The 70,846-nt window shown below is 51.3% G+C and overlaps 1 protein-coding gene across 5 annotated transcripts; it reads right to left on the bottom strand.

The window, feature by feature from the left end:
- Window positions 1-12,384: 12,384 nt before the first annotated feature.
- On the bottom strand, window positions 12,385-46,614 carry KLHL25 (kelch like family member 25). Of its 5 annotated transcripts, none has more exons than XM_023650548.2 (3): window positions 46,195-46,614; window positions 20,678-22,482; window positions 12,385-16,049 (listed from the first exon to the last, which is right to left on the bottom strand). In XM_023650548.2, exon 2 carries the CDS (start codon window positions 22,469-22,471, stop codon window positions 20,702-20,704), a length of 1,770 nt encoding a protein of 589 aa, XP_023506316.1. In that variant the 5' UTR covers window positions 22,472-22,482; window positions 46,195-46,614; the 3' UTR covers window positions 12,385-16,049; window positions 20,678-20,701. The 5 variants fall into 5 exon arrangements, with proteins under 5 accessions (XP_023506316.1, XP_023506309.1, XP_023506324.1 ...); XM_023650541.2 differs by having other exon boundaries at window positions 12,385-14,206; window positions 46,195-46,349; XM_023650556.2 differs by having other exon boundaries at window positions 12,385-15,024; window positions 46,195-46,307.
- Window positions 46,615-70,846: the final 24,232 nt, after the last annotated feature.

Below are 70,846 nucleotides of genomic sequence, written 5' to 3'. Positions count from 1 at the left end.
GATAAAATGAATGACAACAATAGCACAAAGCCCAACTGGAGAGAAATGGAAGTACGCTACCAGAAGATGCTCGTACTGTCCATGAAGCTGTGCAGCAGCTCTTGAAGGTAGACTGTGATAAGTTGGAGTATGTGCCATGAACCCGAAAGCTACTGAGAGGAGGAATCATTTTAATCCCTACCTCACACCACATACAAAAGTTAACTTGAAATGGATCATTGACCTAGACGTGAAAGCTAAAACTATAAAGGCACCAGAAGAACACATGGGAGAAAACTTTTTGACCTTGGGTTATGCAAAGAGTTCTTAAATATGACACTAAAAGCACAATCCATAAAAGAAAAATGATAAATTGGACTTTATCAAAATGTAAAACTATGCTCTTCAAAGACACTGTTAAGAGAATTAAAAAACAAAGTGCAGAGTAGGAGAAAAAACTTGCCAATTATATATCTGATAAAGGACTTCTATCCAGAATATATAAAGAACTCTCAACACTTAATAATAAGAAAGCAAACAATGCAACTAAAAAGAAACGGGCAAAAGATCTGAACAGACATCGCATCCAAGAGGATCTAAGATGGCAGATAGATACGCATGAAAAGATGCTCAGCAGCACTAGGTAATGGAGAAATGCAAATTAAAACCACAGTGAGATACCATTATGTGCCTATTAAAGTGGCTACAATTAAAAATATTAATCATACCAACATTGCAAGGATGGGGAGGAACTGGGGCCCTCATACTCTGCCGGTGGGAATGTCAAATGGTGCAACCACTCTGGAAAACAGTTTAGCAGCTTCTTAAAAAGTTAAATATACAACCACCATATGATCCAGCCATTCAACGCCTAGTTGTCCTCCCCAGAGAAATTAAAGCAGATGTCAATAGAGAGCTTTTACATGACTGTTCTCAGAGCGTGTATTTGTAGTAGCTCCAACTGGAAACAGCCCCAAATCTATCAACAGGCAAACGGATAAAAAGGAAAAAACTATAGATAAACACGATGACATCAATGAGTCTCAAAATTATTACACTGCGTAAAAGAATTCACACACACACACAAAGAGAACGTACTGTATAGCACCGTTTATATAAAATTCTGCAATACACCAGCTGATCTATGATGACAACAGATAGAGCAGCAGTTCCCTGGAGATGCCGTGGGGACCTGGGGAAGGGCAGGAGCGGTGGGTTTAAAAAGGGACACGAACAGTTCTAGTCGACACTGTACTGAAGGTTCTAGCCAGGAAACTTCAGGAAAAAAAAAGGAAAAGAAAAGAAAAAAGGAAAAAGGAAAAAAGAAAGAAAAGGCATTCAGATTAGAAAGAAAGAAAGGAAACTATCTCTATTTGCAGATGATGTGATCTTCCATATGGAAAATCCTAAGGAATCCACTAAAAACTATTCTCGCTAATAAATGAGTTCAGCAAAGTTGCAAGGTACAAGATCAATATAAAAAACCAATATAGAAAATTCTGTACACTAGCAATGAACAATCTGAAAATAAAATTGAGAAAAAAATTCCATTTACAATATCTTCAAAAATTCTTAAAATCAGGAATAAATTTAACAGAAGAAGTGAAAAACTTACACTCTGAAGACTACAAGGTATTGTTGAAAGAAATTAAAGACCAAACAGAAACACACCATTTGTTTGTTTCCATGGTTACGGAGCAGAAGACAACATTGTTAAGATGCCAATATTCCCCAAATTAATCTGCAGATTCATATGACCCTTATCAAAAGTCCAGCTGGCTTCCTTGCAGAAACTGACAAGCTCATCCTAAAATTTTCCCGGAAATTCAAGAGACCCAGAATAGCCAAAACAATCTCGACAAAGAAGAGCCAAGTTGGAAGACTCCTACTTGCCAATTTGAAAACTTACTACAAAGCTACAGTTATCAAGACAGGGTGTGACAGGCTGAAGGATGGACACAGAGCTCAATGGCTAGAACTGTGTCCAGAAATAAACTCTCACCTTTATGCTCAATCGATTTTTGACAAGGGTGCCAAGACTATTCAATGTGGAAAGAATATCTTTCAATAAATCTTGCTGGGACAACCTACCTGAAGAGAATGAATTTAGACCTCTCCTCACACCACACACAAGAACTAGCTCCAGATAAATCACCGACCGAAATGTAAAGAGCTAAAATTAAAAAACTCTTAGGAAAAAAATAGGAATAAATCTTTGTGACTTTGGGTTAGGCAAAGCCTTCTTAGATATGAGACCAAAAGCACAAATGACGCAAGAAAAAAATACATAAATTGGGCTTCATCAAATTTAAAAACTATGGTGCTTCAAAAGAGACCATCAAGAAAGTGAAAGACAACACACGGAATAGAACATATTTGCAAATCATTGATCTGATAAGGGAGTTGTATCTAGAATATATAAAGAACACTTCTAACTCAATAAAAAGACAAAGTTTTTAAATGAGCAAAGCATCTGAATAGGCATTTCTCCAAAGATGACATATAAATGGCCAATAAGCACAGGAAAAGATGTCTATCTTCCTTAGGGACCAGGGCAATGCAAATCAAAACCACACAAAAAAATGAGAGATTAATTCACACTCACTAGGAGGCTATAATCTTTTTAAAAAGCCAAACAGATAATAACAAGGGTTGCATGAGGATGCAGAGAAATTAGAAGCCTCGTCCGCTGTTCATGGGGGTGTAAAATGATGCAGCTGCTTTGGAAACCATTCTGACAGTCCCTCAAATGTTAAACACGGTGGACTGACAGATGCTACAAGGATGAACCTTGAAAACATTATGCAAAGTCAAAGAAGCCAGTCACAAAGAAGCCAGTCACAAAGGACCGCGTACTGTTTTATTCCATTTCTGCTGAATGTGCAGACGAAGCAAACGCAGCGACAGAAAGGCGATTAGCGACTGCCTAGGTCCGGGGCAGCTGGCTGGATGGGGCGTGACTACTCATGGGTCTGGGGTTCCTTTGCGGGGAATGAAAACATTCCAAAGTCGATTGTGTGATGGTTATACAACTCTGAGAATATAATAAAAGCCACTGTACCCTTTACACAGTGTGTGAATTCTATCTCAACAACGCTGTTAGCCACATTAACAAGGAGACAAGAGGAATCTTCTTGTGGGTGATGGATATATCGCCACAATGACCGTGATGAATTCATGGGTGTATACATTTATCAAGATTTATAAAATTGTACAGTCTGCATATGTGCAATTTATTGTAGACCTATTATACCCCAGAACGCTGTTTCTAACAATCACCTACAGCCAGCATCTAAAAATAAGCCCAGTTCACATCATGATCTATCCTTCCGGTCTCTCTTCTATGACCACACACAGGTTACAAAATGGGATAACCCTGCTTTTTTTCCACTTGCTAATATATCATGAGCCCCTTTCCAAGTCATTAATATTTATGTCTCACGGCCACATAGCATTTTATGTTCAATAACGTAGTTCATTTATTCCAAACAGGGGCATCTAAAATGAGGCTATGGAGCTGTTCAGGCTTCTGCCCCAACTTCTGCCCCAGCTGGGTCACACTTCCAAACCCCCAAGCCTCCACCGGCCTGCCCCCGGCTGGAAGGAACCCTCAGACCAGCCTGCAGCTCGGGCAGGGAGCCTGTGGGAACCAGCCGCTGGCCAGCCCACTCATTGCTGGCATTCCTGCCTCCTCTCACGGCCCTGGGTTGGCACCAGGTGCTGAGTGGGCCCCGGGCAGCTGTGGCCACGGGCTCGATGCCTGCTGCCTCTTCCTCCACATCGAGGCATCAGCCACACATAGGCACAAAAGGCAGAGAGAAAATTCGCCCAAGTCCCAGCCCAGCGCAGGGCAGGCCCCAGCAGTGACCGTCAAACTTTTTGATTCACGTGTCCTCCTAAAATAATTGCAAACAATCACGGGCCTCGTGCGTTTTTAAGTTGATCTCTGAAATGGTATCACAAGTTTAACAGCTACAAAGTATATAACTGGGGACTTATAATTTACATGCTTCCAATACACGTAGGGCTGAAGATTTAAGTTGTTCAATTCATAGGAAATGTCCACATGTAACCCAATTAGCAAAGCCAGTCCTTATCGGCAAAGTGGCCAATTCAGAATTCGTGTCCACCAGAAAAAGTTTGATTTTGTTTTTTAAATTTAAATAAAATTGTTAATCTAGGAGCTGGCCCCATGGCCAAGTGGTTAATTTTGTGCACTCTGCTTTGGTGGCCCAAGGTTTCACAGGTTCGGATCCTGGGTGCAGATATGGCACCGCTCATCAGGCCATGTTGAGGCAGCGTCCCACATGCCACAATTAGAAGGACTCACAACTAAAAATACACAACTATGTACCAGGGGGCTTTGGGGAGAAAAAGGAAAAATAAAATCTTTAAAAAAAAAAATTGTTAATCTACATCCCAGTGACAACTCTCATTTTTTAATTATGATTCAAGCTAAGAATTGGATAGAGAGGTAGGCAGGGAGGTAACTAGGATGGATGGACGGATGGACAGATGGCCGTAGGATGGACAGATGGGCACACGAAGATAGGCAACCCCGCCACGTGTTTGTCAACTGAATTCCAAAAGGCCCCGCCTCTTTGATAGCCGTACGCTCTGCTGTCAGCCTGTCCCGCAGTCAGTGCTGCCCATTCCTGACGTGTCCCCTTGGTGGCTCGGCAGCCCTCTGCTCTGGGGGATGCAGCGGCATGGGTTTCGGGAGGGGTGTGAAATGAACCAAGGATGACGGAGCGGGGTGTGAAAGTGGCGCGGTCACAGGCAGCGTCTGGGGGAAAAGCAGCTGGAGAAGAGTCCGGGGACCCTCCCGGCCTGTGGCCATGGCCAAACCTCCCTCGGGATCTGGAGCCCGTGCTGCATGCCACTTCCTCCTGAGGCGCTGCCGGCTGTTCCTCCATCTGCGCCAGGGCCCGGAGCCCTGGCTTCTACTGGGAAGATAGAAAACCGCCTCCTGAGTCGCTCACCCTGACTGCTGCTCAGAGAGGCCGGGACAAACCCAGTGACCCCCTCGGTCTCCTGGGTGAAGACCCCTGGGTGATGACCGGGCCCCTCGGTGCTCAGCATGCGCTGTGCAAAGTAGCCGACCAAAACACTCTCCTGTCAGCACCAGACGGAGGCCTGGACCTGGAGATGACAGTCCCCACCAACAACACACGGAATCACTCTTCTCAGGGCCGTCAGCCTCCAGAGGAGAAAAGTCTCAAAACCAGGACGCTAACACAAGTTTCTGAAGACTCTCACACTTTCCGAGCAGGAGCTGAGGTCCCATGACTGCAGAAAGCATTTCCGCAGGCTGGCTCAAGAAATGAAAATCCAGGCCATGGGAGAAGGCAGCATGCATGCCAAGAGGAGGGAAATCACAGCCTCTGAGCCCAACCTCACCGCTGGCTCTGGGTTTCCCGGGAGCCAGGGCGAAAAGGGAAACATGTCTTTCTAATGGAGTTTGCTTGACGCCCCCAGAAAATCTGGAATGCTTTCTCTTTCAAGTTAATTTATTTCCTAACATATACTCAAAAATTACTCAGTTGGAACCCTATATGGGGCAAAGGAAATGGACGCTGTTGAAGGAAGTCTAGTAACCTCTTTATTTACCTGAGGGGTAAAGGGACCTCTCCGAGGAAGTCACCGCATACAAGGGGAGCAGGAATCTGGGCCTCAGCTGGCCGGACTCCCTGTGTGTGCCCACCGCCCTGCACTGTGCACCCTGAGGGGTCAGCTGGTGGGGCAATGCACGTTGTCTGCTGAGACCCGACCTGGACCCCAGAGGCATCATGGGGCATTGGCATGAATCAGAAGAGGCAGCCCCAGTGAACCGACCCCCAGCTTGGTGGGCAGAATGGGAACTGGGACCCCCCACTGATCCCCTTTGTGGGGCACGACCTCAGAGCTGCACTCAGCGGCCTGGACTTTGCGGTATCTCACCTCTCATTTTAAAATTTCATTTCTCTCGCTGAGAAGCAGGGAGCTGGAGAGTGGAAGAGACAAGACCTAGTGTCCCCGAGTCTGTGAGAAGGCCCGAGTAGGCACGCAGAGAAGTGACACAGAGTGCCAGGGTCACCTCGGTAAGGTGGACAAAAGGTAGAGCTGTCAACGTGACCATGAAGCTACAATGAGCTAAAATGTGGAAAGAAACCATCCGTGGCACTAGCTCTTGGAGCACGCTGCTCCCCTCAGTGCTGGTGTCTGGACAAGACTGCAGTCCTGGCAGAGCTCACACCTCAGGACAGGGTTGTCAGGGGAGGGGGAAGCCACCCCTCCTGCCCCCGTCTCCCCTGGTTTGGGAGCAAGCGCCCCGAGAGCTCACAGGCAAAGCTGGGTGTCGCCCTGCAAACTGCGTTAGAGCCCCGGGGCCTGGCTGGGCTGGCAGAAATGTGATGGGAGCCTGCAGGCGGACCTGTCACCACAGGCACAGCTAGGCCACCGGACCCCGGCAGCGATGGGCACCAGCATGGAGCCCAGTGCCTGGCATGGAGGTGGTGCCCCAAAAGTCAGATAAATTAACTGATCATACGATGCAAGGGTGTCCGGAAGCTTCTTCTGCGGTACCAGAGCAAAGCTCAACCTCTCCCTTAGCTGCAGGAAAACGGTCCAGTCCTACCCAAGTCAACCCCATGGACCAGTTATTGAGCACCCCGCAGTGTGCTTAAGTCCCCGCGGGGGACTGCCACCCTGGGGGGTGCCACAGACATAGGCTGTGTAATTCACCCCATGAAGGGAGTACCCAGCCCTCGTTACAGACGCGGGAGCTGGGCTTTGCCCAATGACACGCTGCTTGCGTGCAGAGGGACCAGCGTGTGAGGCTGAAAACGCCGCTGCTCCCCTTGCTGCTGCAAACCCTGAGGCTGGGCCCCTGCCACAGTGCCCGGGCAGCCCCAGGCCCAGAGCAAGGCTCCCTCAGCCCAGGGGGCTGACCGAGGGGACACAGGGAGAAGGACCACTGCCCTGGGCTGTAAAGGACTTCCCCACATCCCAGGACCCCTCAGTCTCTGGCAAACCAGGACAGCTGGGCACCTGGGACGCAGGACAAAGCTGCCCCCGCTCTCTTAGCCAAACCCAAGTTGTCCCTGAGGAAGTTCCATCCAGCCCCACAGCTCCATGCGGGGGCTCTGCACACCCACTCAGTTCCCCAACACCCCAGTTTTGCTCTTCTCAGCTTCCTTCCGAAGGCAGCTCCTGGCCTCTGCCCGTCAGTCTTTCAGGCCCACCGTGGGGAAAAAAGGCCCTCAACTGAGAGGGCAGAGACGCCGGGGGTGGTTCCTGGTGACAAGCGAGCTCCCTGATGGCTGGAGGGCCGAGGTCTGCCTTCCAACGGCCCTGGGAGCCTGAGGCCAAGCCGACCCTGGATGGAGTGCTGCCAGCCCCCGCCGTCCTCCTCACTCCCAGAGCCCTCCCCACCCGGTTTGGTGTTTTAAGAAAGAAACACACATGTTCCCATTGAAGGCCCTCAGCAGTCCTCCAGTCAGCGGGCTGGCCTTCTCTCCTTACAGATGAGGAAACCGAGTCAGACAGACCATCTTGCCCAGGGCCCGGCAACTGGGAACGACGGACGCCAGAGCTTCATCTGGATCTGCTGGGCTCTGGAGAGTCTCACCTGGTGCAGATGCTGCCCTTTTACCCCAAAGCCTGTGTCTTTTCTATGAAAACTACACTGCACTCAGACCTCAACAACCACCTTAGGGGGTGATACCGCCCAGAGCGTTGACACGAGAAGCAAAAAGTGACGTGTACCAAGATGGTCATGGTGACGGACTGCTGACCGCTCACCTGCAAACCGATGGACAGGAATCAGCCTGGGGACATGTAGGGGAGGGGCGGGCGGGTGGGGTCTGTGCAGGGCAAGGTCACTGAGCTCAGCCGGTGAGGACCACGTGGTGCAACTAACAGCTGAGGGTTCCCTGAGGCCGGGCTCTCTCAGGACTTTGTGGGGCTAGGACTTACTATGTGTCGTTCAGTTCTAAGGACCTAGTGCGACGGCTGCTCCTGACGTCCCCTTTTACACACATGGCAATTGAAGCACAGGGACCTTAACTGTCTGGTCCAAGGCCAGTGCGTCACAGCTCCAAGGTCATGTCTACATGGAGCAGCAGGACGTGGGGGGACACAGAAGCCAAACATAGGAACGTCTGTGCTGATGAAGGTTACCCCAAAGCCTGAGTCAGAGGACTGTATCTGCAGGGGGTGAGGGGAACAAGGTGTGAATTAGGCTCCCCTCCGCCTCCTCCATTTACAACTCTTACAGTCATTTCTTACAAAGGCGGCCAGGTCCCAGCTTGGGCACCTGGTGGCCAGGTGACAGCAGATCAAGAAGGATGACAGGCCGCAGGGGATGCAGCACGAGTCCGCCTGCGCTCTGCATGGCTATCTGGAGGAGGGCTGCTGGCTCTGGCTGGCCCCAGTGTCCCCATTGTCCGGGTCGGGGAAATGGGACCGGGCCTCCCTGGATCCCCATCGCAAACGTGTCCACCGTACCATGGCTCCTCACAGCTCAGCAGCATTTCTCCAACCTGGGCGCCGGGTCTGGCCTTCTGTCGTCAGGAAGGATGCTGCTGGAGGTGAGACCGAGGAGGGGCCCTGTGCAGCGACTGCCTTGGGGCATGGAGGGGCCGCGGGTGTGGGAGACCCAGCAGGGGCGCAGCTCCCCAGGCTAGGCCCACGTGGGCGACACTTGGGTGCAGAAACTCAAGTCTGGCTGGTGCCTTCGGGGCTGTGCGACACAGGCCAGAGGGCAGGGAGCAACCCCACTGCCAGCGAGGCCAGCGTTGGGCTTCCCAGGGGAGGGCCCCCACCCCCTTGCCTGCCGAGTCCCCCCCATCTGGGGCCTCGAGGGGGCCTCGAGCCTGGCAGGCTCCAGCTCTCCTGGGTTGGACCACCAGGAAGGCATGCGGTTGGCTGTGTTCGGCTTGGCTGCTGAGGCTGAGGGCATGGTGCAGGCCCGCGGCTGCCAGGGAGCCTCCTGTGAACCCAGTGCCCACTGCGCCCCTCGGCTTCCCCTTGGTCAGGGCTCCCTAAGCTCTTCTGTGCTCTGGACCCTTCTGTGGACTCCTCAGGAGGATGCTTTTAAATATACAAAATACAACACCTGGGCCAGCAAAGGAAACCTATTATTTCAGTTTGCAAGGGCTGCCGTACAAAGCAGGACCACGCACTAAGTGGCTTAACAACAGAAACCGGCTGTGGCAGTCCTGGAGGCCAGAGTCGGAGGGCAGGTGTCTGTCAGCAGGGCGGCGCCCTTCACTCAGAGATGGATCTGCTGCGGCCCCTGGCTTCACTGGTTCCCTGGCTCGTGGCAAATAACTCCAGTCTTCACAGGTGTCCCTGTGGGCGTGTCTGGGTCCGAATTTCCCCTCCATCTAAGGACCTCAGTCCTCCTGGCTTAGGGCCCACCTGCTCCAGGATGACCTCATCTTAACTAATTACATGTGCAAAGGCCCTGTTCCACTGAGGTTCTGTGGGTTAGGGCTCCAACATAGGAACTGAGGGGACACACTTCAACCCATAACACCAACCAAATATTTAACAAAACAAACTTACGATATTAACAGTAATTTATTAACACGTGAAGTAACGTGATCTAGTGGCCGGCCTAAGAATGACTGTAACCTGGCAATAGCAATGAGTGTGACATTTCAAGACACTGACAATCATGATGTCCTAAGAAAATATCCAGAGACAACGCCCCAGGGGCTCTGATACCAGTGGGGCCGTTGCCTGCATTCCTAGCTGGAGAAGATGCTAATTATCAGTTAGAAGTCCCTGAAAATAAGGGTGTCATTCCTTCCCATCCGAGAGCATGGCCCCCTGAATCCGACCCTGCACCCTGGGTTAAGAACACTCGGGCGGGGCCTCCCCAGGCTGCTCCTGGATGGTTAAGGAGGCTCAGCCCAAGTCTGGAGCCCAGGGCGCAGCAGGGCAAGCGAGGAGCCAAGACACATCTGCGGACGTGCTGGAAACTCACCGCAGCCACACCTGGCTCGGGGCAGGCCCAACCGCGCAGGTGCCTCAGGCCGGAGGGCGGGAGGTCAGGTGCGGCCAGTTCTAGCCCAGCTGCCCGAGGGGCAGGAAAGCAGTGGGAGGCTGGCCTCCCCGAAGAAGTCCACCTGCATGTTGCAAGAGGACATTCCCTGTCCTGAAGGGGAGAGGCTGGTAGAGCCATTGGGGCTGAGGCTGGGACAAGATGGAGTCTGGAAATTTCTTACTGTGCAAAATACCCACCTAGTGAAGACCCAGGAGAACGTTCAAGACATTGCTGCTTCGAAGGCCCCTCCCTTCCCCACGATGAGTTACAGCTTCGGCGTCAAGCAGGGGGGTTCCACACACTGGCTTGATGGTCTGAGGGCCCCTCACCAGCTCCCGAGCCAGGAAGGGCCCTGTGGACGCAGGGAGACCTGGCAGGGGAGCAGTGAGGAGGCGGCAGGCAGGCACCCTCCTCGCCCCGGGAAATGTGCGTCCCTGGGCAGGCTCACAGGCTGCTGAAGCCTCCAGGTGGCCTGTCCTATTTCCCACATTGGGAGCCACCGCCATGCAAGCTCTGCGGGTCGTCTCCGGACCGAGGTCTCCAGGAATCCCTTGCCCCGTCACTGATGGGAGGGCTCCCTCTCCCTCCCCAAAGCCCCATCCCAGATTCCGCCTGGCCCCCGGGAAGCCAGGGAGCACGGAGGTAGGCCCGCTGGGCAGTGGGTGCGAATCCCATCCCCCCAGTGCAGTGACGGCTGTCCAGGTGCCCGGCTCGGCATCTAGTGCTGCACAGAACTCGACCTCCGTTCCTTCTGCGACCCCGCCATCACCAAGCCTGCATCACAGAATCAGACAGCTCATCCGAGCCTGCACACACTTGCGCACCAGGACCCAACCCCAGCTGGGCCGAGCCCCGGAGGCCACGCTCTGTCCACTGCAGCCTGGCGCCTCCCAGCCCTAGTGAGTCCGCAGGGGAGCACCTTTAACCCCTCGGCCTGTGTCCTCACCAGCAGAAAGATCACAAGAATGTGAGGATCACAGTGGACGATTATGCAATGCACTGGTCAGGATGTGTGCAGGGTGGGGGGGCGTGCAGGGGGAACACACAGGGCCAGGCTGTTGAAGGGGCTGCCGGCTCTGCATGTCCCGCCTCGCCAGCTCCAGAAGGGGGAAGCAGGTGGGTGTAGGCAGTAGATGCTGGGTACATGGACAGACTGCAACTCGTCCCTTAATAGCCACCTTCCCTTTATTCAGCACTAGAGTCCAGTGTTTTAGCTGGCACTGCCCAGCCTCCTGCTGGAGTGTGCAAGTTATATGTGCAAGCTTGGGGTCACTTCTTCTCCCCTTCCTGCCAGCTGTAATGCAGATGGGATGGCAGGAGCTGGGTGGCCATGTTGGGCCAGGAGACAAAAGTCTTGCATGGAAGCTGGCAGAGCGACAAGACAGGAGCCTCTCCAGCCTTGGCTCGTGCTCACTCGCATCGTGGCTGCATAAATGAGAAACACACCTCTGCTTCCTGTTGGGGCTGTGGCTACAGCAGCCTAACAGGAGGCCGCCCCCCTGGCTTCTGATGTCCACTGTCTAGAACTCAGGAATGTGCAAAGGCGGTGCTTGCTTTGCTGTTCCCACCACTGCGGTAGGAGCGAACAGTGACAGGCCAGGATGTCCCTCCCAGGCTGTGCCTCGGCGGCTGTGCTGGCAGGTAGGAGAGTGGCTCTGCTCTAGGCTGTTCCACCTGCACACTTCTGAGCCTGCGCGTCCATGCAGGTGATGGGCGCCCGTAGGAGTAAGGCGCTGTAACTCAGCATCTGAAGAATTGCCAGTCTGGGTCCTGGGAGCTGCACATGGCTGCAGCTCAGAGCAGAAGGGCCCGGAGCACGAGGAGACCATCCTGCCCAGCTACTGGGCAACCCGCTCCGAGGGGCACCTCGAGGTCAGATCGCAGAACGTTCCTCATGTCCTCTCTGAGTCTACAGTTCATAACAGCTATGGCACCGCGTGAAAGGAGGCCAGGGACACACCATTACGGGCTGTGTTGTGACAACTGAGGAAACTAATGGAGTCATCACGCCTGCCTCACGGGGCCTGGGTTATTGTCACACAAATGAGCGTCAGTGGGAGCTCACAGCACACAAAGGGAATGACACCAGAGTCCCTCACACTGGGGTTTTCCCGGTGGGGAAGGGGAGCCTGCATCAGGATTCCACACAAGGGTCAATTTAGAGGCCGCTGAGTCCACCTGAGGCAGAGAGGGAAGCCCTCTCATCTGGGGGCCCATGGGCCCCTGGGGAGGGGGTCTCGCCCACCCCCACTCACTGGAGGGTCAGACACCAATGGGCAGACTTCAGGCCCCAGTTGGCAGGGCGGAAACTGAAGTCTGCCTGTGCCTTGTGTCCCCCAAGACTGGTCCCCATGCCCAAGGAAAGCCAAGACTTTTCTCAACTCTTTTATTAAGTCAGAAACGGGTAACAGCAATGCACCTGTCAGGGGCAGCCCCTCTGTGAGGTCCTTTGTGCCGTGTGAGAAGTGTGCTTGTCTCAAGTCAGAAGCCCAACAGGCCTGGGGGGCCCTCCAGGCCAGGAGGAGCCCCGGGGCTGCGAGTTCTCCAGCAGAGTCATCAGCTCCTGGGACCAGAGCCACGTGGCTTCAGGGTGGCTGAGATGGAGCACTGAGAGCAAAGGGGGCCAACCTCTGACGTGGGTGGAGCCTGCAGAAGCTGGACACCCACCTTCTGCTTCCGGCTTTTTCCAAGTGGCAGCCAACGGCCCCGGCTGGGGCTCCCGGGTGGGCAAACCCAGGCCAAGGGCCCCAAGGGATGCCCGCAGGACCAGTGCCGGCGCGGAGGGCCTGTAAGGGGCAGGGCTGACTTGTGGAAAGCGGCTGGTGTGTAACACGGCCTCAGATCTTTATAAAGGGCGCACACAGCCCCCTTCGGAGGCCAGTCATGAAGCACCAAGCAGCACTCTGCATATGGCAGGCGGCCTGGGAGCCACAGGTCTTGACCAAGGGACCAAGAACCCTCAGTCCCTCCAAAGGTGCCCCGGGGCGAGGGGGTGATGAGCCCCAAACTCTAATTCTAGGTGTCAGGATGGCTGTTGGCAGGAGCTGACCTCTCCAGAACCCCTGATGCCGGGGACACAGGAGGTGAAATAATGTTTGGCAGTTCTCTTGGGACCATTTGTCCTTTTTGAGCTCAGAGGGCAAATAGGCCAGATCCAGTTACTAGTCAGAAGGCCAAGATGCCAGAGGGCAGTGGGTGCTGGTTAGGGGCCCGGGGGCTGTGGCCTTGCTGCCGTCCTCTGTGCTGAGCACAGCCCTGGAGCCCCTCTCTGGTCCCCAGCTGACATCTGCTCCTGGCCTCGGAGGGTAGGGCCACATTCTCAGGACCACTGCGGTCCTGTCAGGAGACAGGGTCACTGCTGCCTCTTGGGGTGGGTTCTGAGGAGGGGAGGTGACAGGGCAGCCCCAAAGGGCATCCCTTGGCTAGCAGCATGCGTCACCATGGGCCCTGAGTCCTGCTGTGTGACTGGGCAGGAGAGTGTCTGCACCTGGGCGCAGCATCCCGGGACAGGGCTGGCTTGACCAGGACGTGGCAAGGTCCCCAAGGGGAGGGCCAGACTCCGGGGAGGGGCCCACAGGAGATGTCCTCTTTAGCCTTGGGGGTCTGGGTGTCATTTCCTAATGAAGCCTTGTGGATGTCACCGAAGGCACCTGACAGGTTTCCGCCCCTTACAAGATGTGTCCTCGACTTTATTCTCAGCAACTTCTGCTCTCAGTCCTGGGGGACCCTGCTTCCCCGCGACCTGGGACATCCTCTCTGGGGTGACATCGCAACCCTCCACAGGGAAGGTTAGGCCATGAATGCTGCCCACCTCCGACCCCCCCATGCTGGGCGCTTCCCTGCCTGGCCCCGGCCCCAGCACCTGCAGCAACAGGTGACCTCAAAGCTCTGCAAAGGTGTCCTCCTCCCGGAGGCTCAGAGGGTCCTGGTGTCACTCCACGCTGCTCTGGAAGGTTCTCTCCCTCCGCCAAACACTGCAGAGCAGCAAAGGCCCTGGACAGGCACACGGGGTGCTGGGGACGGCTTCTTCTCCATCTAAAACTCAGAAGAGCCCCCAAGGCCGCTGCTCCTGGAGCTGGTGGGGCTGGCTGCCGGCCCCGGGCCGGGCTGAGCTCCCCGCAGTGACAGACAGGGTCAGGGCCTCTCTGTGACAGTGAGGGCTGCAGCCGTGGGGTGGGGAGAAACACGCAGAGTCTGCGGAGGAACACGAGGGAGAGAGAGGATGTGAGTCAGTGCCCACCTGTTCTGTCCTAACCTGGAACAACAGGACCATCGAGAGGCCGCGTGTCAGGGCTGGAGCTCGGGCCCCCACCACAGAAGGCTGGGCGGGGGAGGGCGGCCCTCCTGTGTCCAGCAGTGCAGCCCTGAACGAGTCCGCTGAGCCACGGTTTCCCCAACGAGAACACGGGAACTACGCATTCACCCTTTCGTTCCCTCCAGCCACATTCCCTGAGCGCCCTCAGCCTGGCAGGCCCCATGCTGGGCGCTGGGGAAGCAGGAGGGCACCCAGACATGGCTACTGTCCCCACAGATCATCCCCCAGCAGAGACACTGCAGGCTGGTACAAATCACTGCACAGAGTAGTCAAGTATCAAGAGAAGTGCTATAAATTAAAAATTAAAGAGCAGAACCAGGACTTCGTTTTTTTCTGGTGGAGGGTGTGGGAAGGAGGTACCATTCAACCTGAGACCCGAAGGATGGACAGGAGTTAGCTGGATGGGAGACAGCAGTCCAGGCAGAAGGAATGGCATGTGCAAAGGCCATGAGGTGGGAATTTGGCATGCTTGAAAATCTACAGGAAAGGCCAGCGAGGTGGAAACAGCAAAGGGCAGACATGGTCAGAGAGCAGGCAGGCAGGCAGGGCAGGGTCAGCCATGCTGTCAGGCAGAACAAGCACAGCCGTGGGGACTGAGGCAGTGGTGAACGCGGTAGGACAGGTCCTGTGGTCATGAAGCTCCCACTCCAGTGCTAGGTCCTCAAGGAGTGTCCACTCTCTCTGAGCACTGTGTTTCCTGAGGAGAACGAGGATGATACATGACTGCCTCCCCCCAAGCTGCCTGAGGGAGGTCTCGTGGTGGCTTCGAGGGGGAAAAGAGCAGCAGGCCCTGGCACAGGCCAGCCGAGCTCTCCACATCCATTCCCCCAGGGGGCCAGGAGGCAAGACCCCTCAGCAAAGCATCCGTCCGCGGGACGGCACTCTCCGTTTTACAGATTTGGTTACAGTTACCCTGCACCTCTGTGTCAGCTTCACAGCGGTGTAAGAGCTGCAAACTAAAGCGCTTACTTACATCTGGTTGTAAAGCACGCACGTACTTAAGTAACATTAAATAAAAGACATTCAAGCCAGCACTGGGTCCTGAGGGACATCTTTCCTTCGAACGGAGTGCCCCTTCACGGCTCCTGGAAGGCCGATGTCCCCGGGGGGTCAGCAAGCTTCCAGGTGTGTGGCTTGGGCAGGCCAGGGCAGCCACTGTTTTCTTGGGGGCCGTGACAGCTCCCCCAAATTCCTCCAAGCTTCTCACAAGTGAGAAGCTGGGTCATGAGGCCCCCCAACACCCCAACATGCTCCAAGGGGGGAAACGCAAACCTCTGGGGCCTGGCCCTGCTCCACCTACTCCCAGCACACCAGGCACAGACAGGGGCGTCCCCACAGGACGAGGCCCCACTGCTGCTCCAAACCAAACCTTAAAGCCACCCGTGCCAGGGTGAGGGGCTGTGGGACCCTGGCCTGGGGGGTGGCACCCTCTGGCATCCCAAGTTGCTGCTGGGAGGAGCTGGTGCGCTGTCCTCGGGCTTCCCCAAGGCGGTCCTAGTCTGGGCCACCTGGATTTCTGGCAGCTGCTTCTCCGAGGCCTGGTTCCCGTCTGTGCAATGGGATGCTCCTCCACTTGGCAGAATGGACGTGGGGCCAGCAGTCACCTGCACTGTCCGTGTGCTGTGGGCTCTGCCCGTCCTGCAGGTTGGTGTGGGGTCTGCCCTGCCGGACTCGGACTGCTGGCTGTCAAGGGCGAACCGTGTCCTGACCCCAGGGCTGGCCCTGGTAAAAGCCAGCCAAACAGAAGACCTCAGGGGCAGGATGGAGGCACAGAGCGGGGGTGTCCAGAGGCCTGAACCCCCCCAACCCCGGCACCTCTCTCACCGCCCCAAGCCCAGCCCTCCATCCTGTGCTCTGGGATTGCCTCCTGGCAGCAATTTCTTTTGAGGCAGGATAGAATGTGCTGAATCGTCCCCTCCTATGGCAGTGACCGAGCCCCCTGCAGGGCCCCCCAGAGCTGGAGTTGGAGCCCTCACTGCCCTGGCGGCTGGGTCTCAACAATGCCCGTGCAGAGAGGCCCAGCTCACGCAGCTGGGACACCTGCTTGGCATGTGAAAGCCCATGAGGTGGGGGGAGCAGTGGTGGGGGGGTGGTGCAGAACTCCGTGGGAGAGGAAAAGAAAAGAACGTTCATGGCTGGTCCACAGTGAGCGGGTAACCAGGGAGATGAACGCCCACACCCAGCTCCAGGGGCCTCCTTGACTGTCACCCAGGGACACAGCTCTCACTGCGACACTGGAGCTAAGGGGCTGGCCCTGGAGGTCCTGCCAGCATTCAGCTTCTAACATAGCAATTCGCCCCCATGGCTGGGCAGCCACACACGCGGGTCCCACACCCGGTGCCAGGGTGCAGACGTGGGGGGCCAGGCTCTCCAGAGATGCCTACAGGCATGGGGCACGTCCGGGGGCTCAGATGCCGCTCCAACACTGAGTAGCTGTGAATCTGGTGCCAACTACCCACTCTCTCTGAGTGTCAGCTGCCACCTCTGTCACAGCAGCACCTGCCACAGAGTGTTCTGCAGGTTAAATGAGACCGTGGCTACAGCACTCAGCAAAGTCTTGCCAAGAGCTCAAAACTGGTGGCGGAGACAGAGAATAAAGAGCTTGGGGACGAATAGGGGTGTCATGCAGGGTGCTGAGGGGCTGCAGAGTGAGGGGACTGCTGGCTGGTGGCTCCTGAAGTCGGAGTCCTGTAAGATGGACAGAGGGGTGAGGGACTGGATGCTCTCCAGGCTGGGAGACAGGGAGGGTGGCAGTGCCCGCAGGGAGCCCCGCCGGTCCTACTCGGCTGCCTGCAAGAGGGACTGTGACAGAGGGTCAGGGAGGCCAGCTGGGGTGGCGGGATGGGTACAGAAGCCATCCTCTGGCCCTGGCACTGAGCCAGGGAATTCTTGGCACAGCCAGCAGTGGACAGTGCCAGGGTCACCTGGGGTGCCCACCGTAGGAGTGGAGCGAGAGGCAGCCTGCACGCTGATCTCTGCCCTTCCTGACCTCCATCCTGGTCCAGAGTGCTCAGCCTGCACTCCCCCTGCACCTCGCTTGGATTCCACGGCGCAGCTCCTCACCCCGCTCCATCTGCTGCCCCCAGGCAGGGTGAGCCCTCAGCTTGGTCCTGGCAACACCATGGTGGCTGCCTGAGCAGCAGCAGCGAGGGGTTGCCTTCCTGCCACAGCAGCCCCATTTCCCAGGGAGCCGAGGGAGGCCAGGCTCATCCTGGGCTCCCACTTCCTGCCCCAGTGCTGTGACCGGCCGCTCCCCAGAGAGCCCAGGGTACGTCCCACCTTTGAAGGAGATCCAGGGAACTCCACGCTGGTCCAGGCAGGAAAAGCTGGACAGAAGGGGGCTTTACAGAACATGGGGACAACCTGTGGGGCAGAGCCATGGAAAGGGGCAGCATTGGGCCAAGAAGGGACTACAAGGAGGGTTCTGGTTGGCTGCTGGGGCCCAGGAGAAGGGAACGGCCAGGATGCAGGCTAATAGCTGCAGCCTAAAAGAAACCTCGGCTCTGATGCAGACTGGATGCTGGCACAGGAGCTCGGGAAACTGCAGCTCTGCAGATGCTTACAAACCAGGCTGAGGACACGGCTCTGGGATGGCAGGGCCCGGGCAGCTTCCAGGCGGATCCAGGCCTGGCCCGGGCTTGTGCAATAGCCTCTCTGCACCTGCTTCCTCAGCCCTGCGACAGGGCTGACGACAGCACTTGCGCCTGGGAATGGGGGACGCAAGGAACAGGCCCGTGCAGCACTCAGCTAGGCTCACGGGAAGTGCCTCCCCAATCACAGCGATCCCGACTGTGGGGATGGACCTTTCCAGAAGGACGGGCTGGCCCAGGGACATCGAGAGGCCTCCACCAAACCATCACCACCACCACCCCCTACATCGCAACCTCGTATTAAAGCTGCCTGAACCTGGCCCCTCACTTGGTCTCGTATTTAAGTACTATGAGTAATACAGGTTTTATTCCAGTTTTCCAGATGGGAAAGCTGAGGCTCAGGGAAGTTAAGTGACCAGAGGCAAGCAGCCAGTAGGAGCCAGCGCCAAGAAGCAATGTGGGCTTCCCTTCCCTCCTCCTTGGGGATGAACCACCCTCCAGGGTCCCGGGGAGGGAAGGTGGGAGCTGCCTGAGGTGGGAGGAGCGTTCAGGCCCCACAGGTGACCACCCCCAGGTTCTAAGTTCCCAGGGGGAATAGGAACCAGACCATGAGGAAACGCCAGTGTTCTCTTTGAGGCTTACTGCCAGGGAACCAAGAAATCCGGCTGGTCAGATTTTTTTCCTAAAGAGGAAGACAGCAGCTTAAAATAAAACAGAAAAACCTGAAAAGAGAACAACGCCCCTTCCTATTCAGGCTGGCCTTTATGAGCCCCAACACCCTACACTGATGGATTTGATGCCTCGCTGGCCAGTGCATCTCTCTAAGGGCCTCGAAGGCCCCGCTGGATGTGATTTATAGCTGAAATGTCCAATTTCACGGAGAAGCAATCCCAGCTAAGACGATTGCTTTCAGCACGCACATTGGCAGCTGCCGGGCACTCAGGAGATGAAGTTTTTGGCCCAGACTGGCTCCAGGACACCCCAGGGCTGCGGCCAATCCCCAGCCTTCCTGCCTGGCCTGTTCTCGCGCTGGGGGTAGAGCAGACCCTGGGATCTCCCACCTGCCCCAGCTTCTTAGAGTCCTGGGGCCCACACCTCGCTGTGCCCATCCACCCTTGGGTCCCCAGACCTCACAGCCCCAGGGCTGAGGACCCGCAGCCCCACCGCAGGTGTGAGGGGCCCAGGAGGAGGCTAGAAGCTGGGACCTGGCCAAGGAGGGTGTGACCAGAACACAAACCTTTCTCTGGCGCCGACAGAGCCACCGCCACGCCAGGCCCTCCCCTGAGCTCCTGCAGGATGGCTTGGGACACCCTAACCCCACTCTAGGACCTGATGCCAATCCCCCCACCCCCAGAATAAGCAGGTCCTTCCTCTGCCCTCCCCTTTCCCTTCACCTGACTCTGCATCTGTCCTCAGGACCTGGGCACGTCCTTCCTTGTGTCTCCCCGTCCCTCCAGCACCCTCAAAGTGCTCCTGAAGGTGTCCCTTAGCTCCTGGCATCCAGTCACCTTCCCTTTTCCCTGCAATGGTCTCGTGGACCAGCAGTACTAAGAACAGAGAGCAGGGGAGGGACTCAGGGGCGGGTCTCTGCAGCGAGCCCCAGCAGGGCTGGCTCCCTCACTTCATGGGATGCCTGCTTCCAGGGCGGCCTCCTCTCCGTCACGCAGAGGGACGGGAGTACCGCCACTGCCCCAGAGCGCCAGCGCCCACCTCAGCCCTTGAGCACTCCATCCATCTCCCCTCTCGTTTCTCACAGGCCCCTGGTGGCAGGTTCTCACCTGGTGGCCCACTGGACTCACCTGGAGCTGCAAGCGTCCCAAGGCCAGGGCCCCGCCCCAAAGACCTGGCTCACGGGGCTGGGTATGCACACCCTCCAGTGTTGGTGCAGTAAGGAATCCAGCCTTGCCCAAACAGAGGTCTAGCCTTTGCCCCCAGCTTCTGGGAGTGATCTAAGTCACACCTGACAGCAGTGTCCTTGTTTAGGGTGAGGGTGGCTATATTACCGTGATTTAGGGTGGGAGCTTTGGGTCATGCTGTACCAGTTGACTGGAGACTGAGAGTAACCACATGGGCAATTAATCAGTCAATCAAGCATATGTGAGGAGGCCCCAGTAAAAACTCTGGACACCAAAGCTTGTGTGAGCTTCCCTGGTGGGTGACACTCCCTGTGGCCTGTCACTCACTGATGCTAGAGAGTAACACTGTCCTGACTCTATGGGGAGAGGACCACGGATGCTTGATGTCTGGACCCCCTGGGACTCCGTCCCAAGCGTCTCTGCCCTTGGCTGATCTTAAATCTGTATCCTTTCCATGTAACAAACCATAACTGTGAACATAAGAGCCTTCAGCACATTCTCTGAGTCCTTCCGGTGAGCGCTTGAACCTGAGGGTGGCTTTGGGAAGCCCCTACCTTGCAGCTGGCATCAGAAGTGATGACACTCTTGCCTGGAGACTGTGCCCTCAGACTTTGTGGGATGGCCTAAACGCCACATACTGTTGTCAAAAGACCCCCGATGATTCTGACCTGCAGCTGGGTCTGGGAACCACCCCACCAGTCTAAGATTGTCATCTCCATGTGGCACAGGGGTCACATGCTTTGCTCAAGGTCAACCGCAATTAAGGTGCAGAGCCAGGCTTTGGTTCCAGAGTTGAAAAAGGGTCCCAGAGCCCCCAGCCAGCTGCTGCCCTACCCAGCCTTCCCTGGAAGACGCGGCAACCTTTACCCAGAGTGGGAACAGGCCCAAGGGGTGGACAGCTCACCTGGCTGGGCTCTGCAGGTGCTCCTCACGCAGGCAGGTGCTTCCAGGTGCTGACAAAGGCCGTGGGGATGAGCGAGTAGGGCACGGTGGTGATGCAGTTCCACGTGTCCGAAGTGGGGTCATAGCAGTCCAGGGTCTTACACCTCTGGGTCCCGAAGTAGCCCCCCACCACATAGAGCTTGTTACCCGAGGCCAGGGCATGGCAGGACATGCGCTTGGCAGTCATGTCCCCGATCCGAGTCCACTGGTTGGTCTCGCAGTCGAAGCGGTAGGCCGAGGCAGCCGTGAATTCCGTGTCACCTCCCATGATGAAGATCTGGCTGCCCAGCACGGCGGCGGCTGTGTACCGCCAAGGCTGGGGACACTCAGCCTTGATCGTCCACCGGTTCTCCGAGGGGTCGTAGCACTGGACTTTGGACACCATGTCCCGGTGGATGCTGGTCCCCCCAAAAACAAAGAGCTTCAGCTTGGCACTCACCACCGCAGCATTGCTGACGCCATCTCTCAACGGGGCCACCATCGTCCACTTGTTAGCCCCGGGGTCGTACTTCTCCACCTGCTTCAGGGAGACAGAAGGGGAAGCTGGGAAGACACCTGCCAGGGACGTGTGTCCCCCGACCACGTAGAGGCAGTTCTCCAGCTCAGCCGAGCCGTGGCCGAAGCGGGCGATCAGCATCGGCGCTGCCTTGGACCACTCTTCATGGACAGTGTCGTACACCCACACGTCCTTGGAGACCCCATTCTCAGAGCCCCTGCCCCCAGTCACATAGACCTTGCAGCCAATCGCCGAGGCGCTGAACTCCTTCCGGGGGCTGGGCAGGTCCGCCTTGGGGATGATCTCCTTGGCCTTGTGGTCCACCTGGTAGATCTTGTCACACATGAAGGTCTGGCCCCCCAGGATGAGCAGCGTGTGGCCCGCCTTGCGCGGCCGGGCACAGGGGCTGGTGACCACCCCGTCGTTCTGCAGGATCTTGCTCTTGCAGTGGAGCGCCTCGTCTATGAGAAGCTTGGTGCGCTCGTCCGCCATGAGCAGGGCCTCATCGGAGATGGCCTCCTTCAGGCAGTCAGATGGCAGCAGGGCCAGCCGCACACTCCGGAGCAGTTCGGGCAGGTGGGCCTTGCGCAGCTCAAGGTCATGCTTCACCCACTGGAGGATAGCCTCGAAGACCACCCGCTCGTCCTCTGTCTCCAGCTCATCACTCGAGATGAGGTCCAGCAGGGTGTCCTTGGACAGGCTGTTGAAGTCCTCGCTCTGTCGCACCGTCTCAAAGTGCACCAGGCACATGCGCCAGGAGAACTCATAGAGCCGGCGGCACTGGTGGGCGTCGGACAGGAGCATCATGCCCAGGCAGTTGGAGGGGAAGAGGTTCTTCTCCAGGAACTCCGCAGCAGCGTCCCGCACGTCGTGGAATTGCAGCATGTCGCCCGCCTCCAGCAGGGACTCGGCGTTCTCCTCGTTGATGACGATGCGGGACGAGTAGGCAAAGTCCAGCAGCAGCTCCAGCACCTCGGGGTGCAGGTTGTCCTGGAAGTTGACCGTGTCATCCCGGCTCTCCCGCAGGCCGTGGCTGAACATGGCCTCGAAGTAGCGGCTGGAGGCAGCCAGTACGGCACGGTGGCAGGGGAAGGCGCGGTCGCCCGCCCAGAGAGTGACATCGGTGAACATGCGGTGCTTGCGCAGTGTGTTGAGGTGGGCCAGCACGCAGTCGGGGTGCGAGGCCTTGTGGAAGAGGGTGATGTTCATGGACCCCGTGCTGCCCCGCGACTTGCGGGTCTCGTGGACGCTGACTGACATGCTGAGCCAACCTGCTGGGCACAAGGCCATAGGTGAGAGGGCCCCCTCCTGATGCACAGATTTCGGAGAGTGCAGACTCTGACTCCCTGCCCACTGTCCTCATGGCAGCTAACCTTTAAGCTCCTGCCCCCAGCCGCCCTGCCCTCTCCCACCCCTCCTCGCTGCTCAACTCTGCCAAACCCAGACCAAGCCCCTCCCTTCAACGCATCGCCAAGGACAACTTGGGCAGCAGAGACTGGGCTTCACCCCTGCCCTTCAAAATTGCTTTTGCCCCAGCTCTGGAACCAAACTTCTCTAGCCTGGAGATGAGCTACCCCTGGGCGAGCTGGAACTGCAGCTGCCTCCCATGGTGACAAGAACATGCAAATGGTGTCCCCAGCTAAGGGGATGTCCAGGCAGTAGTAAGTAGCGTGTGCCCTGGACCCCATTCCACCCTCAGAGTGGTCCTCTGGGGACGCTGCTCCTGCGGCCCACTCGATGGCGAGGGCAGCCAAGACTCAGAGAGGCAGAGCGGTTGCAAAGTGCCGGAGCCAGGATTCCCACATGGGCCGTCCAGCACCAAGCCGAACCGCCCCCTCCACTGGCCAAGGGAGACTGCTCCCTGCAGGGAGACTTCTGAAACCACGTTCCCAGGGAGCCACAGACGCCAAGCAGAGCCGTACACCCCCTCTGCTTCCGGCCGGCCCTGTCCTGAGCTGGGCTCCGAACAGCCCTGCCAGACCCTCAGCACCCCACCCTTGGAAAGATCCCCAAGAGCTGCCATCACTGCCCAAGCGCTCAGTGGAGACACGTCCTCCAAATCCAGAGGCCTCCTGGCCCAGCTGGGACGAGGTGAGGCCAGCGGACCAGTGAGTGGCTCACCCACAAGACACCTGCTCAGTTCTGAGGTCCCAACCGGAAGCCAAGACAAAGGCCCAGGTGACAGAGGGACATGCTGAACACAAAAGCAACCCAGATGTGCCTCCCCCAAAGCAGCTGGACACCTCACACGGGGTCTCCCTGGTCTTGCAGGCAACTCCAGGACCCTGGGCCACAGCTCGTGCCCCTCCTCTGCCAGGCTCCAACCCAGTGCTGAGGATGCCGGTCTGTGCAAGCAGACAGACACAGACTCTTCACCCGCTTGAAATATGGTATTCCGAAGCATTTTAATTACAGTCTGGCCGATGGCACGACCTGAGACCCCACTGCAGCGCTGTGGGAATGAGGCTCAGCCAACAGGCAGGCAGAGTGGTCCGTCTCGAGAGAAAGTGGCCAGAAAGCAAACTGCACTCAGCGGCCCGACCCCCAAAAGCCTGTGCTGCCTTCTTCTTGCTGGTAATGAGGCCAAGGAAATCCCTTCCTTGTCATTTTTAATTTTCAGAAGTCTCTAACGCCCCCACTCCGGGTCCGTTTTCTCCTTAAGTAACAATCTGGTAAAGGAAGGAAGCGATTTCACGCTTCAGTGAACTGCACATTAATGTTCAAGTGCATCTCTCGGGCTCACTCCCCTTCTGGCAAAGAACCAGAGCAGCCACACACCGGCATGATCAGAGCTGCCCGGGCAAGGGCCCCACTCCGGGCCTGCCAGGGAGGGCACAGGGCTGGGCCTGGCCTGGCTGCTCTGGCCTCCAAGCTCCAGGCCCACTGTGGGCTGGTGACCTGCACCTGGGACATGGCTGTGCAAGCCTGCCACCACTGGCTACTGGGCTCTGGGCTTAAGAGGTTAGCCTGCAGGGAGGGAGGGGCCATGTGTGTGTGTCCAGCCAGCATGAAGACGAGACTCCTGGACCCCAGGTCCAGGCTGTACACGTGGTCCCCACTCTATCACCTACCGTGGGGCACATCTCCCCTCCTCTGGCCCTCAGTTTTCTCTTCTGTAAGCTAAGTCCCTGTCCTGCTCAGGCCTCTGAGAGTCACTCAGCAACTACTTACAAAGAACAACCTCTAAGCCTGGCCCCAAGCGGGTGTCACAGAGACAAGAGGCTGCGCCGGCCTGGCCCGCAGAGGCTTGACGGGCAGCCTGGCCCTCACAGATCTGAATTGCCCAATCTGAATTCCAGACTCTGCGACATGCTTCCCCAAATTCTGCTGTGATTGCTAAATCCTCATTCTGGCTTCTGCCCGCTCGATCATAGGACACTTTCTCAAACACGGCTGTTCACCGGGTGACTCCATCCATCCTGCCCGGGTTCTTCACAGGGTGTGGCCTTTGATCTGAGCCCCACGGCCCAGCTCCAAGGACCCCATGGCAGAGCCCTGAAGCTGGGACTCAGCCTCAGTTCCATACTCAAGCACCTGCATTTCTAGGGCCTGCCCTGCTCTGGGTCCCCGAGCACCCCACTGCACCTGCCCCGTGCCCCACCCCAAGCCCAGGCAGGCAGCCAAGGCCACCTCTGAGCTCCAGCTAAATGTGGCCTTGAACGCTCAGGCTTGGACACCCGTGTGTCGTGCCAACAGCCCCCAGTAGGAACGCCAGCTCTTCACCTTAATGGCCACACCGTGTGACCAGGACGTCACCAGTACCTGCTCCTGGGGCGTGGGCTCCATGGCTGCGCACGGGGCCAGGCCCTGGGCCAGCCAGGGTGTGGATAGCCCTCCCAGCCCCCTCGTGGGTCCCAGGTCCACACTCGAGGCGGCGGGCCCTGGGCTGTGGGGTGCGGGCCCCTCCTCCCTCCGGGATGCCGTGCTAACAGGGCCGCCTGTGAGAGATGCAGGTGGAGACTCCCTTTGGAGTGGGTCCAAGGCAGGACGACACAGGACTAAGGCTGAGAAAGTGCCAGAAAGCAGGGCACCCCGGCCAGAGCAGCCCCAAGGCCCCGAGAACAAGGTCGAGCAGTGACCTCTCCCAGGTGGTGCTTGCGGCAGCCGGGGCCCCGGGGCAGACTGGCTCCTGCTCCGCACGGAGATGCCTGTGCGCTGATGTGGATGCCCACATGGGCCACGGGCCAGCGACGTGGGACACGCCCGGGCAGGCTCCCCTCGGCCTGGCAGCCTGGGCACCTCGGAGCCAGAGCAGAGGCACCTGCCCGGCTGCCTCCCTTCTGTCCCCCTGCCTTCACTGCCTCGCCTGCCTGAGCAGAGAGCTCTCCCTGCAGCACCAGGACTGTGGGAGGCGGAGGCTGGTCGGCCCCCATTCACCAACGAGGATGCTGTGGTCCCCACACAGGAAGGGACTGCACAGCTGCACAGCTCCCCCGGGCCCACGGTCCCAGGGCTGCGCTGTGGCTCCAGGCCATTGCATGGGAGGGCAGGCCTGAGAGTGGGGGGGCCCCTGGGTGCCATGCCCCATCCCGGTGCCACCCCCCAAAAGGAGTCCCGATTCTGCCCTTCTCCCCAGCTGCGCCTTCCCCAGACTCCCAGAGAGCCCTCAGCAGCCTCTGCTTCTGCCTCTGCCCACCGTGGTGTGTTTTCCATGCAAACCAGTGAGTTTTTTAAAAGCGTCATCTGGATAACATCACACCCAGCTCGAAATTCTCCAGGGGCCTCCCTGCACCCTCAGTAAAATCCCGTGTCCTCACTGTGACCTCCAGGTGCCCCCGTGAGCTGACCCCTCCCTACCAGCGACCTCTCTGTCCTCCCATCCTGCCACTCCCCAACTCACTCACCCCCTCAGGCCACACAGGACTTCTCGCTGGGCCTCAGGACCCTTCCATGTGCTGTTCCTCAGCCTGGAATGCTCCCCTGCCCATCACTTTCTTTCTGCATGGCTCACTCTGTCACCTCCTCAGAGTGACCACCTTGTTGAGGCCACCCCCCCATATACCCCACCCACTTCTGCCTGCCTCACACCACCCACCGACACTTAACATGATGCATTTATTTTTTACTGACTCCCTGAAGGCGGGGACCCTGTGCTGCTAACGATGTGACCCCCACACTCAGATGAGACCCAGCCCAGAGCAGCCGCTCAATGTGACTGTAGGGACCCACTAGTCCCTGCCTTTGCCCATGACGAGGCCCTGAGATGCACACGGCACACAAAACACACTTCACTTCACATCTGACTCGAGTGCTCACATGGCTGCCTTCCAGACCCAGAGAAGATGCAGGCCAAGGCCAGCACTGCCCAGGTAGCCACAGCCATGGCCAAGCGTGGGGGACACTTTCACTCGAGCCAGCACAATGCCCCCTCCAGTTCGCACTGACCCCCTGACTGTTCTTGACAACGACCCTCCTCCTTCGAGGCGGGTCAGACAAGGAACCCAGGGCTGTGCATTTGGCCCCGGCTGGCCAAAGCGGCGCGTCACTGGGCCCAGGAATCATCAGGGGAGGGAAGGCGACCCAGGCCTGCCACTCAGCCTGTGCCATCCTCCTAGGCACCATGATGGGCCAAGGAGACTCCAGTCTGCGACGTTCACTGGAACTGCGGGAAGGAAGCAGGCTCGTCCCCAGGGCTGCCAGCAGGGAAGACCAAGGCCAGGAGTGGGAGTGGGTGGCAGCTGTGTTGCCCAAGATGGGCACTGCACAGAGGCAGCTGAGCAGGGCCCCTGTGCATGCTGAGTCTGTCTGGCCCTAGACTTCCTTTCTGCCTGTTTGAGAGGAGTTTCTGTCACTTGCCACCAAGAGTCTCAACTAGTACAAGGACTCACTGGGACATCAGTTCCCTGAATGGGTGCTCAGGGGCTGCTCGCTTTAGTAAGGGGTCTTAGCTGAGTGGGTCCCTCCCCTCCCACCTCCAGGGAGACCACCCTGGACACTGAGAACGGGTTTCAGGAGGTGATGCTCAGTGTTCAGGGCCAGTTACACACCCAGCCCTGTGCAGGGGCTGCGGGACGCAAAAGGAGTGGGAGACAGAGGTTCCAGCGGCAAGAGGGGTGAGCATTCCAGAGCGTGTGCAAAATCAGGTGTGCCAAGCCCCTGGGAAGCCTATCTCTGCGGCCCCCTACCCTTGGGGGCCACCAGAAATCAGACCCTCCCATGCTGCGCATATCCCGAAACTTCTGTGATTACCTGAGCGCCATCCTGGGCTTTGATGGATTTAAGGCACATAAAATAACCACACGACACTGCCATGTGACAGACTAGCAATTTATCACCCTGCTAAGAGGTATTGATCCACCTCAGACGACACTCCCACTCCCCAGGCTGCAATGCTCACCTGCAGAGAAGCGCTTAAAATGCACCAAATAAGAGCGTGCCCAGCTCGTTCTCCCATCCTCCTCGGAACATTAACTAAACGCACAAGGAAACACAGGAGCCAAGGATAAGACTTTCAGGAAAAAACCTGCCACGCTCACAGAAGAGTCCAGGGACAAAAAGCTCAAGGCTCCTGTCATCAGAGAAACACACCGGAGCTCTCAATGCGGCTCTTCTGGTACCGGGCTCTGGAAAGCCCTCTGCCCTCCTCCACCAGCCAGGAGGGAGCGATCCTGGAAGTGAGGATCGGCTCCATCGCTCTTCACTAGAGCCCAGAGGGAGTGGAAAGGCCCAGGGCCAGCCGGGGGGTTGCAGGTACCGTGGTTCCGATCCGCTCATTCACCGTCAGCTTCCTGAACAATCCCCACGTGCCACGTACGCGAGATGGTGACACAGAGAGAGACTAGGTTCCTGCCTCCACGGGGCCACACTCTGGGTCAGTGGCATGCGGGAGACAGACCAGCAATGAGGAAACAAGGCAGGGGACAGGACGCTTTCACTTTCTGGAAGAGCTATGGAGAAAATTAAACAGCAACAGGCCACAGGGTGATAAGCAGACAGGGGGCTCATCTGGGCCCCTGTGAGGAGGGGATATGTGAGCTGATACCTAAGTGATGAGCTGGAGCCAGGACGTGACGACTGAGGAAGGAAGGTCCCAGGTTCAGGAAGAGCAAGTGCACAGGCTGGGTGGAGTGGAGGTGGGCCCTTTCAGGGAAGACAAAGGCCAGGGGGACAGGCAGGGACGCAAGGACATGGGACCAGTGACTGGGCCACGAATTCTGTGACACGCCTCCTATGGAGAGGTGGGGTCTCTGCCCCTCCCCTTGAATCTGTGACAGCACTGTGACTGACCAAACAGAGCCCCAGAGACTCTGTGCCCATTCCTGGGCCCCAGCCTCTCCCAGGCCTTCAGAGACTGGCAGCTTCCACTTCCCATCTCCTCTAACACTCCCTCAAGGGGAAGCCAGCCACACGCATGAAGCCAGACAGGCCGAGGCCACCATGCTGTGAGGGGGCTCAAGTCTGCCGTGTGACGAGAGCTCTGCCGGGCCATCCCCACCACGCCAGCCACCCGAGCCTAGGCGCCAGGCACATGAGGAAAGAATGTGCCCTGGGACCCGCCAGCCACGGCAGACGGACCCCTGCCAGCAGTCAGAAAGGGGGCCTGAGCACAGGACCCCAGTGACTCCAAAGTCACAGATCACTCAGTCTAAAAGTCCAAGACAAACCCTGATTGAGCACCTGCTGTATACTAGGCTGGGCTGGGGGCTAAAAAAACAAAAGTCAAGACGGCAAGGCCTGGGTCAGCCCGGTGGCGCAGTGGTTAAGTTCGCACATTCCACTTCTCGGTGGCCCGGGGTTCACCGGTTCGAATCCCAGGTGTGGACATGGCACCACTTGGCGAAAGCCATGCTGTGGTAGGCGTCCCACATATAGGGTGAAGGAAGATGGGCACGGATGTTAGCTCAGGGCCAGTCTTCCTCAGCAAAAAGAGGAGGATTGGCAGTAGTTAGCTCAGGGCCAACCTTCCTCAAAAAAAAAAAAAAAAGACGGCAAGGCCTTATCTCTTGGGCTGGACAACACACACGTATAAAACAAAAGCTAATGTGCGTGCAGGATGGGTGAGAGGGCCAGGAGAGGGGGAGGCAGCAGGTGCATTGGAGCTGTTTCTCTCAGGGGATTCTGCCACGACTGTGACAAAGCAGCCCTGAGGAAAGGTCAAGTTCCTCAATGGCAGTGGTTAGGAAGAGGGCCCCTGAAGACAGCTCGGCCATGACTGTGTGACCTTGGGAAAGTTAATTTGCCTCTCTGGGTCTATTTTTCTCAACCATAAAGTGATGATAAAAACAATTGCTACTTTATAGGGCTGTTGCCAGAATTAAATGAGACGGTAACCGATAAGCATTCAGAACAGCCTGGGCCCAGCCTGCTTCCTGGGTCAGCTGTTTTATTATTGTTGCCGTTGTTACCGCTGTCACTGAATAAAGAACGCGGCAGACATTCCTGATCCTCGTCCATCCCTACCCTCCACTTTGAATGAGGGGATTTTCACTGTCTACTCTATTCATTTTTTAGTTGTTTGGTTTTTTTTAACGAGTATGTAGTCTTTTTATAATCAGGAAAAACACTAAAGGTTTTCGGCAAGCCTGCTCGAGCTGGCTTACCCCTAGGACTGTGCTAATAAAGGACCTCAGTGCTATTAAACACCACATCCACATGGGGCTGCAGGCTGCAACCACCGCTCCCAGGTGGGGTTTCCGAGCTGTGATGCTGGGGCTTGAAGCCCTGCCCTGCCCGTGTCTGGGGACACAGCACCCCAGGGAGCCCATGGGGTGCAGGGGTGACCATCCAAGTTTCAAGTGGAAAACAAACTCAGCACCCTTATGGAGCAGACAAATCTAAGTGAAAACTCAAAGTAAAACTGGTGTGACCACTCTAACTGACTCGGAGAAACAGATCATTCCAGATACGAGGGAACTATCAGACAAGGGGCCCTCTCCCCAGATGTTTCTGCCTTTCAATAGCCCTTTCTTTAAAAAAAATCTCCCAAAACTATACATATATTTGCTCAAGAAGCTGCATGTACCTTGTTTTTAATTTAAAATGCAATGGATTTGGACTGTTTCTATTTCTCACTCTGTGTATTTATTTTGATTTCATCTGCCAGCTGTTTCTTGTGCAAGCTTTCACAGCTGCGGTCAAGTCAGGAGACTCGCTAACGCGGGCCTTCTGCTCTCGTGTGGTTAGTCTGCCGGACACCCCGTCGCCCCAGCCTGGCCCTTAGCCTCACCTCAACGCCCATCCCTCCTGCAGGGGAAGGGGCTGGTCAGGGGGCCGGTTCTAGGACACAGCGAGACTCAGGGAAGGCGGAGGTGTCTGCTTCACACGCTGCTTGGAACTAAACGGGCCTCCTCTTCAGGCCGTACCGAAATGTCCCTGCACCAGCCAGCTCCCCAGGAAGGGCAGCCGGTAGGCCAGCCGCCCTTGAGCTCAGCCCCACGGGGCAGAACCCCAACCCCTCCACGCCCCGACAGAGCACGCCGTGGGACAACCTGCTTCCCACCTGCTGTTCTGAGGTCAGGATCAACAGTGCCACCCTCCTGAAGATCAGTGTCCCACGCGGGCAGTGAGTCCTAAGCCTGCCCTCCAAGTGGCCCCCTGTCCACCTGCAACCAAAGCCTAGGAGGAGAGGAAGGTCCCAGCAGACCTAGAGGGGGCAGGCGAATGTTTCGGTGCCTTCTCCATACATTCCTGCCTCTTTACTCAATGCACCCAAATGGTAATTAAGCACACTGGAGGAAGGGCAGCCTTAGCTTCCACGATTGACAGGCAAGTCCCAGGCTGCCTGCAGCCCCTGGCGGTCAGGGAGGCAGAGCGACCACTACAAGTTCATAGATGCTATTGAGATCGATGCCAACTCCGCCAGCATGGACGAGCCGCCCCTGGAGGAAAGGTTCGGGCGGTCACTGCGCTGGGCTTACTGGGGCTACTGGCTCTGCCTCCCCAGAGAAGGCACAGAACAGGAGGTAAGGGGTCAGGCCTGTGAAACCCTGCTGGAAGATGAAGCAACATCTGTTGCAAAGAATCCACAAGGAATTCTGGGTGAGAAGGGAGCCACAGCAAACACACGTCTGCCGTGGACCTATAGTGTGCGGGGCACTGAATATCTAAGGTTCAGTCCTTGCGCCCAAGCCGACAGGTGATGACCATGGGTTTTTCCCAGGATGGGCTAGGTCATGCTGCAGAAACAAACACGCCCAACCTCAGTGGCTTCAGAGGACGGAGATTTACTGCTCATACATTGCTTGCCCATACTACATACATCGTGATTCGGTTGGTGGTCGTGTATGTCGGGAGGGGGGGGGAGCAGGAGGGCAAAGTGCTCTTCTCATAACTGTCACTCCCCAGGACCCAGGTGACAGAGCAGCTACCGTGTCAGCAGTCACCATGCCAAAGGGGAGAGAGCACCCTCTGGAAAGACACACACCACTTCTGCTCCTGTCTCAATGGCAAAACCAGTCACCTGACTTCACTGCCTCCCCGAGAGCCACAAGTGCCATCCAACCACATGCCCTACCATCGCTGTAATTTGCAGATAAGAAAACAGCAGCTCAGAGAAAAATGGTAACGATGACAACAGTACTCAGAAATTACAGTTAGGGAGTACTTACCACGTACTGGGCAGTGTTCTGAGTGCTTTCTGTGCTAACTCGTCTAACCCCCACCACAGCCTCAGGTACGATTACCATCTCCATGTTATAGGTCGTGGGCGGAGAAGGAGACATGGGCAGCTAGCTCCCACCTCCACATCGTGCAAGCCAACTTCCAAGGGTGGGGAAGGGACAGCATCTGGAGCCAGGTGCGCCTCGCTCTTTCCTGTACACCAAAGGAAGAGAAGAGGACAGCCTGGGGGGCCTCGGCTTCCAGCCACCAGACACTCCTCTCCTCTTCCCCCGGAGCCCCCTTCCTCAACCAGCTTCTCTGCACCTGGGGCAGTGCCCTCTTGAGGAGAATTAAGGCCCCATGCCCCAAGACAGCCAATGTAGGAAATGAGTTAACGTCCCTCCTGTGCATCAGGAATGGCCCTAGTGTTCTGAGAGCCCCGGCTGAGCAAGGCCACCTTGGGGAGGATTTAAGAGTTTCCCAGCCTTGGCCAGATGCTCAAAGACAATGCAGGGACTCTGTCAGCTCCTCACTGACATGGTTTTTTAAGAGAAGCCACCGTGCCAAGGAGAGGCACACTCTGCCACTGGAGGGGCTGTCTGGGCCACAGGTCCAGCCCGTAACAGCCACAGCTGTGGATGGTCAGCACCCCTTTTTCTGCCCGGGGATCCTGTCTTCCGAGAGCATGAGCTCCACCACCCAAGCGAGACATGCCAAAGATAGCCCCAGGAGCCAAGATACAAAAGACATAAATCCCCTGGAGTCACAGCCCTAATACAAGCATTTTCACAGGGTCAGGGAGTGGGGACACTGCTCCAAGGGGCCAAAAACTGGATCTTGGGGGTGGAAAAAACTTATTCTTTTTTATGTATAAAGCAGATATACATAGAGGACACAGACAGACATACAGCATATCTGGTATTAAAATTTATCTGGGGGCGGTGAGCACAATTAAGAGAAAAGGTCTAAAATGGTTTTCTGCGGGAGGTGACAAGTTTGAGAAACACTGCAAATGGAGTAACTCTTTACACTTTGGCTTAATATTTTCAGCTTTTATCCAAAAACAAACATCTTACATTGTTGCAATTGTAGAATACTATTTTACACTGTTTTTTACCTATTCACGTAGTTTCCAGACTCCTACCCTTCACTCGCCATGGAAGGAAGGCTGATGAAGGGCCTCCTGCGTGCAGACACTGGGACAGGCTGTCTGTCTTCTGGCTCCCTCGTCAAACGGCCCCATCCCTCTGGCTGCCAAATGCAATCTTTGGTGTCTGTGAAATCTCTATCAACCATGGCTTACTAATTCACTCATCCATAGGTTTCTGAATTTCTATCCAACGAACAAGTAACTTCTTTGCTTATGGTGAATTACTTTTGAATTCTCTTGAGATAAGTTCTTTGGAGCAGAATTACAGATGTTTAATGCCATATTGTCCTAAAAATTATGTTTGCCATGCTTACAACACGCCCGTGACAAAAACGTTTTTTTCAGCTAAGGCAGGAGGGGCCCAGACACCTCCAAACTCATCAGGGCAGGGCACAGAGGAAGTGCTGCTCACCTCTTCCTCCCGATCCCCCTGGGGCACAGTCCCCTCCCCTGGGCTCGGTGGCCGCCTGCACTGTCTCTGCCCCCAAGCAGGGAGTCGTCTGTACGCCCAGCTGTTGCTCCAGACGGGAGCAGGGCCAGTGAAACGGACACCACTGCTGTAATCACAGAGGGGACAAAGAACTCGGAGCTCAGGTTCCCCCATCTGTTGAAATAACTTGTTTCCTTTCACTTATCCAGAGCGAGACAGAGAGACAAAGAAGGCAGAGCACAGCCCCTCCACAGCAAACACTGCATCCTGTCCTGGGTCCTCCCTGTTCAGCGGGATGGGCCTGGCCCTTGGCAAACAGAGGGGGCTGGGGACCTGGAGGGAGGCTGACTCTCTTCCTGTCTGGTCCTGAAAGATTCACAGAGGCCCAGAGATGGAGCCATTAAAAGCACTCTGGCCTAGAGATCACTTCCAGGGAGCCACCTGGAGAGAGTCTTGAAGGAAAGGAACATGCAGAATGGATCAGAAAAAAGCCCGGAGTAACGCACCCGCCATCTACTGGGAGGGGATTCTTTCCCCCTGTTGTCTAGGAGCTTCGTTCTTCTCCAGGCTGTCAGTGTTGGCGGCGAATCAGAATCAGAATCTTCTTCAATTCCAAGAGCCCAAAACACAGCTCTGTCTTTCTCTTCCCACGGAGGGGGCCAAGAGCAGGGGAGGGTGGCTGCAGAGCAAGTTGCCAGTATCTTTCAAGATGCCACATGCATGTGCCTATGGCCCTGGTAGTTCCACTCCTAGGATTTGCCCTCAGCCACACTTGCACAAGCGCGAGATTATCCACTGCCACATCGGCTGCAAGACCAAAAGGCTGGAAACCACCTCGACATTCTCGAATGAGAGGCCCACGTAAACAAACCTCGGTCTGCTCACAGAGCAGAGTACTACGCAGCGGTATAAAAAAAATCTAAGCAACTGGCTTTCTGTGCTAAAAGGAGAAGTGCTGTGTACAGGCTGTTATCTTTTACATACGTTAGAAACCAGACTACCTACTGAGACACACACACAGATACAAAACACACACACCCCCGCCAGCGCTGGCAGGCTGTGTGAGAAACTGGCTGAGCGCAGCTACTGCTGGGGACGAGAGCAGAGGACACCTGCTTTGAGCCCGCTGAACTCTGTGCCAGATGCAGTGTCATGGTTTAAAAACCTCGCTGCACTTGACCCTTCATGCCAGGCAACTGACACGCATTCTTCCACTTAACCCTTACGAGGCCTCTTCAAGGGGTCCCTGTCCTGACTGTACAGACGGGCAAACTGAGGCTCAGAGAAAAAGTGTGCACACGGCCTCAGTGTTCAAAGCTGCTTCCCTCCACAGTCGGCGCTCACTCCCCACCCTGCTGCCACTCAGCAGACCCGCATCATCCTTCCCGGGCTTGGGAAAGAGGGAAGCGTGTGAGGACCTGTCTCCCTGCCAGACGGAGGGATGCCCTGAAGAGGGCCGGCTGCCCAACAGGGCCCACGGCTCGAGGGCGCAGACCAGACCCGGGCAACAGGCTCTCTCAGGCGCCTGCCTTCCCCCCAACCCCCACCGCTGGAGAACATTGACATCAGGCTGCCACCCACCCTCCGCCCGCCTCCACGGCACCTCCACACTGTGGAACCTGAGCCTGGCACTCAAATGCTCAGCGCCTCAGTTTCCACATTTGCAAAATGGGCATGAAAATAATTACACCAACCTCATAGGATTGTGCAGGGACCAAAAGGGGGAAAACGGGTGTAGAGAGCCGGACTCAGTACCCCACACCCTGTTCCCGACTTACAGGCACTTCAGGTAGCACAGCTGTTCTCAAATGGTTTGGTCTCAGGATCTTTTTACAACTTAAAAATGACTGAGGACCCTGTGGGGTTTTCATCTATGTAGTTCTGCCTACTGATACTTACCATATTTAAAATTACAACTCAGAAAAAATTAAAAACAGTAATAACTACCCATTATATGTTAACATAAGCAACAGATGTTTTTCATAAATCTATTTTTTAAAAACTTTACTGAGAAGAGTACTAGATTCTCCTATCAGCTTGTGCATTTATTTTTTTGTGGTGAAATGCTGTTTTGATTGAAGAATATGAAGAAAATCCAGCCTCACATGGATAGGTGGTAGAAGGGAGGAGATTTTAAGGGCCTTTTGAGATAACTGTGGCCATTGTTCCTTGAATCGTGGAGACCTGACAGCAGTTCTTAAAGGTCAGCTGCATGGGGAAGCTCAGTCCCCATCAGTGGACTTCTGGACCCCAGGGCATCACATCCTGGTCTGCCTGCACTTTGAATGGGTCGCTGACCCAAGCATGACTTGCTTACCATCGCGCAATGGTCACTGGGAAACACTGGTTCACTGGGTTATGCACCCCGAGAGAATGACTGGAAAAGGCAAATTAAAACTTTGGTAATACCACGAAAACAGTTCTGACCTTGTGGACTCCGAACCTCAGGGACCCTCTCAGGCCACACTTCAAGAACACTGGGTTAACAGAACACTTCCTTACCCTCCACATTAACATGTTTTTTTAAGAACTCAGAGCAAAAGGCACTTCTATGGGAAGCGTGGGGCGGGTGAAAGAGGAAACATGCATACCCCAGGGGTCTCGTCTCCTCCCCAGCTTATGGGGACGTGGGGCCCAGGAGGCAGCACCCACCTCCGTGTTGGCTGGCCTCCCCCCACCCCGGGAGCCTCCCTCTAATCACCAGGCCTGCTCTGCTCCTCCCTGCACTAGCAGACGCTCTCTTCTCACCACAGGACCCCCTGGCGCTCTCCTAAATGACAGTCCTTGCTGGTTTGTAGGGCAGGGCCTCAGACAGCGAACCACAGGGCCGTGCGTGGCGTGGCCTGCTGCACTCTGCAGCTGATAATTCCTGGTCTCTTGAAATTACATCTGGATGTGTATTTATAGCCAAATACACGGGTGCCCAAGAATTGCAACTCACTCAGATATACATTCTTAGCATATCATTTGGCCACCGAGTTCCATTAAATCTTCCTTCTGGCTCCCTTGTGTGGCTAGTCCGAGGCTGGAGATGAGGTGAAGCCTTCCCCACTGTAGGCTGGGCTGTAGCGGGCGCGTCCCCAGGGTCTCCCACTCCCAGCAATCAGTGCCAAAGGCTTCACTTTTGACCACCAACATCTTGGGCTCAAAACCTTCCATGAGGCTTTGACATCCAAGCCTTGTTCGGTGTTGCCCTCCTCCAGCTTCATCACTCACCGCAGCCCCTCTCCCTCCCACCACTCACTCAGGCACCCGCTGGCCTTTCCAGCCCTCCCCTCCTCCCCTCCTCCCTGCTCAAGGCCACTCCCTCCTTTCACAATCCCTCTCATTTCATGGTCACACTCTCCTCTGGACTTGACATCTGTCTGGTGCGTAGAGGGCCTTGTACACAGTAGATGCTCAAAAAATTAACGTGACAAGTAATTTCCGAGCAGCTGCCATGTGCTGGGCCCAGGGATGCAGCAGTGAGTAAATAAAACATTTTTGTCTTGTCTCCTGCAATGAACACTCCAATACCCAGTGTTGAGTCTTTGCTGCAGTGTTGTGACATCCCTTTGTTATCCAGCATTATTTATTACTTCGGGTCATTGGATATTGTGTCTTTATTTTTATTTCCAATTCCTCAAGGACAGTATTCTGTGTCATCTTTGCTGCCTAGAATATATTAGGTGCTCAACAAATGTTGCTGAAAGGGAAATGGATTAACCACAATATCCACTGGAATAAGAATCTAAAAGATCCAGACATCTGTTAAACCCACATTCATGGTCCCAAGTGTCTGCTGTATTAACTTGCAGTATGACTGATATGTTTCATATTTAAGTATTTTAAATGCTAGATGGCAAAGAGCAGCCCTCAAGCCTGTGCTCGATGGGGTTCCATAAACCACAGGAATCAGGCTGCAGATGCCGACCTTGAGCAGTTCAATGGGGTGGTCAGGCACTAAGACCTTGGTTTCAAATCCCAGCACTGCTGTTTCCACCTGTGTAACCGGCCCAGGACGCTTCCATTCTCTGAGCGTCACTTTCCTCATCTAGAAAATGGGGGTGACAATAACCATCTCCACATTCAAGTGCTATCCTGAGAATTAAATGACAGAACCCATGTAAAGAGCCTAGCACAGTAGGACACACACAATTCACTCAATTCACGAGAGCTGCTCTTACTAATATTGCTGTTGCTGCAGCATGAACCCTGTGGGAGGAAAATTCAAACACGGTCCCCTGATCTCCACCCCTGGTCTTAGTCCTGTGACCATGTCACCTACAAGGCAAAGGAATCTGCATATGTCGTTAATGATGTCACTAACTAAGCAAGTGACCTTAAAATAGGGAGATTACCTGGGTGGGCCTGACCTAATCACAGGAGCCCTTTAAAGCAGTTTTCTCCCACTAACCAGAGAAGTGGATGCAGAGATCTGGAGCAGGACGGCCCACTGCTGGCGAGGAGATGGAGGGGGCCACATGGCGCGGAAGTCGGCTGCCTCTAGGAGCTGAGATGAGCATCCAGCTGACAGCGAGTGAGGAAACAGGAATCTCAGTCCCACAACCACAGGAACTCAATTCTGCCAGCAACCTGAATGAGCCTGGAAGCTGATTCTCCCCCAGAGCCTGGGAGAAAGGTCCGGTCCAGCTGATCCCTTGACCTTGGACTTGAGACCCCAAGCAGAGAACCCAGTCGAGCCAGCCCAGGCTTCTGACCTACAGGAAGGTAAGCTAAGAAACAGGCCTTGTTGGAGCCACTAAGCTGTTGATGATTTCTTATGCAGCAACAGAACCGAGGACGAGCCCTGCATGGCCTTCAGCCATTAGGCATATATACAGCCAAAGCATATCGGGTGCCTGGCCAGGGACTCAGGGAAAACTTGCACTCCCTGCATTCTGAAATTGCTGCATGTGCGACGTTTGAGCACAGGGCTGGCTTCCTTATCTCCATCCTTAGCACTTAGCGGTGCATGTAGCATACAGAGGTTCTCAACAATTTCATTCAACAAAATTCCAGCTCCTGGGCAGTCAGGAACAGAATGGGTTACTGCTCTGTAGGTCAGCTTCACAGTCGCATGACCAGCCAGTGTAAGGTGGGGGGGGGGGGGGGGGGCAATTATCTGGGCAAAACCCAGCAAAGGCTTCCTTTTTGCCTAGAGGAAAACTCCAGGCACTGGGAGTGGTTCAGAGGAAGCCACCCAACAGCCAGGGTAGGTGTGTGTCCACGTGCAAATGTGTCTTTACACACCCACTGACCTTGGGCTGGACGGCCTCGCAGGGCTTTGCTGGCCAGCCAAACCCTAACATTTTGCTTGTAATTGGACCTTCCAGTAAAAAGTCCTAGTTGGAGCGGTAAAAATAGCAGTTGCGACTTCCTGAAGCAGATACGCCGGTCGTCCCGGTGCTGGGAAGAAACCTGGCAACAAACCCACGCCAGCTCCGCTGGATGCCTGCGAGCGGGCGCAGGTGGCAGTGGGGCGGGACCCCCAAGGGCAGCCCACTCACGCCCCTGCCCCCAGCAGACCATCCTGGGACCAGCTCCAGAGTGAGATGCTCCCCTTCTCAGGTCATGAAAAGCCTCACCCCTAGAACCAGGGGAGAGCTGAGAAGTGCCTGAAGCCAGGCTCCGCCCCTCCCTCCTCCTGCTCCCTCTCCTCCTGCTCTGCCAACCTCCGCCCCTTTCTCCTCCTCCAAAGTGGGAACCTCCCTACCACAGCCCCGTGGGGGTCCCACTGTCCCTTGCTCATGTGCTCTCCATCACCCTCCCCATGTCTATCCACCTTCCTGTCCATGGTCGAGAGCTCCCCTGCAGCTGTCCCAACAGGTCGGGGATAACTGTGGCCTCCACCACGGCTTCGTCTGAGGCATCCCCAGGGCAGCAGGGGAATGGCAGCCAGGCCTGGATGCTGCCCCCAAGGCTGGGGCGAGCTGTGTTAGACAGAACCCACTTGGGCACTGAGAGAAGAGCCTGGCTAAAACGTCCCCAGGCCCCTCACTCCAGCAGTAACAAATTCCTCCAGGGGCCCAGGCCATGGGGCCACCAGTCCGCTGGCTCCCCATCAAGGGGCCTGATGCCGCCCAGAGAGCACATGGGCCTGATTTCCCTGGCTGCAGATCCCACCTTCCCTTCTCTATCGGTCTCCACAGCTTCCCCTCCTTTTGTCTCCAAATCAAGTACAAGGGCCCTTTCATAAATCTTTTGCTTAAAAGCCTCCTGTTAGAGGAAAACAGACAAGGACCCCCAAAGTAATACACATGGAAATTCATCAAGTTCTAGGAGCCCCAGCCTGCAGCCTCCACCAACAGGTAAACAGGTGACTTATGAGGTCTGTGGTGCCAATGCTGCTTTCTGAGCCTTTTAGTGGACCAGCTAGATGACTTTCTCTACCCTCCCGCCTCACTGCTTTACACCTGCAGGACAGACGAGAAGGAGCTCATGGCCGTGGCTGGCCCTCTGGCTTCTCACTCAAGCTACGCGAGGCCCTTTCCAACTCAGTGACGCCAGGCAGACGTCCCACCTAGATCCACCGCAGCCCTCCCCTGGACACACTCGCTGTTTAAAGACCCCCGGATTCACTCAAAGGTTCCAAGCTTCAGATATCCGGCCTTCACTAGTCAACCCCGTGATGTGTGCAGGGCTTTTCAGCATAAAATGAACTTTCAGGAATGTCTGCCCATTTGCAGTGCACAGCAGCCTGGCAGGGGGCAGGGCAGGGATTAAAAGGGCCTCATTTCACAGATGAGTTCGCAGGGCGCAGGCTCGTTGAGTCCCCAGGCAAGGTCAGGAGACCAGGAGAGGCAGAGCCAGCTCTCGCTAAACCTTGATCTTCTGGAAAAACAAAGATGGGTTAAAATAAAAAGAGGAACCCTGAAGAAACTGGATCACTTTTTTTAAAAGAAGAAAGGAATAATTTAATGAGATCATTTTCCCCCATCACATTAGCTGAAAACATGCATCCTATCCAGTGTGGGTGACGATGGGGAAATGGGCTCCTGGACACCGTCCGTGGGAGAGTGAACTGGCTGTCTTGGCGAAAGGAATTTGGCTTTGACAATGAAATTTTAAAGATGAGAAAGATGCATGATCAAGGATGTACAAGACTTCCTGGGTTGTATGGGGGAAAAAAGAAAAATCAGACACAACCCAAACATCTCTCGTTAGGAGACAGGGAGATGAAAGGTGGGGGGCTGGCCACGCTGTGGACTATTGTGCGGTTGTGAACAGGGAGAGGACTCCACCACACCCTTAGTGATAGAAGTTGTGGAGTGTCCAGTATGATCCAAGCCACATAAAAACAAAATCTGTATATACAAAGAGGGACTAGAAGGGCGTGCATCAAACCATTGACAGATACCAAGGAGGGCGACTTTCACACCATGTTCCTTTTTTCTCACAGTCTTTGTTTACAAAGGGAATCTACTAATGTATTATTGAAATAAAGAAACAATAAAACAACTTAAAAGGAACGTGTTTTCCTTAGTCTCCCTCTGAATCAGAAGATTACGGAATGCAAGGCGGCACCTATCTCTGGGTCTCATCTCGTTGTCGCCTCCCCAGCCCAGGATCTTCCCAGCCTGTGCACGCGCTTGATCTCCACCTGGCACGCCCCTCCTTGGATCTTCCCACGGCTGCCTCTTGCAAGTCTGGGCTCAAATGTCAGCAGCCCAGAGAGGCCTCTTTCAGGCCCCTGGTCTAAGTGGATCCCCAACAGTGACCCTCTTCCTCACACCTCCCATCCGTCTCCCGCAGCCCTAATGGCAGCTGTATTTATTCTGTCTATCTGTTGTCTGCCTCCTTCAGTTAAATGGGGGCTGCAGGATGCTGGGGACCTTGCCTTGTTCTCTGCGGCACCCCAGAGCCTGGCAGAGAACAGACGGCAAACGTATTCCTCAGACACATTTGGAATGGGGACACTAATAATAGTCCGCTTCCTCACCTCTCCAACGGGGAACTGAGGCAGACTCCTGACATGCCACTCACACCCTAGGCTGTGTCCTAACCACCTGACCACCTGTCTGCCTCACACACCAGAGGCAGACCTTCCAAGGAAGGACCCTCTTTGAACATGACTTTCTTTTCCTAGTTTCTAGTCCAGGGTGAGCCACTCAGAAGGTGCGAAATAAACGTTCGCTGCATGAATGCAGCTGTCCATCTTTCTCCCTCAGATTTCCAAAGCTGTGAACAAAGGCATTCACAGGCTAAGGGACTAGCAGCCCAGGGTCTTAAAGCCCAGCCAGGACGTAGCACAACCTGAACTCTGGATGCTGGATGCGACTGCCACGGCTTGGAGCTCCTCGGCCTCCGGGTGCTCACTCCTGCTCAGGCAAATCAGGCCTGGCCACCTGCAAACCTGGCAGGCAGCTCGTCCTGGGGTTTGAATGAGCAAAGCCTCTCTTATCTTAATCAGGAAATTAATTCCATTCAGCCTCGACTGACCTGTGGTCAGCCTCTCCTCAGGGGCTGGATGGGAGCAGGTAGAAAATAAGAAGGCGTTCTGTTTCCATCCCATCCCTGCATCCTACTCTGAGGACTGGCTGAGAGTCGAAGGTGTCTTCTGGGCAGCCAGAGCGGGTGGGGAGGGACGCCCATGGTGAGCGCGGTGCTCCCTCCAGGCAGGAGACGCAGCTCTCCCAGGGCCCTGCTCAGCGCCCGCCTCCATGTGGAGGAGCCATCCAGCTGGTCTTGCAGGAGCCTCACCTCGTGGTAAAGCCTGGTGTGCAAGAGGCAGGGAGCCCTGCACCCTCCCCGGGCCCCTGGGCTCTCTCACCATCCCTCTTGCTCCTGGGAGCTCTTTATCCATCTCTCTTCTCAAAGGTGGCCAGGCAGCTGAGCCCAGGGGACACCCTACAGGCTAGGTCCCACCCATCTGTTCCAAGTGGGGCAGGGTCACCCTAAGGGCTCCCACACCTGCTGCCCAGCTCCCAGCCCAGGGCCAGCCAGAGCAACCTTGGGAATGGAGTCCCCCACGTGCCGCCTTCCTTTGGCTGCAGTCTCGTTCTTCCTTGACCGAGTCCTCCAGCTTCACGAGCCCCTCCTCCGCAGGCACAGAAGGGTCCGCGAGCCCTTCACACCTGGATCACAAGCTCCAAGGCAGTGGGCAGAAGCCAGAAACCGAGCGAGGCGAACTCTGTCCCTCTGCAGTTTCTTGGAAAAGTCTGACTCAGCTGCCATTCACCCAGGAAAGAAGGGAAACCAGGAACTTACTTACCCCATGCCTCTCATTCTACAGGTGGAAAAATTAGCACCCAAAGAGGGAAAGTGACTTGTCCAAAATCCCACGGCACACATTAGAAGCAAAGTTGGAACTAGCACTCTAGACTCCTGACTTCTAATTCGGCCCCTCTGCACTCTACTGGCTGTCTCTCAAACTCTTTCTGCCCACAAGGGCGAAGCAAATAACTCAAGCCTTATACAACTACTTAACAGAGGCTGCGAGAACCTTTGAGATTTTACAGCAAACATTGAACAGAAGCATTGTACAGAAGAGCGTGCACCCATTGTACAGAAGAGGAAATCGACGTTCACAAAGGTAAGGGGACCTACACGAAGTCACACAACTAGGCAGGGGCAGAGCAGCACTCCCAGAACCCTATTTAAGTGCTCTTTCTGCCAACAGTTTCCCCACCTGTGGGATGGGGAAGAGAGTTGACTTCAGGCCTCAGTCCCACTGAAACAAGGTGTAGGCCAGAGAGCCTTGACCAGACTCTGTACTCAAGCCAGGGGCCAGGAGACCACTGAGAAGAGAACGGTTGTGAAGATTTTCATGTATTTGCAGGAAATACAGTAAAATTTCCCAATTGAACTGGATTTCTGAGACCACAGAGCTGGAACTTTTAACAACAGGCCAATGAGCGTGTCACGCGTGCCTGCCCTTTTTCATCCAGGAGGGCACTGACAGAGCTCGGAAGGCAAGCCTCAGCACTAGGAAAGAATAGGGTCTACTGGCGCCAGAGGGAGGGGGCCGGGTGGGTGGAGGTGGTGGGAACCCCAGGACAGGAGTGATCACAGACACAGGCAGCATCTGAACCGAAGTCTGTGTCCCGAATCCATGCTCTTCCCCCTGACCTTGTGCTGAAAAGAGTTACAGGGACCCCCTCCTGTCCCTGAGCCCTCTTTATGGGCCAGGTGGTCAGGAACCTGCTGTGGAGGCTGGGCTGACTTCCGTCACCTGGGGACAGACCCGGATTCCTAAGGGAAGGTCCTGCTGGGATGCTGTGAGTAAAAGCTGTGGATGCCGCCGTTCTCCCGACGCCCACTGCCGCCCCCGCCCCCAGCTGTCCCAACTAAGTGTTTTCTGGCTCGGAAAAACGCTTCAACAGCCCCGGCTGCCTAAGGCAATTCAATTATGAAATTTACCACATTAGATGAAAACCAGCATCTCAATCAGCCAATTCATTTGCATCTGGCCACTCTGTTTTCTCCTGCCAGCTCTGCCCGCCCCCTCCCTGGCCAGGCCACACCCACACCCTCAGGCTGGTCCAGAGGGACCAACGGCTGAGGCGAGGGGCCGGTCTTTGGCGCTGGTGGGGTGGGTTCCCCCAGGACCCAGGAGCAGAGAGGCTGCATCCAGGAGCCATCTATCTTCCTGGGGACTCCTGGGGTTGCTGACTCCACAGGCCAGACCACCAGAGTCCCAGGTGAACCTTTGCCATCGCCCCTTCTGCATTCTCCCTACCTCAACCTGCACCTGCCTGGAGGCTGGCAATGAAAATGGGCTCTGGGAGAAGTGGGAGTGGGTGGTGGGAGAAGGCAGCCGCCCAGGGCCTAGAACCCTCTCCCGCCGTGTGCCCTCCTGTGTCCCTTCAGCTCCCCTGGCTGCCTTTATCACCGGGGTACTGTGCACATCTCGGTGTGTCAGGGCTCCTAATCCTTGTGCCAGCACACCACCCACGCCTAGGAGCTCCCTGAAGGCAGGGTCCCAATCAAGATCCTTCAAACAATGAATCAATTAGCAAATGAATGAACCACCCACTAAACACCACTCCATCTCGACCTCCCAGGCAATAGATGGGGAGAACCAAGCCTACTTTCGCCGCAGACCTCGCAGTCCCAGGCGTGGGCAATCTTCCTCTTTCCTTCCAGCTCTCCTCTTCCCACACTGGGTGCCGGCAGGTTTAAGAGGCTGTTAAGGGGCATCAGGCTGCAGAAGCCATCTCCGATGTGGAGTGCACAGCTCGCCCACAGCTCCTCTCTCTTCACCACAAACATAAATCCCGCTGCAGCCTGAGCCCCAGGACAGAGGTTTCTACCATTTCCCTCTACCTTGCTTTTAACTCCTCCCTGGAGTCACTTCCTGACAAACGGAATGACTCAAGATGGAGATAACTGCCAGGCCTGGAAGAAGACTGACTCCATCAACCTCCACAGGCACAGCTTGGTGACCTAAGGACCCCCTGTCTTCGAAGGACACCAAATCTGTCCCCGGTGGGCTGGACCTTGTGTCCCACTTCTCCCCAGCCCCTAAGATCAAGCCTTACCAACAACCCTTAGGAATCCTAACAGCACACCTGGGCCCACTGAGCATCAGTCCTACCTATGAATGGGGAGACTGAGGCCAGGGTTCCAAAGGGCCTGGACCCCAAGTCATACGCACCAAAGTCTGGTCCACGATAAGAACATGGGGCTCCTGCCTCGTCTCCCAGTGCCACTGGCAGCTTCCCTCCCTCGGTCACACCAGCAGAGTGAAAGCAAAAGGACAGGACACACCTGGTGTTCTCCGCCCTGACTCACCAGGGAGGGCCAAAGCTCAGGGAACCTTCCCGGGCTCAAAGCAACCCAGCAGGACCCAAGAACGTCCAGATGGAACTCGCCGGGGCCTGGCTCTGCCCCCGCCCCAATTCCTTTGATCAGATCTCTAAACAGATTTGTCTTTGCTCAAAGATAGTGGAAACGAACTTTGGGGGCTTTGAGGCAGCAGCACAAAAAAGCGTCCGGTGGCCCTGGAGACACAGTGTCCTAAAAGAAAAGCTTCTCAAGCAACTCTGCGGCGGGGAAAAGAGGAGTGGGGGCGTGCCCAAGTGCGGGGGGGGGGGGGGTCCTAGAGCCAGGGCAAGACGGGGGAGGGGGACAGCAGGGCTGGAGGAGGCTTGCTCTGGACTTGCCAGGGTGGCTGCGACCACGGTGGACAGGTGAGTGGGCTTACAGCGTGTGATCATTGCTCTCCTGCTCCACAGCTCTCTAAACAGAGACAAGGGGCCCCGTCAGGAGGGACACGAACGCCCCGGGGGCTCCCGGCACGGCTCGCGTGGGCGACATTTCGCTGGTTTCACCCCTCGTCCCTCGCTCGACACGAGGCAGGCAGCCACCCAGCCCTCGGCGTCCAGCGCGCGGGGACGTGGCCCGGCCGGGGCGCAGAGCCCGGCGCTAGCATCCTCAAAGGCAAGCAGCCTCCTCTTTCCAGGATCGATAGTAATTTTTTAAAAACAGAGTCTGCGGACTCAATGAATCAACCACTCCCAGGGGAAAGAGTTGCAGCTCCCGCGCGCAACATCCATTTGCAAAACAATTCATTCCCTGGCCCAGAGCTCGGCGCAAATACCCTCGCCGGCTCTCCCGGCACGCGCGAGGCGGGAGGGGCCGGGCTTGGGGAGCGGGCGGCTGACTACGGTCCCCTCCCCACCATTGTCCCCGACTCCAGGCCCCCTGGACCCCGCGGGGACTGAGGCGGCTCCGGGCACCGAGCGCCCTGCGCTCCTCCCGCACGCGGCCCGCGGAGGCTCCCTCTGCCGGGGGCTCCCACGGCGGGGCGAGCGCACCCAGCGCCCCGGTCCCTGCCCGGGATCGTCGTGGGGGGGGGGGGGGAGGTGGTGACAAGTGCCAGTGGCCCCACGCGGCCAGAGCGGCCGGAGGTCGCGCCCCCAGCCCAGCCCGGGTACTCACCGCTCCGGGCGCCGCCGCCGCGCTGCCCTCCCCCGGCTCCCCGCAGCCCGAGCGCGCCGCCGCCGCGGTACAGCCAGGCGCCGCCACCAAACTAGTTTCTCCGGCCTTCCCGCCCCGCCTCCCGACCAGAAACCAATCAGAGACGGCGCTTCTGTGACGGACAGGCGGCGGAACCTGTAGCTCCGTCCGCGGGAGGAGAAAGGGGTGGGTGCCTGGGCCGCGCCCGGCCCGCGAGGGGGCGGGGCCGGGAGAGGAAAAGGACTTCGACCAGATTCTTAAAGAGATAGCCGCCTGCCGGCCCCCGCGGCCCGAAGTTTGGGAACAAAACCGGACAGTGTTCTAGAGCTTTCCGAAGGAGGGACGTTTGTAGATTGCAAATGCTTCTCTGTACTCGGTCTGCGCAGCCACACTTTTGGTTGTGAAAATGTTAAGGAAACTCCTTCTTTTTACTCTGGGCTTGTTTCAATGTTTGGGATTTTCTGCAGCCACAAAACCCCCTCTGCACTTGCAATGTGTATTTTTCAGGATACTTCAGCTCTCCTAACCATGTCATTTCTCACTGAGTTCCTACTGTAAGTCAACCTTCAGATGTTCATGCATTCATACATCCATTCATGAATTCATTGCACAAACGGTACTGGACGCCTGCGGATGGGGTAGTCTCAGAAGGGGGATGCTCTGTAATTTCTTGTTCTTGCCTTCCGGGTTTGCATCTCACGCCACCTCTTCAGGTTGCTGCGTGTCCAGTTTCTTCATCTGTAACGTGGCAGGTAAAAAGTCATCATAGGATTACTCGCATTAAGGACAACAAAGTCAGTGCGCAATAAATATCCTTTCTTTTCTCCCTCCCAGTGAGAATTGATAGTTTAGGTAAGTCACCTAAGGATTGAAAAAGCCCTGATAAAGTACAGAAAGTACTAAGTATTGTAAGAGCCAAGCGTGGGGCGGGGAGAATTCCCAGGAAGCAGAGGTCACACTGATGGAAGGTGCCAGGTGGGTTTACAAAGGGAGAGGGCATTGAGCCCAAGTTTTGTAAGAGGGATAGGATTTTGACTGGTGGAAACTGGGAAAGAGAGCAAGTGGTAGAAAGCTGTTTAGACTGCACAAAAGAGATTCTAGGCTTACAAGGCTGTGAGATGATAGAGAAGACACCACTAGGGAAAGTATTTTGGGGGAAACAGTGTGGTGTAGAGAAAAGCAGCCGGAGATCTGGGTTTGAATCCAGGTTCTACCCCTCCAGAGCTGTGTAGGACTGGAGGCTCAGGCTGCTCAGGCTCTCTGAGTGTCGGATTCTTACTGGTGAAACCAGGATTCTTGAACCTACCTTGCAGGCTTATTGTGAAGATTAATAAGAGAACGTGTGTAACGGGCCTGGCACCGAAGCGTGTGCTCAAAATAGGTTTGTGTCTCTGTTTGGCCTAGATCCGGAGACCTTTAAGACACGAGGGTTCTGATATTTAAGAGCAGTCTCGGTCAGAGGGAAGAAGCTGGCCAAATGTGCCCTTAAGGTGCCTTCCAAGGGGAAAAGGCAGCTTGAAAATAATCGGTCCATTGAAGAATGATGATACAGACCACATTTGTAGTTTTAGCATCCTGCCAATTTTCTAGAGCTTGAGCGTTTATATAATTGTTGCTTGGATGAAGCTCCACATGCAAAATTGATTCTTAGCAAGTTCATAACCATCGTTTATTATTCCGTTCAGGTTCTCTGTGACATTATAAGTGCCAACCATCTAAAATCTGGTCCACATTACCATTTTCCCCCTCCCCAACGCTAAGGCTTAAATTAGGTACTGGAATATATTAAAATCAAACATAGGCAATGGAATGGAATCAGACCAAGAACATGTGTTGAGTTATTGAATTTAGATATGACTTGAAAGGAAAAGAGGAGGTGAACCTTGCTTTGCCATCTGTCTCAGTCCTCACTGTAGACTCTGGAGCGTAACCACCATCGTGGCCCCTCCTAGCTAGTGTTGTAATGACCACTTAGCTGTTAGTCCACCCCACTGCACAGGGAGTTCTGGAAGGACAGGAACCATGACATCTCTGAATCTTTGTTTCCTCACACAAGTTATCTACACAGTTTTGAAAAACTATGAATAAATCTCTTATCAGTTAGAATTAGCTTTTGCTACAGATGACAGAAAACCCAAAATAACTGTGAATTTTTAAATGACAGAAGTTTGTTTCTTGCTCATGCAAAATAAATCTGAAGTTAGGTAATCCATGACCGGTCGGCGCCTCCACAGTTATCAAGAGCATGGGCTCCTATATTTCCACTCTGCCATCCTTGATGCTCGTTTTCCATTTGCAGTTGCCTCATGGTCCAAGATGGCTGCTGGAGCTCCAGCTATAACCTCCATATTCAGACAGCAGGAAGGAATAAGAATAGAAGAGCAAATATGTGCCTCTCAACTGTGTTAGCTCCATTTAAGCAGGCTGCACAAGTCCCATACAATGCTTCCATTTACAACTTATGTAGACATTTATATGAGTGCATTGCCTCTCCAAAGAGAGTCAGGGTTCTTTTCCCAAGAAAGAGGGAACAGATATTTGGTGTCATCCAACAGTCTCGGCCAACACCCTTTTCTTTCCTCCTGGCATTGCCATCTGTCCAGTAGTCTGGTGGTTTGGAATCTAAAGTCTTAGAAATTTTGAGATGATGGACTGAATTCAATACATATGTGTTAATAGGTGATTTGGCTCTTGGTCCTTCTACCTCTCTGGATGTTCCTTTTCATTCTCCCCTGCTGATTTCTCCTTACTTCCCAGATATCCAAATATTAGAGTGCCTGGGAAGTGAGTAAGATGGAGAAGACCTCCTCCCTCCCGATGTCCACACTCTAGGTGATTTCCTCCAGGTCCATGCCTTCTGTTTATATAAACACTGGCAAATCCCAGATCTGTACTCCCGCCCCACTTCTCCATGAACTCCAGGCCCACAGCTGCTTCCTCAGCACCTTGGCTTGGATGTCTAGGGGCACCTCACCTTAACGCACACCTGTTGGGCTCCTGCGTGCTACCCTGCAAAAGATGTCCTGCCCCTCCTGTGGGCTTCCCCATCTCGGAAAAGGACAACTCAATCTTGTGCTCAAATAAACAAATCTGGGCACCATTCTCTCATACCCCACCTCCAATCCTCGTCCAGCCTGAGCACTTCTTACCATTTTCACTGCCACCACCAGGCTGGTCCAAACCACCATCATCTCTTGTCCAGGTCGCTGCAGCAGCCTCCCACCTCGTCACTTGGCTTCCACTTCTGCCCCTTAAAGTCGTTTCTCGAGACAGCGGCACAGAGATCTTTTTGCAACATATGTAATTGCATCTGTCCTCCCCTAAAAGTCCTCCAGTGGCTCCCATCTCACTCAGAGCAAAGCCAGAGTCCTTGCTGTTGGTCTACAGGCCTGACCTGACCTGGCCTGGACCCCCTGACACCTCATCTTTTACCTCCCTGCCCCTCCCTTGCTCAACTCTGGCCCCGCTGACCCCTTTCTAGGCCTCACACAAGTCAAGTCCCACTGCAGGGCCTTCGCCTTTGTGGGCTCCGCCCAACAGCTTTTCCTCAGATGTCCACGGGGCTCACTCCCTTGCTTCTTCAGGTCTCTGCTTCAATGTCCCCTGACCACCTTCTGGGAAGTAACCACGTTCCCCACCCTGGCAATCCCTGGCCTTACTCCATAGCTCCACAGCACTTATGTCCACCTGAAATTTTATGTTATATTAGTCACATCATGTTATACGGAGAGAAAGGGAGAGAGAATCAACCCTGACGTCTCGAGCTGGCCCCAAGGTGCAGCTGGGCCTTGGCGTTCTCCTGTTGAACATAAGTAATTTCACAAAATATCAACATCAGACAAGGCCCCTCTGTGACCACGATGGGTCAAGACAAAGACAAAACCACTCCATAATCATGTCTGAAAGCAGCGAAACACAAGCATGGCATTGTCCAAGCCACAGAATACGCAACATCTGCCTCTCCCGGTTAATGAGCGATGGCTGCTGTTTCATTGGTGATAGCTCCGGCCTCCATCTGATCTTGCTCCTTTTAGATAAGGTTTGTGGAGACACCCATCGTAGGCTCATCCCTGCTTCTGACACACCCAATCCAGAGCAAACCCCACTTCCTTCAGCCCTCTCCCAAAACACCCAACCAGAGCCAGAATCCTATTATAGGTTCTTTCTAACACCCTGGTACCGAGACAAACCCTTGGTGTGCGGTCTCCCTTGTTGCAACAAGTAACAAACCCAACTTGTTCGTCAGCGGGTGTTCCTGGCTGACACTACAGATACATACATACATGTGTTAAATTGGGTATGGGGGCATTTAATTGGCTGTCAGCTCTCCCAGAATGTACATTTCACTCACTGCTCCATTTCCAGACCTAGAACAGTGCTGGCACATAGATGGCTCTCCATAAATATTTATTCAGTGAATTCAGAATGAATTGAAGGTAGCTTCAGGGGCACTGTTAGCCACCGTCAAGTCAGTAGTTTCTGATCTCAGGGTTGGAGAAATTCAATCAAGTCTTCAATTTCTGGTTAAGCTACCAAAAGATGAACCCCTGGTCAGGCGGGGCCTGCCCAGGGCAGGGCTGTGGCAGGAGATGGCTTTGTCAGCTTCGGTTCCCAAGGGAGGGGCAGGGTGTCAGTGTCTGCCCTTCTTAGGGAGCAGCTGGAATCAAGGTCATCGCTGAGTCACAGCTTCAGCCCTGGGCGCACAAAGAGCAGGGCAGGACCTGGCGGGAACAGAGGCTGCGGGAGGCGGGAGGGTGTCCTGCCTCCTCCTGGTGGCAGTGTGGGGACAGCATGAGGAAGAAGCCCTTTGAGCTCACTGCTCCGGGTGGTCTCCGTTCAGCCGTGCCCATGAAGCCCCCTCCCCCATGTCCTCTCCCCACACCATCAGAAATGCCCCAGCTGAGACCTTTACTTGACATAGCAAGCATCCTCGTGCTTCTGTACCGTAAGTGCGTACTGGTGGTACGGGAAGTGCTCCAGCGGTAACAACTTTGGTCTCTGGGGCAGCGGGCATGCGCAGACACATGAGGGAGGAGATGTAGATGTCCAGGGCCCAGACTGCGATGCCAGCAGTGGAGGAGCCGGACTGAGGGGCTGGGAATGAGGTGCAGGAAAGACAAGAGCGCATCAGGGAACAAACGCCTCCTTTTAGTAACGTTGGCCGGGACCTGCCCCACTCCCTTCGTTCCTGGAAACCGGAAGGCAAAGCACAGAATGGAACAATGGTTAATAAACAACTGTCAAAGATGCAAAACAGTGTGGATGGTGTGCTACCTTTGGGGCCCAAAGTGGGAAAAATCAGAAAGTACGCTTGTAAATGCATGTATGTAAATGAAGATACTCTTGGAGGACATTTGGAAAATGAACCCAATGGTCCCCTGTGAGTGATCCCAGAGGGGCAGTGGGGTGATGGGGGCCAGAGGCAGCCATGTGATTTCTGAGCCATGGGAATCTATTGTGTATTCAAATGATAATTTAAAAACCAAATCAGAAGCTTAAAACATGAAATAAAACTATGTATTTCTTGCACAATTTAGGATGAAGGAAGAGGGAGGAAAAAGGAGATTTGTACTCTCTATATGGTCTGGATTTTTAGAAAAATGTATTCAAGTTTTCTTTGTATAATTAAAAATAATGTTTAGGGGCTCGGCTCCATGGCTGAGTGGTTAAGTTCACTCGCTCTGCTTTGGTGGCCCAGGGTTTTGCCGATTCGGATCCTGGGCGTGGACCTAGCACCACTCATCAAGCCATGCTGAGGCGGCATCCCACATGCCACAACTAGAAGGATCCATAACTAAAATATACAACTATGTATGGTGGGGGCTTTGGGGGGAAGAAGGAAAAATAAAATCTCTAAAAGAAAAAGGAGGAAGGAAGAAAGGGAGGGAGGGAGCAGAGAAAGAAGAAAGAAGGAAAAGAAATGGCATTTGGAGACAGCAAGAACAACCTGGGTTTGTATCCTGGCTCTGCCACTCACTGTGTGACCATGAACAGGTTATTTTACCTCTCTGATCCTCAGTGTCTCCATCACTAAAATGGGGATGATGATGATGATAGTAATAATAAGAAGAAGAATTCCTAATTCACAGGGTTCTTGAAGAGGTTAAATTAAGAAAAAGAAATCTGCATGGAGCACTTATCCCAGAGCCTTGGATTTAATAAACCCTAAAAATTTTAGCAACTGCCATTACAACTAGATGCTTGAAAAGTGCCACAGAGTATCTCCGGGTTACTGATTATAAGTATCAGTTAATTGTAATCATTATTTGTAAATATCACAACTTTGGAGGTGGTCTCTGGTAACTCCTTAGCTGGGGAGGCAGAAGCTCTGTACCTCTCACTTACCACCCGTGAAAATCTGTCCCATTAAGGGTCTGATCTCTCCCAGGTGGTGGGGCATGGGGGGACAGTGGGGGGCAGGCAGTGCAGGGTGAGGGGCCTCCCTCAGCCTCCCTCAGGACCTCTCCCTGGCATCCATGAAAGCTCTGGGGGGCACAGCCAGTACAGGACTGCAGGATTTCCGGGTCCTGTTGATGCAATTTCCCAATAAGCATTCTATAGATAGCAGAGAGAAGGTGAGTTTTCATTGAGCCAAGCTGAGGACAACAACCTGGGAAGACAGACTCCACAAAGGAAAAGAGCATCCAGGGAAGCATGGTTTTCAGTACAGTTTCATACCTTTTTAGAACAAAGAGTATACATCAAACATGCCCAGGACACATGTTCATCAAAGTTTCAAAGAGGTATTCAGTTGCAAATTAGCAGGTCAACATGACCCTCATGTCTGTGAGAGGAACCTTACCTTCAAGGGTACTGATACCAGTGTCTTAGGAGGGGAAGGATACATTCTTAGCTTAAAAGAGTGCATTCTTTTACTCTGAAATAATGCGTAATGCATTCTTTACTTTAATGGTTAGAGCAGATGTACAATGTATGTTTGGTAGGCTGTAAATCAGACTTCTCTAGTTCAAGCCAAATTAGCTTTCAACCAGAATAGCTACCCCATCTATCTCAATATGTGAAAATGTCTTTGTCAGTCTGGCTCCAGAAGAGCTTCTCCAGGAAAATAGACAGTGTGCCCTGTGGAATTTTGTTCCATGCTCAAGTGAGTCCATGCATAGCCAAATGGGAATGTTACCCAGCAGTCATTGAAAGGCTATGGGCTTTGTTCATTGATGTGTTGATTTCAAAATGTTTATCAAATGCTCAGCATGTTGTAGACACAATGCAGGGAGTTGAGTAGATCCAGAGGGAGATGGGGCACAGAGGTGAATAAATCATAGTCCTTATCCTTAAAAATAGCACCAATCTTGTCCGGTGTTGCAGAAAATACACAAACTGCAAAATAAAATTAAGAATGTCATAGAGATTCAAATAAAATATTATGATAGAGCTGGGGAGGGAAGGGTGAGTTTTGGAGGCAGCATTTGCCCTGAGCCTTGCTGGGTGCATAAAATTCAACAAGGGAATACCTGGCATGCAAAGACTGCAGGGATAAGATTCCAGAAAAGAAGAGGAGACTCTGGGAGGAGTATGGAGTCTAAGTGGGGGGACAGGGGGAGGGGAAGTGGTTATGTGGGGAGGGATGGAAAGACTAGAAGGAAAGGGAAGAGAGTAACTGACACCTGGTTAGCTGTCCTGCCAACTGTCCTGTTCAGATCCCACCAGGACCCACAATATAATGAACACACGACATGAAGAATCTGTGAGCAGATAACCTCAATATTTATTCCACAAAGGGTTACTGCACAGCAGTTAAAAGCAATGAAGTATCTTTGTGTGTCAACATGGATACATCTTGAAACATGATGTTGAGTGAGCAAAGCAATTTGCAAATGGATACATAGAGTGAGATCACACTAATGTACATTATAAAACCTTACAAAGCAATATTATAAAGTATATACTGTTTGCAGGTAGTTTGTATTGCATAAATATAAAAATACCATGTAAGGATACACACAATATGCTACAGTATAACAAAATATTTTGAGAACTTCGATGATCTTGAAGATTTTCTGGGAAAATATGGGTTATCAAAATTACCTCAAAGATATGTAGAAAACACAAAGGGCTCAATGACAATAAAAAAACTTAAAGAGTAATTGATAAAAGGATCAATCCACCAGGAAGACACTTTGATTCTAAATATGTGTGCACCAAACAACACAGCCTCAAAATATGTGACGTAAAAAAATCTGATAGAGCTGGAAGATGAAACAGACAAATCCACAATTATAGTTGAGGACTTCAACACTCCCCTCTCAGCAACAGGGGGGACTGCTAGACAGAAAATCAGCAAAAATATAGGAGATCTGAACCGCACAATCAACCAATAGGTTCTAATTCACATTTATAAAACCCTTCATTCAACAACAGAACAGACACTCTTTTTCAAGTGCCCAGGAAACATTCACCAAGATGGATTATATCTTGGGCCGTAAAACAAACTTCAACTGAAAAAAAAAAATTGAAATCATGCAGAGTGTGTTCTCTGATCATAATGGAATCAAACTGGAAATCAACAACAGAAAATCTCTAAACATGTAGGAATTAACAACATTAAACAACATACTTTTAAATAATCTATGAGTCAAAAAGGAAATTGAAAAAAACCACAATTGACCTCAACAAGACGTCTTTCAAGACAATGTAATATTCAAAGCCACAGAGGCCCAATTCTCTGTAAAACCTGATGTAAACAGAGAAACTAGGGTCTTCATAAGATGCTGTCTGGCACACTTAAAGAAGGATTGATTTGACATGCACCAGCTAGCAAATGTCCCAGATTTTCTCCCTCACCCGAGAAGAGCTGATCTTCAGGAAGCTTACACATAGCTAGGTTTCCGCTAAACCCCCTTCTTCCAATATAATTTCTTACTGACCTCCCCCAAGGTTGGCATGATATCGTTGAGTTGTTTTCAGCTGCACACTTGAGTCTGAGAGCATTTCTCTGTTTTTTTGTTTCCTCTTTTTTACACAAGACATGGTTGAGAACTGTGTGTAAACCGAAGTTCTTCATGGCATCATTTGAATGAGAGTGGATCACGGACAACGAATAATGTACACTTCTGACCATGAAAAATTACACAGAACTGAATGAAAACAAAAATACATCATATCAAAATATGTGGGGTGCAGTGAAAGCAGTGCTGAGAAGGAAACTGATAGCACTAAATGCTTACGTTAGAAATGAGGAAAAGTCTTAAGTTAATGGCCTAAGTTCCTACCTCAAGAGACTAGAAAAAGAAGAGCCAAATAAACCCAAAGCAAGAAGGAAGGAAGGAACAAAGAGCAGAAAACAACAAAATGGAAAATAGGAAAACGAGAAAACAATGAATGAAAGAAAAATCTAGTTCTTGAAAAAAATCAATAAAATTGATAAACCTGCAGTAAGACTGACAAAACCAAAAAGAAGACACAGATTACCAATGACAAGAAGGAAATATGGGCTATCATTACAGATCCTGTACAGATACAGATCTAACATACAATAGAGTTACAAACTCTATTTTTTCTCTTTTTCAAAATAAGAGGTGAATTTCCTAAGATCGGTGTGGAGTATTACAGAAATAATTAAAGGAAGGAAATAACACTCACAGAAGTTATAATGCTTGTTTTAGGCTCCAGAATAATAATAATTCAAGAAAAATCACTGAAATCATGCTTATGGGGTGCACACCTTGGTGTGTCCTGTGAACACAAATTTTAATTTTTAAGGCAAGCAATTCCAAAATAAAAACAATATCAAACTACAGCAGTGCCATATAATGCAAGGCATTTGTTGGCATATGAAATCTTTAAACTGCATTCCACAGTCTATGGTTATTTTGTAACATACAATAAATAGAGTAAGAAACTCTTTTTAAGAATAAGGGGCATTGTAGATCCTTTACTAGGAAGATAATAAGGGTATACTATGAACAACTTTATAGTGACAAATTTGACAACTTAGAAAAAATGGACCATTTCCTCAAACCACAAACTACCAAAATTCAACCAACATGAAATTACCTGACTAGTCCTGTAAACAGTAAAGAAACTGAATTAGCAATTTAAAAACACCTAAAAAAGAAATCTCCAGGCTCAGATAGTTTCACTGGAGAATTCTATCAAACATTTAAAGAAGAATTAACACAAATTTTACATAATTTATTTAGAAAATAGAAGAGGAAAAAACACTTCCCAATTTATTTTATGAAGTTAGTTTTACCCTGATACCAAAAACAGTCAAAAAAAGAAAACTATGGACCAATCTCTCTCGTGAACTTAGACACAAAACGCTTCAACAAAATGTCAGCAAGCAGAATTTAGCAATATATAAAAAGAATTATATACCATGACCAAGTGGGATTCATTCCAACTGTGTAAGGCTGGTTCAATATTCAAAAACCAGTGAAATCCATCCTATCAACAAGCTGAAAACCAAAAATCACATAATCATGTCAACCGACACATAAAAAGCATTTGACAAAATCCAACCACCATTCTTGATGGAAACTTTCAGCAAGTTTGGAATAGAGGGGAATTGATCACAACTTGATAAAGAGTGTCTACAAACTTCCTACAGCTGACACTAAACTGAATGGGGAAGGCCTGAGTGCTTTTCCTCCAAGATCAGGAACAAGGCAAGGATGTCCACCCTCACCACTCTTAGCCTACTGCTGGAAGTTCTAGCCACTCACAAAACTAACAAAAATAAATCAAAGGCATACAGACTAGGAAGGAAGAAATAAAACTATCTTTGTCTGCAGATGACATGATTGTCTACATAGACCATCCCAAAGAATCCACAAAAAAAACTTCTCTAAGAACTAAGGTGTATGTTCTGCAAGGTTACAGGATACAAGATCAACACATGACAATGAATTGTATTTCTATATAAGAACAATTGTGCCTAGGAACCAGGCAAGGAAAGGGTTACTGAGAACCTGATCCTTCACGAAGATGGTCTGTCAAACGTTTTCCAGACAAGGAGAAAACTAAATGTGCTGTTTTTCAGAGGTTGATGTCCACATTTTTGCAGATGTTGCCATCCTACAGTGAAACTTACATGGTTGCAGCAAGATCTCTGTAAATTACTCCAGCTCTAAGTGTCCAAAAGTCACAGCGGACCTGTTATGTAATGACATGTCCCTTGAGCTCATTATGTAATGGCATGCTGCATTGAACCTGTTATGTAAAGGTCCCTTGACCTCGTTATGTAATGGCCTGCACATGTGCCCTGTCTGGGCCCAGTTGTTACACAGTTGTGACATCCTCTGTACTCTTGTGTATCAAGTCTCCACTGGCACCAAGCTCAGGGGGACATTGTGTTGGGAGCTATCCCCAGTGTTCTCCATCTCTTGTGCAAGCGACAGAACTTTTCTTCACCCACTTCAGGCTTTGCTGTGCTTTTTGGCTCACCAAGAGATGAACCCATTGAGTTCAGCTACTCAATGAGCATGCAAACATGGAAATTAGAAACACAATACCATTTACAGTTGCTCTAATGAAAATAAAATACTTAGATGATACACTTAACAAAACGTGCACAGGATCTGTATGCTGAAAATTGCAAAATTCTGATGAAAGATATCAAAGAACTACATAAATGGGGAGGCATACCGTGTTTATGGATTGGAAGACCCAACAGAGTAAAGGTGCCAATTCTCCCCAAATTGATTGATAGGTTTAACACAATTCTTATCAATACCTCAGCAAGGCTTTTTGTAGACATAGACAGGCTTATTCTAAAATTTCCACCAAAAGTTAGAGGAACTAGATAACCAAAATAATTTTGAAAAAGTAGAATAAAGTGGGAAAAATTAGTCTACCTGATTTCAAGACTTACTATGTAGCTACGGTGTTCAAGACCAGGTGTTAATGGCAGAGGGATAGACATACAGATCATAGGAAATCCAGAAATAGACCCACGTGAATATGCTCAACTGTTTTTTTTTTTCCTTGAGAAAGATTAGCCTTGGGCTAACATCTGTGCCAGTCTTCCTCAACTTTGTATGTGGGTCTCTGCCACAGTATGGCTGACAAGTGTTGTAAATCTGTGCCCGGGATCTGAACCTGTGAACCCGGGTCCCCGAAGTGGAGTGCACTGAACTTAACCACTACGCCATGGGGCCAGCCCCTGCTGGACTACTTTTTGACAAAGGTACAAAAGCAATTCAATAGAGGAAGGATAGGCTTTTCAATCAATGGTGCTGAAACAATTGGATATCCAGAAGCCCAAAAAAAGGGCCTCAACTTAAATCTCACGTCTTATACAAAAATTAATTCAAAATGGATCATAGATTTAAATGAAAACACAAAGCTAGCAATGTTTGCAAAAAAATAGGCAAAAATTTTCAGGACTTAGGGCGAGGCAAAGAATTTTTAGACTTGACACCAAAGGCATGATCTATAAAAGGAAAAATGGATAAACTGGACGACATCAAAACTAGAAACTTTTGTTCTGTGAAAGTCTGTGTGAAGGGGATGAAAAGACAAGTTACATGCTGGGAGAAAATACTTCAAATCCATATCCAACAAAGGACTAGTTTCCAGAATATATAAGGAACTCTCAAAACTCAACAGTAAAAACAACAACAAATAATCCAGTTAGAAAATGGGCAAAAGACATGAATACACATTTTGTTGAAAAGAGTATAAAATGACAAGCATATGAAAAGATGTTCAATGTCATCAGCCATCAGGGAAATGCAAAGAAAAACCACAATGAACACCTGAAACTTATATGATGTTACATGTCAATTATGACTCAGTTAAAAAAAACAGGAGCTATCACTATCTACCTGTCAGAATGGCTAAAATAAAAAATCATGACAACACGAACTGCTGACAAGGAAGCAAAGAAGTAGATCCTTCATACATCTGCCTGTGGGAATGTAAACTGGTACCACCACTCTGGAAAACAGTTTGGCAGTTTCTCATAAAGTTGAATATGCACTTACCATTCAGCCTGGCAATTGGGCATTTATCCCAGAGAAATGAGAACTTAAGTTCTTACAAAAACCTGTACACAAATGTTCATAGGAGCTTTTTTTTTGGTAATAGCCAAAAACTGGAAACAACCTAGATGGATGGTTAAACAAATTATGGAACATTCATACCATGGAATACTACTCAGCAATAAAAAAGGAACAGACTTGAAATATGCAACAGCTTGGATGAATGGCCAGGGAATTATGCTGAGTGAGAAAAGCCAATCCCCAAATGTTACACACTATGCTTCCACTCATATAACTTTTTTCCCCCCAAATACTTGTTTTAGGATCTTGGTTGCCATAATGCAAATGAAATAATTTTTTAAGCCTCAAAGCCCTATGGAAAAATAAGCCCAATGATAACATAGCACTTATCTAAACTGGTGAGGGGCCAGCCCAGTGGCGGAGCGGTTAAGTGCACACGTTCCGCTTTGGCGGCCCGGGGTTTGTAGGTTCGGATCCCAGGTGCAGACATGGCACTGCTTGGCATACCATGCTCTGGTAGGCATCCCACGTATAGAGTAGAAGAAGATGGGCATGGGTGTTAGCTCAGGGCCAGTCTTCCTCAGCGAAAAGAGAAAGATTGGCAGCAGTTAGCTCAGGGCTAATCTTCCTCAAAAAAATAAAAAATAAATAAATAAATAAAATGGTGAATGAGGAGACTTTTGAATATTATTTTTCCTTTCTGGGCCAAAGGATTTAAATATTGTCACAAATCAAAATGTCTATGTGGATCATAGTACATTAGGGCCTGACAGTGACTCCAGGTAACTTGGAAAAGCCTTAGTTTTGATGAGCTCTTTGAAAGGCCAAATCTTGTGACGTGAACACAGTTTTCAGGGTATCCACCTACAAAGCTGAATTTCTAGTTTTACTAGTCACTTTTGTTTTAACTGAGATATAATTGACATATAACTTGATATTAGTTTCAGGTGTACAACATAATAATTCGATCTTTGTATATGTTGTGAAATGATCACCAGAATAAGTCTAGTTAACATCCATCACCGCACACAGCTACGAATTCTTTCCATTCGATGAGAACTTTAAAGATCTACTCTCTTAGCAACTTTCAAATGTGCAATACAGTATTATTAACCACAGTTGCCATGCTGTACATTACATCCCCCAGGACTTATTTATTTTAACTAGAAGTTTGTAAAACATTTTTAAACGTTATAACCTTTTAACAGTATTTAAGCACTATGACATTTAAAAAGATAACATTTTTAAAGTGAAAACTTTTAGGAATTGAGGACATATTGATGGTTTTCAGAGATTAAAATGGGGAGGAGGGAGGGGTGCCAGGAGGGAGGTGGGTGTGATTATAAAAAGGCAACATGAGGGATCTTTGCAGTGTTGGAACGCTTGAGCTTGACTGTGGGTGGACACACAAACCTACACAGATGATAAAATTGTATAGAACTTCAACACATGCACGCACACACACAAATGAGTACAAATAAAACTGGGAAAATCTGAATAAGACCGATGGGTTATATCAATGTCATTATCATGGTTCTGATTATTATACTACAGTTTTGCAAAATTTATCACTGGGGGAAATTGGGCAAAGTGCACAAGGAATCACTCTGTATTATTTCTTACACGTGCATGTGAATCTGTAGTTATCTCAATAAAAATTTCTATTAGAAAAGTTTTCAGAAAGTTACTACCCTCTCACTCCCCCAATAAAAGGATCTGAGTTCAAATGATTTTAAACAGCAGATCATTTCCCATGCTATTTAAGGTGTTGCAGCATCTAGGAAGAAAAGGAAAACCACCCAATTCATTTTACTCAAATAACATCAATACTAAAACCACACACGGAACCCTAATGCATGAAAGAGATTTTAAACAGTGAAGCATCTCGGGCTGAGGTCCCCAAGAAGAGCTTGTAGTCAATAAGTTACTTTCACTGCCTTCTCCCCACCCCCCACTCCCTATTCCCCACCCCACCAACACTTCCAGCCTCCATGGAAACTAAGGGCCACGCAGCTTGTGTGAAAATCACAGCTATTGCAAACCCCTAATTATTGAGAATCAAAGCTGTGAAAATCCCAAACAAAACACGAGCAAACTGAATTCAATTTAAGACAATTATCTGCTATCAAAATGAAGCAGGGTTTATCTCAGGAGGGTTAAAATGGCATAAAAATAGGAAGTACATTAATATGATACAGCATATCAGTAGATCCAGTAAGAATTCCACAAGCTAAGCTTAAGGGATACTCAACAAGAAATTTAGTAAAATTAATACTTATTCCTGGTTTTAAAAAACCCCAAACTGTTGACAATTGAAGGACATTTCCTCAACCTGATAGACTGTCAGGTAGGGAAATAGCCCTGGCTCTTAATGACACAGTCTAGGGTTTAGGAAGCATTATCTTTTGGAGCGTATGGGAGGGACAGGGGTGGGTAGAGGCTCCAGGTAGGGAGACCAGTCCTATGCCAGCGGGGTATCGGGGAAAGGATGGTGAGAGTCGGAACAGCTGTGCTTGCTGGGTAGACGCGGCTCACTAAAGAGGCACCTGACGTTGGTTTGAGCGATGATGGTAAAAGAGAACTTGAAAGTGACGCCAAGGTTCGGAGGGTGAATCAATGAGCAATGTCAGACAGAAATAGAGCAGAGAAGGGGAGGTTTGGTGGGCAGGGAAGAAAATTCCTATTTCTGTCCACACTTGTATACTCTACCGAAGGGGATGTGGAACATGGAGGGACACGGCCTCCCGAAAGAATGTCCATTGCTTTCGTGCTGGCTCAAGGTCTTCTAATTCCCCAGGGAATTTCTTTTATCATAAGCAAAACTTTGGTTAATCCCAGTGTTCTCTAATAAATGCTAGAGATTGTGAAAAGGGATTCTAAAGTCCACGTGGCTGCTGGAAAAATCCCAGATATAAAGTGTGATCTTGAGTCACTTTAAAACAACTTTACCATTCACGGCTGCACGATCAGAAGACTGGAGAAAGTTGGGTCAATAATTCTTAGTATCATAATTATCATTATCATCCTCTGCCCGTGAATTAACAATAATGAGAGCACACCCTGCTTTTGTTGAAAGGAGCTTTCAAACCCAAAAGATAGGGAGGAAGAGAGAAAGAAACACCCTTTTTCCTCAATCGTGGAGCAAACTGAGAGCTAAATATGCCGGGAATACTTTAAACGGTAAAGGGAAGGGTTCCAGCAGGACAGATGACGATGGAGGGCGAGGCTTTGAGGAGACCCACTCGCCCCCAGATTTGCCCTATTAATCCTGATTCCAGGAGCCCGCCTGGTGGTGCAGCAGTTAAGTTTGCATGTTCCACTTCGGCAGCCCGGGGTTTGAGGGTTTGGATCCCAGGTGCGGACATGGCACTGCTTGGCAAGTCATGCTGTGGCAGGCGTCCCACATATAAAAGGTAGAGGAAGATGGGCATGGATGTTAGCGCAGGGCCAGTCTTCCTCAGCAAAAAAGAGGAGGATTGGCAGCAGATGTTAGCTCAGGGCTAATCTTCCTCAAAAAAAAAAAAAAAAAATCCTGATTCCAAAGTCTTCGTTAGTTAATTGCTGATTCCCCTGGCAAGGGCAGCATAATAACATTTGTGAGCTTTAGCAAAAATCAAGTTTCTAAGGACACAAGAAACGACAGAGAAAACTTTGCCTTATTTGAATTCTGTCTCTGCCCCCGTGGCAGATTTAGAGTGGGACTGGGTTAGCGGAGGAAACAGGAGTAGGAGTTGGGGATGGAAGGGGCTCGGGGAATCGTGACTATTCTCTGATTTTGAAAAAGGAGAGGAGAAAAGAATGACAGAAGAAGTCCTCCAAAAACCTAAAAAAAATCTATTGGCATTTGTGCAGATATTTCTTGTTTTTTCAAAGCAGTTTTAATTTCTATGATCTCATCTAATCCTCTCCTTGGAAGCGCCCCTAATCTGCAGGCCCACGCTGGGAACTCTGAAGGATTGTATAAAACTTCAGAAGGCAAGGAGCACTCCTAATTTAAGAGACTGCGTCTCTCCCCAAGGCACATGAAAATGTATCCAGGAGCCATACTAGATGTCGTTCATATGAAACCAAGGAAGCGCTGAGTGGAGTTGCAACTGACTAGCTGCCTGGTGTTACATTTTATAGACTTTTAAACAGGTACTCATATTGATTTTTGAGTTGCCTTTTTATATGTTAGAGTCCAGGTGTTTTTCCTGGTTTCTAACATAGCAGAAGGTCCTTTAAAAGCTCGTCAGCCTTAGACATCTAAACCAAAGTGCCTTGTGGATAAAATGCCCGCTAGCTTCAAGCTGCCAGTGCAGGCTCCTGAAGTCCCAAGGAGGTCCTCGCAGAATGTAGCAAGGAACGTGGGACCAATGGTTGCAACAGCAAACGTAGAAGACTTCCATTAGATAAGCAAACAAAGCGGGGCTGTTGGAGGGCTGGAAGCAAAGTGCCAGGGCTGTGGGTGGCATAGTGGGGGATGGTACTCAGGCAGCAGCTTCCAGCCAATCCTAGGGGAACTTCTTCCAAATTCCTCAAAACATATACAATTTTCTTCTGCAGGTAAGAAAGCTGTTCTTTCTTGCTTTGGATTGATGAAGCTATAGAGCAGATTCTGTTACCATGAGTCTGAGTTGAAGGAAAGGAGGACTGGAGGCTCTTTGGCTGAATGTCTCTGGCTCCACCATTAAGTTTGGAAAGCTCTTAACTCTTCTTTCAGATGCTAGTCTTCACGTGCAGTTCGTGTGTCAGACCCCATTCATGAAGTCGTCAGAATCGGCCTCGTGGCATTATCTCTACCATTCATTATTTTTCTTTCAATCAACACAGCAGGTCTTACCACTCTTTTTGTCACACCTCTCAGGGAGGGACACTATTTGGACGGGATCTGGACCTGGCCGGAGGGAAATTTACAGCAAATGGAAATAGAAATTTACAGCTCCAGAGCCCACTGGGCATTGAGCATTTTGTTTTGTTTTTGCTTTTAAATAATCATGCTTGAGCTGCTTCTTGTACATCCGTGGGCTCCAGAGCCGGGCAATTCTTGCTGTTTTTTGATGCTGTTATAAATGGCATTTATTTTTAAATTTCATTTTCTATTAGTTTGTTGCTTCTATATGGAAACACAGTTGTTTTTTAAACTGACTTTTTTCTTCATGATCTCTGACAAATTCATTTATTAATTCTAGTAGTTAATCTATAGATTCTTTTGAATTTTCTAAATACACAGCCATATTCTCTGTGGATAATAACAGCTTTATTTCTTCCTTTCCAAGCCTTATAGCTCGTATTCCTTATCTTCCTTATTGAACTGCTCCTGACCCCAGGAACACTGTTGATAGAAATGGTGCTCACAGGCAACCTTGTTTTCTTTCTGACCCTGGGGAAAAACATTCAATAGTTCACATTTAAGTGTACTGTAGTATAGAAGGAAAGATCCTCAACATGGTAAAGGCCATATATGACAAACCCACAGCGAACAGCATGCTCAGCGGGGAAAAACTGAATGCCATCCCTCTGAGAACAGGAACAAGACAAAGGTGCCCAATCTCATCACTCCTATTCAACATAGTACTGGAGGTTTTGGCCAGAGCAATTAGGCAAGAAAAAGAAATAAAAGGATGCAAATAGGTACTGAAGAAGTGAAACTCTTGCTGTTTACAGACGACATGATTTTACATCTAGAAAACCCTAAAGAATCCATCAGAAACTATTAGAAATAATCAACAACTACAGCAAAGCTGCAGGATACAAAGTCAACTTACAAAAATCAGTGGCATTTCTATACTCTAATAGTAAATTAATGGAACAAGAACTCAAGGATATAATCCTATTTACAATTGCAACAAAAAGAATAAAATATCTAGGAATAAATTTAACCAAGGAGGTGAAAGACCTATACAAGGAAAACTATAAGACATTACTGAAGGAAATTGATAATGACATAAAGAAATGGAAAGATATTCCATGCACATGGATTGGAAGAATAAACATACTTAAAATTTCCGTACTACCTAAAGCAATCTACATATTCAATGCAATCCCAATCAGAATCCCAATGACATTCTTCACAGAAATAGAATAAAGAATCTTAAAATTCCTATGGGGCAACAAAAGACCCCAAATAGCCAAAGCGATCCTGAGAAACAAAAACAAAGCTGGTGGCATCGAAATCCCTGACTTCAAAATATGTTACAAAGTGCCCATCAACTGATGATTGGATAAAGAAGATATGGTGTATATATATATACAATGGAATACTACTCAACCATAAAAAAGAATAAAATCGTCCCATTCACAACAACATGGATGGACCTTGAGGGTATTATGTTAAGTGAAATAAGCCAGATAGAGAAAGACAATCTCTGTATGACTCCACTCATATGAGGAAGTTAAACATGTGGACAAAGATAACAGATTAGTGGCTACCAGGGGAGAGAGGGGGTATGGGGGTGGGCACAAAAGGTGAAGTGGTGCACCTACAACACGACTGACAAACGAAAACGTACAACTGAAATTTCACAAGGTTGTAAACTATCATAAATTCAATAAAAAATTTTAAAAAATATGTTACAAAGCTACAGTAATCAAAACAGCATGGTACTGGTACAAAAACAGGCATACAGATCAATGGAACAGAATTGAAAGCCCAGAAATGAAACCATACATCTATGGACAGCTAATCTTTGACAAAGGAGCCAAGAACATACAATGGAGAAAGGGGGAGCCTCTTCAATAAATGGTGTTGGGAAAACTGGAGAGCCACATGCAAAAGGATGAAAGTAGACCATTATCTTTCTCCATACACAAAAATAGACTCAAAATGGATCAAAGAGTTGAAGGTAAGACCTGAAACCATAAAACTTCTGGAAGAAAATATAGGCAGTACACTCTTTGACATCAGACTTACAAGGATCTTTTCCAATACCATGTTCTATTCAGACAAGGGAAACAAAAGAAAAAATAAACAAGTGGGACTTCATGAGACTGAAGAGCTTCTGGAAGGCAAAGGAAACCAAGATCAAAATGAAAAAACAACCCACCAACTGGGAGAAAATATTTGAAAATCATATATCGGACAAGAGGTTAATCTCCATGATATATAAAGAACTCACACAACTGAACTACAGAAAAACAAACAACTCGATCAAAAAGTGGGCAGAAGATATGAACAGACATTTTTCCAAAGAAGATAAACAGATGGCCAATGGGCACATGAAAAGATGCTCAACATCACTAACCATCAGGGAAATGTAAATTAAAACTACACGTAGATATCATCTTATGCCTGTTAGAATGGCTATAATCACCAAGACAAAAAACAACAAATGTTGGAGAGGTTGTGGAGAAAAGGGAACCCTTATCCACTGCTGGTAGGAATACAAACTGGTGCAGCCACTATGGAAAACAGTATGGAGATTTCTCAGAAAATTAAAAATAGAAATACCATATGACCCAGCTATCCCACTCCTGGGTATTTATGCAAAGAACTTGAAATTAATAATACATTTAAGTGTACTGTTCAGTGCAGGTTTTGTAGATACACTGTATCAAACCCTTCCTACACACCATTCTGGGTTCTCTGCCTCATATCTCATGTTCTAGCTGTTGTTGCTGGAAGCATCTATTCATGGATTTTGGCCACCATCACACATGCCTGGAGAGCACCTTGCTTCATCCCATGCTCTATGATTCTTCCCTCATGCCCAGAGGGCTTCCTTGCTTATGCTGAGGTGGGAAGCATTGCAGGGTCCCACTGGGTGTCCCCACAAGGGCAACCCCAGGGCCAAGCTTTGACCTGTAGAGATGGAGGCCAGTTGATCAATTCTTCCCCTTTTCTTCTCTCCTAGACAGACTGTGCTGAGAAGCAGATGGCCCCCGATGACTGTGTATGTTAAGGCAGTGTCCGGCTGGTGATGCATCCTTGTACTGGCTCTCCCTCCTTCCCTGTTTCACTCCCTTTCCCTCTCCCGCCTCCTCCACCTTCCCCAAACTCCAGCTCCATGGGATTGACTCAGGCTTGGCTGTCTGGGAGGCTCAGACTGGGATAGCTGGTAACAGGTGTGACCCCAGAAAGCAGACAGAACTTTGGAGCTGGATTACTCACCAACTGGAGCCTTAGGGACGGGATGGTGTGATAACACCTGGCCTTCAGTGGCATCACAATTATTAAGCTTTTGACCTATGGTTAATTAGGATAAGGTACAGGTGGAAGGCAGGTACCTGTACCTCATCCAAATTTGTTCATGCAGCAGCTGTGGGACTTGGAGGCTAGGGGGCAATGATGAGAGCGAGGATTGTGGGGTATGCTGGCTGTTGTTGACGGCACACGAAGCCTTAAAAAAAAAAGATAGCTCAGGGCAGCCAGCTGTCAACTCCAGGCACACTCTGAAAGTGACAGACGAGAGCCTGACCTCTTAAAGTTGCAGGGAACTGTTCTGGAAACGAGCTCTGTCAAGTTCTGTTTCACGTTTCTGGGAGCTATGATATAAGGCACATTTCCAGTTAAGATTATGTTTTCTTGATGAATTGACCCTTTTATTGTGATGAAATGTCCTTCTTGATCTCTAGTAACACTCTTTCTCTTGAAGTTTGCCTTGCCTGTAATTTTCAGAGCCACACCAGCTTTCTTACACTTAGTGTTTGTATGGTAGCTCTTTTTCCATTCTTTTACTTAAAGCTAGTCTTCATCTTTATGTTTAAAGTGTGTTTCTTGTAAAGAACACGTAGTTAGGTCTTGCTTTTTGATTGAGTCTGCCAATCTCTGCCTTTTAAGTGAGGTGTTCAGGTAAGCATTTTTAAAAATTGTTTTTGTTTTATCCTTCCATTATTTAAAAAATATAAATATACGTTTTTATATTCATATTTTCTCCCTTCTTACACAAAAAGTAACATACTCTAAACGTTGTTCTGTACTTTGCTTTTTCCCCCTTGTTAACAATGTGTCATGGAGATGAACTCACAGCAGTTTATAGGCGGCTTCCTCATTTCTTTCATAGTGGCTAAGCTCTCCATTGTTTTGATGTACCAATGTTTATTCAACCCACTCCTGTCGCTGACATTTGAGTGCAGTCTTTTGCTTTTAAAAACACAGTTCCATTGAATAGCCTTATGCATATGTCTTGCTTGTATTTTCGCCAATATATCGTTTGGACAGATTCATGGAAGTGGACTTGCTGGTCAGAGAACAAATGCATATGTAATTTTCTCCTTGTTGCTGGATTGCACCCTTTTGCATTTCATAGGTGGGGCTTCCCACAGGGGGGACTCTGCCTCATGGTGATGAGGAGCGCTGCCGTCTGTTATCCTGGGCCCCTAAATGCCAGAACGCCCTGGAAAATTCAATTGCTTTAGGGAGAGCTTGTCTAATTGTTAGCCTGGGGGGAGCATGTATTGCTTCCGGGTGTCTGTGTTTCTACATGTGTGAGTGAGGCGGGGCCATCAGGGGATAGTGGCCGTGGGTCCACTTGCTCCATATGGACATCTTTTATCATTTTCCATTTCTGTCTCACATTTCACTTCCACCAAGCATCTCTGAACCCCAAGCCTTGCTACGCATCTGCAAGACAGACTGAGATCCGCAGTGTGAAATGCCATCTGCGTTATTCTCGGTTGGGACTTCTGCTCACCCAGGAGTTATTCTTGTGTCTCCATGCGCTCACCATCTTGCAGAACTTTGCTGAAATCTCTTGTCTGTTTGTGTCCCACCTCTTATTCTCTTTTCTATCGAAGGTTCATACCTTTTAAATTAACTTAGTACCATTTTATGGGTTTGAGTTTGGAGGGAAGATCAATTTGTGGTGTTGTTTCACCATTTTGATCCAGAAGTGTGCCCAGAATTGTAGAATGAGTTGTGGAAGCAGCTGCAGAGTGTGAGGGACAAGTCAGGAAAAGTAAAAACTTTCTAATAAGGACTTCTGGACTACGTATCAAGCTCCACTTTACGGTTTTCGAGAAACACAAGTGAAGGATTTGACTTATTTTGAAATTGCTTTTGGTCACCAGAGGGATGTATCTTTCGCTGGGCCACCAGGGTTCTCAGCACATAAAGGATTAATGAACAACTGAGTTAATTCTGAAAATAGAGCAAATCTTATACTTAAAATTTGGGACATGGTAAAATATTTGATTCAGTCATCCTGCTTCCTCACATACACATGAGGCTTTAATTTAATTTTATTATTTTTTTCTTTTCTTTTTTTTTTTTGAGGAAGATTAGCCCTGAGCTAACATCTGCTGCCAATCCTCCTCTTTTTGCTGAGGAAGACTGGCCCTGAGCTAACGTCCGTGCCCATCTTCCTCCACTTTATATGTGGGACGCCTACCACAGCATGGCTTACCAAGCAGTGCCACGGCCGCACCCAGGATCCAAACCAGCGAACCTCGGGCCGCCGAAGTGCACACTTCATCGCTGCATCACCAGGTTGGCCCCAAGGCTTTAATTTTATTATAAAGCAATAAAACAAAAACCACAAAGCATCCGCAGAATTCTGTTATGCTTCTGACAATTGACTGGGCCCCTTGCATATGCCAGAAGTTTTCTCAAATGCCTTGCTTCTTCTAACATATGAAACGGTATTTGCCATTATAGATGGTACACCATTCACTTGCACGGTCGATGGTCTAACTACCATCTCTCTGGGGTCTACTTCTATCAGCTGCCCCGCTGGTACTGAGAACATGACAATCCCTGTTGTGAGGGAATTTGCTGTCAGGTGGGGGAGGAAGAGAAGATGGGCCAGCAAAGAGACAAGTTATAAAATGATGGGATGCACGCTATTATAGTGGAATGTACAGATGAGCCGAGGATTTAATTATCATAGCTAACAACATGTATTTTTATACATGCTCACTTTGACAGTGCATATATTAAAACTAAAGCAATACAGAAAAAGTTGGCTAGGTGCCCGAGCAGAGATGACTTAGAAACTCATGAGGCACTCATACTTTTGTGAGGCAGCCTGTTGTAGTGGAAATGTCTAGATTCGGTCCCCAAGGCCTGGGTTTGATCCCCATTTCTACCTCTTATTTCTATTAGGCTAGTCCCTTAACCCACTGTGGGCCTCAGATTCCTCATTTTTAAAATGAATAGGGAAGACTAAATAATTGCCAAGGTCTGTCCACGGGGAGCATCCCGTGGAGTGAATTCCAACTATTCCCTGATGTGAAATCAATAGGCTGGTGAGAACACCTCTGATTCTGTTACAGAGTTGGGCTGGGTGTAGCCAAATAACCAACCAGGGTCTTTGTTAGGTGTCAGTGTCAGACACACGAAGTCCTTTTGAGAGAACAAACTTGACAAGTTTAACGGCAATGGGGTTACGTTGCTCTTCATTTCTGAAACCAGAGGCCCGGCCTCCCCGTGCAGTGCTGTGTGGGACGTTCGTGCAGAGCAGAGAAAGTGCACACTCCCAGAGACTCATGAGCCAGTTCACGTTACCAGCTCCAATGTTGGCTGGGGAGTCCATTCAGGGGCCATTAACACAGCCTGACTACTGGAAAGTGGCTGACAGAGGCTCAAAGAAGTCTTTAGGGAAACTTGCTCTCAATAGGACTTAGCCATTTGGAGAAAAAAATGTATATTTTGGTTTAAGAAACATTTTTGAGCGTCTACCTTGTCCAAGTTTATGGTCTATGAGAAACTCAGAGATGAGTTCAGGTCTATCTCACTTCAAAGTATATGCTCT

The sequence above is a fragment of the Equus caballus genome, chromosome 1 (genome assembly GCF_041296265.1).
Source record: "Equus caballus isolate H_3958 breed thoroughbred chromosome 1, TB-T2T, whole genome shotgun sequence".
Classification (NCBI taxonomy): domain Eukaryota; kingdom Metazoa; phylum Chordata; class Mammalia; order Perissodactyla; family Equidae; genus Equus; species Equus caballus.
This window is presented reverse-complemented; position numbering and strand designations above follow the sequence as displayed.

Excerpts from the sequence above, each read along its gene's own strand:
- KLHL25 (XM_023650548.2), bottom strand. The coding sequence starts at position 22,471 with ATGTCAGTCAGCGTCCACGAGACCCGCAAGTCGCGGGGCAGCACGGGG.